General features: G+C 41.7%; 2 protein-coding genes across 2 annotated transcripts; both read right to left on the reverse strand.

Annotated features, from left to right (window-relative positions):
• Positions 1 to 27,212: 27,212 nt before the first annotated feature.
• On the reverse strand, positions 27,213 to 36,494 carry LOC138907543 (uncharacterized). The gene is made up of 4 exons (XM_070198142.1): positions 36,112 to 36,494; positions 30,462 to 30,927; positions 28,511 to 28,640; positions 27,213 to 27,805 (listed from the first exon to the last, which is right to left on the reverse strand). The coding sequence occupies exons 1-4, from the start codon at positions 36,492 to 36,494 to the stop codon at positions 27,213 to 27,215; spliced, it is 1,572 nt and encodes a 523-aa protein (XP_070054243.1).
• Positions 36,495 to 44,140: 7,646 nt separating this feature from the next.
• Positions 44,141 to 44,761, reverse strand: LOC138907544 (uncharacterized). The gene is made up of 2 exons (XM_070198143.1): positions 44,512 to 44,761; positions 44,141 to 44,403 (listed from the first exon to the last, which is right to left on the reverse strand). The coding sequence occupies exons 1-2, from the start codon at positions 44,759 to 44,761 to the stop codon at positions 44,141 to 44,143; spliced, it is 513 nt and encodes a 170-aa protein (XP_070054244.1).
• Between the last annotated feature and the right edge of the window lie 16,187 nt (positions 44,762 to 60,948).

Here is a 60,948-nt window from a genome sequence, read left to right on the forward strand (position 1 = left end):
CCGGACCCGTATCACCAAAAGTTTTTCCAAGCCATCAAATACGACCTATGGAACAACAGTCACCACCCCGCGCATGACCGTTCCTCATTGGTTTGCGTTTTACGGCCAAAATACTAGAAGTCCGTATGATTCCCATATTTTCGTGTGATATATTTCCATGCCTTCCGAGTGGGCCGGTCCACCAAGACCAGGATTGCCTAAAATTTTTCGGGCCATCAAATATGACCTATGGAACCACAATCACCACCCTGGCATGACCTTTCCTCTTTCTTTTGCGTTTTACGGCCAAAAAACTAGAATTCCGCCCAATTCCCACATTTTCGTGTGATATAGCCCACTCCTTTCGAGTGGGCTGGTCCCTCCGAACCCGTATCGCCAAAATTTTTTCCAAGCCATCAAATACGACCTATGGAACAACAGTCACCGCCCCGCCCCCGGACCCCGATCGCCTAAAATTTTTTCGGGCCTTCAAATAAGACCTAAGTAACCATAGTCACCGCGCCTCCATGACCGTTCCTCTTGTTTTGCATTTTACAGCCAAAAAACTAGAAGTCTGCTCGATTACCATATTTTCGTGTGTCGCCTTCCGAGTGGGCCGGCCCCCTCCGGACCCGGATCGCCTTAAATATTTTCGGGCCATCAAATACAACCTAAGGAACCATAAACACTTCTCCGCCATGATCATTCCTCGTTTTGTTACGTTTTACGGTAAAAAAACTAGAATTCCGTTTGATTCCCATATTTTCGTGTGATATAGCCCACGCCTTCCGAGTGGGCCGGTCCCCCGGGACCTGGATCGCCTAAAATTTTAACAAGCCATCAAATACGACCAATGGAACCACAGTCACCGCCCCGCCATGACCGTTCCTCAATGTTTTGAGTTTTACGGCCAAAAAACTAGAATTCCGCCCGATTCCCATATTTTCGTGTGCTATAGCCCATGCTTTCCGAGTGGCCCGGCCCCCCCGGACCCGGGTCGCCTAAAATTCTTCTGGGACATCAAATACGAACTAAGGAACCATATTCACTGCCTTTCCATGACCGTTCCTCATGTTTTTGCGTTTTACGGCAAAAGAATTTGAATTCCACCCGATTCCCATATTTTTGTGTGCGTGCCTTCCGAGTGGGCCCCGGGGCACCGAACCCGGATCGTCTAACTTTTTTCTGGGCCATCAAAGAGGACCTAAGGATTGATAGTCACCTCCTCGCCATGACCGTTCCTCTTTGTTTTGCGTTTTACGGCCAAAAATCTAGAATTCCGCCCGATTCCCATATTTTTGTGTGCTATAGCCCACACCTTCCGAGTGGTCCCGGGCCCCCTAACCCCCGATCGCCTAAAATTTTTCCAAGCCATCAAATACGTCTTAAGGAATCATAGTCACCGCCCGCCATGACCGTTCCTCTTTTTGTGTGTTTTACGGCCAAAAAACTAGAATTCCGCCTGATTCCCATATTTTCGTGTTCTATAGCTCACGACTTCCGAGTGGGCCAGGCCCCCCGGACCCCGGATCGCCTAAATTTTTTGCGAGCCATCAAATACAACATAAACAACCATAATAACCTCCCCACCATAACCGTTCCTCATTTGTTTTGCGTTTTACGGCCAAAAAACTAAAATTTTGCCCGATTCTCATATTTTTGTGTGTTATAGCCCACGCCTTTCCAGTGGGCAGGGCCCCCTGGACCCGGATAGCCTAAAATTTTTCCGGGCCATCAAATACGACCTAAGGAACCATAGTCACCGCCCCTCCATGACATTTCCACGTGTTATTGCATTTTACGGCTAAAAAACTAGAATTCCGCCCAATTTCCATATTTTCGTATGCTATAGCCCACGCCTTCCGAGTGGGTCCGGGCCCCTCGGTCCCCGATCGCCTAAATTTTTTTCGGGCCATCAAATACGACCTAAGGAACCATAGTCACAGCTCTGCCACGACCGTTCCTCATTTTTTTTTGCGTTTTATGGACAAAAGACTAGAATTCCGCCCGATTACCATATTTTCATATGCTATAGCCCACGCCTTCCGAGTGGGCCTGAGCCCTCCGGACTCGGATCGCCTAAAATTTTTCCGGGCCATCAAATACGACCTAAAGAACCATAGTCACCGCCCCACCATAACCATTCCTCGTTCTTTTGCATTTTACGGCCAAAAAATTAGAATTGCGCACTATTACCATATTTTCGTGTGCCGCCTTCCGAGTGGGCCGGAACCCTCTGGACCCGGATTAACTTAAATTTTTCCGAGCCATCACATACGACCTAAGGAACCATAATCACCACCCGCCATGACCGTTCCTAATTTTTTTGCGTTTTACGGCCAAGAAACTAGAGTTCCGCCTGATTCCCATATTTTCAGGTGCAATAGCCCACGCCTTCCGAGTGGGCCCGGGCCGCCTGGACCCCGATAGCCTAAATTTTTTTCGGGCCATCAAATGCGACCTAAGGAAATATAGTCACCGCCCCTCCATGACCGTTCCTTGTGATTTTGCATTTTACGGCCAAAAAACTAGAATTCCGCCCGATTCCCATATTTTCGTGTGCTATTGCCCACGCCTTCCGAGTGGGTCCGCCCCCCCGGACCTCGATCTCCTAAAAGTTTTACGAGCTATCAAATATGACCTAAGTAACCATAGTCGCCGCCCCTCCATTATCATTCCTCTTTTGTTTTGCATTTTAGGGCCAAAAAACAAGAATTCCGCGTGATTCCCATATTTTCCTGTGCTATAGCCCACACCTTCCGAGTGGGATCGGGCCATCAAATACGACCTAACGAACCTTAGTCACCGCCCCGCCATGACCGTTCCTCATTCTTTTGCATATTACAATTAAAAAACTAGAATTCTGCCTGATTCCCATATTTTCGTGTGCTTTAGCTCACGCTATCCGATGGGCCCGGGCCCCCCGGACTCGGGTCACCTAAACTCTTTTCGGGCCATAGAATACAACCTAAGGAACCATAGTCACTGCCTTGCCATGACCGTTCCTCGTTGTTTTGCATTTTACGGCCAAAAAACTAGAATTCCACCCGATTCCCATATTTTCGTATGCTTTAGCCCACGTCTTCCGAGTAGGCCCGGGCCCCCCAGACCCGGATCGCCTAAAAAGTTTTTCGAGCCATCAAATACGACTTAAGGAACCATTGTGACTGCCCCACCATGATCGTTCCTCTTTTTGGGTGTTTTACGGCCAAGAAACTAGAATTCCGCCTGATTCCCATATTTTCAGGTGCAATAGCCCATGCCTTCCGAGTGGGCTCGGGCCGCCTGGACCCCGATAGCCTAAATTTTTTTCGGGCCATCAAATGCGACCTAATGAAATATAGTCACCACCCCTCCATGATCGTTCCTTGTGTTTTTGCATTTTACGGCCAAAAAACTAGAATTCCGCCCGATTCCCATATTTTCGTGTGCTATTGCCCACGCCTTCCGAGTGGGTCCGCCCCCCCCCCCGTACCTCGATCACCTAAAAGTTTTTCGGGCTATCAAATATGATCTAAGTAACCATAGTCTCCGCCCCTCCATTATCGCTCCTCTTGTTTTTTGCATTTTAGGGCAAAAAAACAAGAATTCCACGTGATACCCATATTTTCGTGTGCTATAGCCCACACCTTCCGAGTGGGCTCGGGCCATCAAATACGACCTAAGGAACCATAGTCACCGCCCCGCCATGACCATTCCACATTCTTTTGCCTATTACAACCAAAAAACTAGAATTCCACCTGATTCCCATATTTTCGTGTGTTATGCCCATGCCTTTCCAGTGGGCAGGGCCCCCTGGACCCGGATCGTCTAAAATTTTTCCGGGCCATCAAATGCGACCTAAGGAACCATAGTTACCGCCCCGCCATGACATTTCCACGTTTTATTGCATTTTACACCTAAAAACTAGAATTCTGCCCAATTTCCATATTTTCGTGTGCTATATAGCCCACGGCTTCCGAGTGGGCCAGGGGCCCCCGGTCCCCGATCGCCTAAAATTTTTCCGTGACATCAAATACGACCTAAGGAACCATAGTCACTGCTCTGCCATGACCGTTCCTCGTTTGTTTTGCGTTTTATGGCCAAGAGACTAGAATTCCGCCCGATTACCATATTTTCATGTGCTATAGCCCATGCCTTCCGAGTGGGCACGGGCCCTCTGGACCCGGATAGGCTAAAATTTTTCCGGGCCATCAAATACGACCTAAGGAACCATAGTCACCGCCCAACCATAACCGTTCCTCGTTCTTTTGCGTTTTACTGCCAAAAATTTAGAAGTGCGCACTATTACCATATTTTCATGTGCCGCCTTCCGAGTGGGCCGGGGCCCTCGGACCCGGATTGCCTTAAATTTTTTCGGGCCATCACATACGACCTAAGGAACCTTAATCACCGCCCGCCTTGACCGTTCCTAATTTTTTTGCGTGTTACGGCCAAGAAACTAGAATTCCGCCTGATTCCCATATTTTCAGGTGCAATAGCCCACGCCTTCCGAGTGGGCCCGGACAGCCTGGACCCGGATAGCCTAAATTTATTTCGGGCCATCGAATACGACCTAAGGAACTATAGTCACCACCCCGCCATGACCGTTCCTTGTGTTTTTGCATTTTACGTCCAAAAAACTAGAATTCCGCCCGATTCCCATATTTTCGTGTGCTATAGCCCACGCCTTCCGAGTGGGTCCGCCCCCCCGGACCTCGATCTCCTAAAAGTTTTACGAGCTATCAAATATGACCTAAGTAACCATAGTCGCCGCCCCTCCATTATCATTCCTCTTTTGTTTTGCATTTTAGGGCCAAAAAATAAGAATTCCGCGTGATTCCCATATTTTCGTGTGCTATAGCCCACACCTTCCGAGTGGGATCGGGCCATCAAATACGACCTAAGGAACCTTAGTCACCGCCCCGCCATGACCGTTCCTCATTCTTTTACATATTACAACTAAAAAACTAGAATTCTGCCTGATTCCCATATTTTCGTGTGCTTTAGCTCACGCTATCCGATTGGGCCCGGGCCCCCCGGACTCGGGTCGCCTAAACTCTTTTCGGGCCATAGAATACAACCTAAGGAACCATAGTCACTGCCTCGCCATGACCGTTCCTCGTTGTTTTGCGTTTTACGGCCAAAAAACTAGAATTTCGCCCGATTCCCATATTTTTGTATGCTTTAGCCCACGTCTTCCGAGTAGGCCCGGATCGCCTAAAAAAATTTTCGAGCCATCAAATATGACTTAAGGCGCCATCAAATATGACTTAAGGAACCATTGTGACTGCCCCACCACGATCGTTCCTCTTTTTGTGTGTTTTACGGCCAAGAAACTAGAATTCCGCCTGATTCCCATATTTTCAGGTGCAATAGCCCACGCCTTCCGAGTGGGCTCGGGCCGCCTGGACCCCGATAGCCTAAATTTTTTTCGGGCCATCAAATGCGACCTAAGGAAATATAGTCACCGCCCCTCCATGACCGTTCCTTGTGTTTTTGCATTTTACGGCCAAAAAACTAAAATTCCGCCCGATTCCCATATTTTCATGTGCTATTGCCCACGCCTTCCGAGTGGGTCCGGCCCTCCCGTACCTCGATCGCCTAAAAGTTTTTCGGGCTATCAAATATGATCTAAGTAACCATAGTCTCCGCCCCTCCATTATCGCTCCTCTTTTTTTTTGCATTTTAGGGCAAAAAAACAAGAATTTCGCGTGATACCCATATTTTCGTGTGCTATAGCCCACACCTTCCGAGTGGGCTCGGGCCATCAAATACGACCTAAGGAACCATAGTCACCGCCCCGCCATGACCATTCCACATTCTTTTGCCTATTACAACCAAAAAACTAGAATTCCACCTGATTCCCATATTTTCGTGTGTTAAGCCCATGCCTTTCCAGTGGGCAGGGCCCCCTGGACCCGGATCGCCTAAAATTTTTCCGGGCTATCAAATACGACCTAAGGAACCATAGTTACCGCCCCGCCATGACATTTCCACGTTTTATTGCATTTTACACCTAAAAACTAGAATTCTGCCCAATTTCCATATTTTCGTGTGCTATATAGCCCACGGCTTCCGAGTGGGCCCGGGGCCCCCGGTCCCCGAACGCCTAAAATTTTTCCGTGACATCAAATACGACCTAAGGAACCATAGTCACAGCTCTGCCATGACCGTTCCTTGTTTGTTTTGCGTTTTATGGCCAAAAGACTAGAATTCCGCCCGATTACCATATTTTCATGTGCTATAGCCCATGCCTTCCGAGTGGGCACGGGCCCTCCGGACCCGGATAGGCTAAAATTTTTCCGGGCCATCAAATACGACCTAAGGAACCATAGTCACCGCCCAACTATAACCGTTCCTCGTTCTTTTTCATTTTACTGCCAAAAATTTAGAAGTGCGCACTATTACCATATTTTCATGTGCCGCCTTCCGAGTGGGCCGGGGCCCTCCAGACCCGGATCGCCTTAAATTTTTCCGGGCCATCATATACGACCTAAGGAACCTTAATCACCGCCCGCCATGACCGTTCCTAATTGTTTTGCGTGTTACGGCCAAGAAACTAGAATTCCGCCTGATTCCCATATTTTCAGGTGCAATAGCCCACGCCTTCCGAGTGGGCCCGGGCAGCCTGGACCCGGATAGCCTAAATTTATTTCGGGCCATCAAATACGACCTAAGGAACCATAGTCACCGCCCCGCCATGACCGTTCCTTGTGTTTTTGCATTTTACGGCCTAAAAACTAGAATTCTGCCCGATTCTCATATTTTCGTGTGCTATAGCCCACGCCTTCCGAGTGGGTCCGCCCCCCCGGACCTCGATCTCCTAAAAGTTTTACGAGCTATCAAATATGACCTAAGTAACCATAGTCGCCGCCCCTCCATTATCATTCCTCATTTGTTTTGCATTTTAGGTCCAAAAAATAAGAATTCCGCGTGATTCCCATATTTTCGTGTGCTATAGCCCACACCTTCCGAGTGGGATCGGGCCATCAAATACGACCTAAGGAACCTTAGTCACCGCCCCGCCATGACCGTTCCTCATTCTTTTGCATATTACCACTAAAAACTAGAATTCTACCTGATTCCCATATTTTCGTGTGCTTTAGCTCACGCTATCCGATTGGGCCCGGGCCCCCCGGACTCGGGTCGCCTAAACTCTTTTTGGGCCATAGAATACAACCTAAGGAACCATAGTCACTGCCTCGCCATGACCGTTCCTCGTTGTTTTGCGTTTTACGGCCAAAAAACTAGTATTCCGCCCGATTCCCATATTTTCGTATGCTTTAGCCCACGCCTTCCGATTAGGCCCGGGCCCCCCAGACCCGGATCGCCTAAAAAAATTTTCAAGCCATCAAATACGACTTAAGGAACCATTGTGACTGCCCCACCATGATCGTTCCTCTTTTTGTGTGTTTTACGGCCAGAAAACTAGAATTCCGCCTGATTTACACATTTTTGTGTGCTATAGCCCACGCCTTCCGAGTGGCTGGGCCCCCTGACCCGGATTGCCTAATATTTTTGCGGGCCATATAATACGACATAAAGAACCATAGTAACTGCCTCGCCATGACCTTTCCTCATTCTTTTTGTGTTTTACGGCCAAAAAACTAGAATTTCGCCCGATTCCTATATTTTCGTGTGTTATAGCCCACGCCTTCCCAGTGGGCAGGGCCCCCAAGACCCGGGTTGCCTAAAAAATTTTCGGGCCATCAAATACGACCTAAGGAACCATAGTCACCGCCCTGCCATGACCTTTCCACGTTTTGTTGCGTTTTACGGATAAAAAACTAGAATTCCGCTCGATTTCCATATTTTAGTGTGCTATAGCCCACGCCTTCCGAGTGGGCCCAGACCCCCCGGTCCCCGATCACCTAAAATTTTTCCGGACCATCAAATACGACCTAAGGAACCATAGTCACAACTCTTCCACGACCGTTCCTCTTTGTTTTGCGTTTTACGGCCCAAAGACTTGAATTCCTCCCAATTACCATATTTTCGTGTGCTATAGCCCACGCCTTCCGAGTGGGTCCGGGCCCTCCGGACCCGCATCGCATAAAATTTTTCCGCGCCATCACACAAAACCTAAGGAACCATAGTCACCGCTCCGCCATTACCATTCCTCGTTGTTTTACGTTTTATGGCAAAAAAACTAGAACTCCACCTGATTCCCATATTTTCGTGTGCTTTAGCCCACGGCTTTCGAGTGGGCCCGGGCCCCCCAGACCCGGATCGCCTAAAACTTTTTCGGGCCATCAAATACTACATAAGGAACCATAGTCACTGCCCCGCCATGATCGTTCCTTTTTTGTGTGTTTTACGGCCAAAAAACAAGAATTCCACCTGATTCCAATATTTTCGTGTCATATAGCCCACGCCTTCCGAGTGGGCCGGGCCCCCCAGACCCGGATTGCCTAAAATTTTTGTGGGCCATCAAATACGACATAAAGAACCATAGTAACCTCCTCGCCATGACCATTCCTCTTTTTTTGCGTTTTACGGCCAAAAAACTAGAATTTCGCCCTATACCCATATTTTCTTGTGTTATAGCCCATGCCTTCCCACTGGGTAGGGCCCCCTGGACCCGGATCGCCTAAACTTTTTTCGGGCCATCAAATACGACCTAAGGAACCATAGTTACCGCCCCTCCATGACCTTTCCACGTATTATTGCATTTTACGCTAAAAAACTAGAATTCCGCCCGATTTTCATATTTTCGTGTGCTATAGCCCACGCCTTCCGAGTGGGCCCAGGCCCCCAGTCCCCGATCGCCTAAAAGTTTTTCGTGCCATCGAATACGACCTAAGGAACCATAGTCACACCTCTGCCATGACCGTTCCTCGGTTTTTTGCATTTTACGGCCAAAAACCTAGAATTCCGCCCGATTCCCATATTTTCGTGTGTTATAGTACACGCCTTCCTGTTGGGCAGGGCCCCCTGACCCGGATCGCCTAATATTTTTCCGGGCCATCAAATATGACCTAAGGAACCATAGTCACCGCCCCGCCATGACCGTTCCTCATTCTTTTGCATATTACAACCAAAAAACTAGAATTCCGTCTGATTCCCATATTTTCGTGTGCCGCCTTCGAAGTGGGCCGGGCCCCTCCGGACCCAGATCGCCTTATATTTTTTCGGGCCATCAAATACGACCTAAGGAACCATAGTCACCGCCCCGCCACAACCGTTCCTCACTTTTATGTGTTTTACGGCGACGAAACTAGAATTCCGCATGATTCCCATATTTTCGGGTGCAATAGCCCACGCCTTCCGAGTGGGTCCGAATCCCCCGGACCCCGATCGCCTAAAAGATTTTTGGGCCTTGAAACACAACCTAAGGAACCATAGTTACCGCCCCGCCATGACCGTTCATTGTTGTTTTTGCATTTTACGGCCATAAAACTAGAATTTTGCCTGATTCCCATGTTATCGTGTGCTTTAGCCCACGCCTTCCGAGTGGGCCCGGGCCCCCCAGACCTGGATCACCTAAAAAACTTTCTGGCCATAGAATACGACCTAAGGAACCATAGTCACCCCCTCGCCATGACCGTTCCTCGTTGTTTTGCGTTTTACTGCCAAAACACTAGAATTCTGCCCGATTCCCATATTTTCGTGTGCTTTAGCCCACGCCTTCCAAGTGGGCTCGGGCCCCCCCAGACCCGGATCGCCTAAAAATATTTCGGGCCATCAAATACGACCTAAGGAACCATAGTCACCGCCCTGTAATTATCGTTCCTTGTTTTTTGTGTTTTACAGGCAAAAAACTAGAATTCCGCCTGATTCCTATATTTTCGTCTGCTATAGCCCACGCCTTCTGAGTGGGCTGGGGCCCCCGGACCTGGATCGCCTTAAATTTTTGCAGGCGATCAAATACGACATAAAGAACCATAGTAACCGCTCCTCCATGACCGTTCCTTGTTATTTTGCATTTTACGGAAAAAAAACTAGTATTCCACCCGATTCCCATATTTTCGTGTGCTATATCCCACGCCTTCCGAGTGGGTTCGGGTCCACCCGATTCCCATATGACCATTGCTCGTGTTTTTTCATTTTAGGACAAAAAACTTGAATTTCGCCCGATCCCATAGTTTCGTGATCAAATAAGACCTAAGGAACCATAGTCACTGCCCCGCCATGATCGTTCCTCGTTGTTTTGCGTTTTACGGCCAAAAAACTAGAAATCCGCCCGATTTCAATATATTCGTGTGCTATAGCCCACACCTTCCCAGTGGGTCCGGGCCCCCGGACCTCGATCGCTTAAAATTTTTCCGGGCCATCAAATATGACCTAAAGAACCATAGTCACCGCCCCGCCATGACCTTTCCTCGTTTGTTTGCGTTTTACGGCCAAAAAACTAGAATTCTACCCGATTTCCATATTTTCATGTGCTACAGCCCACACCTTCCGAGTGGGCCCTGGCCCCCCGGACCCTGATTTCCTAACAATTTTTCGGGCCATCAAATACAACCTAAGGTACCATAGTCACCGCCCCGCCTTGACCGTTCTTCAATGTTTTGCGTTTTACGGCCAAAAAACTAGAATTTCGCCCGATTCCTATATTTTCGTGTGCTATAGCCCACGCCTTTCGAGTGCCCCCCCGAACTCGGATAGCCTAAAGTTTTTTCGGTCTATTAAATACGACCTAAGTAACCATAGTAATGGCCCCGCCATGACCGTTCCTCGTTGTTTTGCTTTTTACGGCCAAACAACTAGAATTCCGCCTAATTCCCATATATTCGTGTGTTATAGCCTATGCCTTCCTAGTGGGTTCTCCCCCCCCCAGAACCGGATCAAAATTTTTTAGGGCCATCAAATATGACCTAAGGAACCATAGTCACTGCCCCGCCATGACCTTTCCTCGTTTTTTTGCATTTTACGGCCAAAAACTAGAATTCCGCCTGATTCCTATATTTTGTGTGATATAGCCCACGCCTTCAGAGTGGGCCGGTCCCCCCGGACCCGGATTGCCTAAAATTTTTCTGGGCCATCAAATACGACCTATGAAACCACAATCACCGCACCGCCATGACCTTTCCTCATTTTGTTGCGTTTTACTTTCAAAAAACTAGAATTCTGCCAGATTCCCATATTTTCGTGTGATATAGCCCACGCCTTCCGAGTGGGCCAGTCCCCACGGACTCGGATCGCTTACTATTTTTCTAAGCCATCCAATACGACATATGGAACCACAGTCAATGCCCTGCCATGACCGTTCCTCGTTGGTTTGCATTTTACGGCCAAAAAACTAGAATTTCGCCTGGTTCCCATATTTTTGTGTGATATATAGCCCATGCCTTCCGAGTGGGTGGATCCCCCCCAATCCGGATTGCCTAAAATTTTTTCAAGCCATCAAATATGACCTATGGAACTACAATCACCAACCCGCCATCACTTTTAACATACTTTATATACCTTACTATCATGGTCATGTGGTACCTTGTATGTTACTAGTCCATAAATACCGGGTATTATAGCTTGGACCGTATTTTATTCCAAATTGACAAACTTCAACGAATATTCATTCTTTGATTTGTTTACCCTCTAATCTTCATGGCACTCACTTATCACTTGTTACAAGTAACATAAATACTTATAACCTCAAAAATAATCTCATTCCCGAGCTTACGTCGATTAACTTACGGTGAAACATTAACGTACGAACTGCGGGATGTAACATTAAGCAACTCTAACCACCTCTGCTGCCGCAAGTTAAGATCCTTCTGTTTGAACAAATTCTGTAGACTCCGGTGGTCGGTATAGACCTCACAAGGGACACCGTACAAATAGTGCTGCCAAATCTTCAAGCCATGAACAATAGCTGCTAACTCCAGGTCGTGGACATGATAATTCTTCTCATACACCTTCAGCTATTTAGACGCATAGGTAATTACCCTATCGTTTTGCATCAACACCGCGCCGAGGCCAACACGTGATGCAGCACAGTACATAGTGTAAGACCACGAACCCGTAGGCAACACCAACACTAGGGTTGTAGTCCATAAATATCGGGTATTATAGCTTGGACCGTATTTTATTCCAAATTGACAAACTTCAATGAATATTCATTTTTGATTTGTTTACCCTCTAATCTTCATGGCACTAACTTATCACTTGTTACAAGTAACATATATACTTATAACCTCAAATATAATCTCATTCCCGAGCTTACGTCGATTAACTTACGGTGAAACTTTAACGTACGAAATGCGGGATGTAACATTAAGCAACTCTAACCACCTCTGATGCTGCAAGTTAAGATCCTTCTGTTTGAACAAATTCTGTAGACTCCGGTGGTCGGTATAGACCTCACAAGGGACACCGTACAAATAGTGCCGCCAAATCTTCAAGGCATGAACAATAGCTGCTAACTCCAGGTCGTGGACATGATAATTCTTCTCATACACCTTCAGCTGTCGAGACGCATAGGCAATTACCCTATCGTTTTGCATCAACACAGCACCGAGGCCAACACATGACGCATCACAGTACATAGTGTAAGACCATGAACCCGTAGGCAACAACAACACTGGGGTTGTAGTCAAAGCAATTTTGAGCTTTTGAAATCTCTCATCACACTCCTTGGTCCATCTGAACGGAGCACCCTTCTAGGTCAATCTGGTCATATGTGCAGCAATAGATGAGAAGCCCTCTACAAAATGACGATAATACCCTTCCAAACCAAGAAAATTCCAAATCTCAATAGCTGAAGATGGTCTGGGCCAACTCCGCACCGCTTCAATCTTTTTTGGATCTACCTTCATCCCCTCACTCGACATCACATGACATAAAACCGCCACCGAATCAAGCCAGAATTCACACTTTAAAATTTTTTCATACAACTTCTTTTCTTTCAAGACATGGAGCACGATCCTCAGGTGTTTCTCGTGATCGTCCCTGCTCCGGGAGTACACCAGGTTGTCGTCAATAAACACAATGATGAATGAATCAAGATAGGGCTAGAATACATTGTTCATCAAGTGCATGAATGTTGCTAGGGCATTGGTCAACCCGAATGACATTACAAGGAACTCGTAGTGACCATACCGAGTCCTAAAAGCAGTCTTCGGAATATCCGGATCCCGAATCTTCAACTGATGATAGCCTAACCACAAATCAATCTTTGAAAACACTCTGGCACCCTATAGCTGATTAAATAGATCATCAATGCGTGGTAATTAATACGTATTCTTCACTATAACATTGTTCAACTACCGATAATCAATACACATGCACATAGAACCATCCTTCTTATTTACATATAAGACCAGAGCACCCCTAAGGTGATACACTAGGCCGAATGAAACCCCTATAAAGCTACTCTTGCAACTGCTCCTTTAACTCATTCAACTCCATTGAGGCCATATGATATGCTGGAATAGAAATGGGTTGAGTGTCCGGTAACAAGTCAATACCAAAATCGATATCCCTATCGAGTGGCGTGCCCGGAAGATCCGCCAGAAATACATCTGGATAGTCTCTCACTACCGGAACTGACTCAACGGTAGAAGTATCAACACTGACATCTCTCACAAAGGCTAGATATGCATCACACCCCTTCCCAACCATCAGTGGTGCCTTAAGAAAAGACACCACCCTGCTAGGTACATAATCCAAAGTACCCTCCACTACAACCACGGTAAACCTGGCATAGCCAATGTCACCATCTTGGCGTGACAATCAAGAATAGCATGATAGAGCGGCAACTAGTCCATGCCCAAAATAAAATCAAAGTCTACCATACTGAGCAATAATAGATCAACTCTGGTCTGAAAACCAGCAATAACAACTAAACACGACCGATACACACGGTCAACAACAATGGAAGCTCCCACAGGCATGGACACATAGACAGGATAACTCAAAGAATCACGGGATATACCCAAATACGGAGCAAAGTAAGATGATACATATGAATAAGTGGAGCCTGGATCAAATAAGACTGATGCATCTCTATGACAAACCAGAACAATACCTATGATAACTGCGTCTGAAGCAACTACCTCCGTCCTACCCGGAAGAGCATAACATCTAGCCTGGCCTCCCTCTCTAGGGTGACCCCTACCCGCCTGACCTCCACCCCTTGTTGGTTGTATAGATGGAGTGGCAACTGGTGCGGTAACCACGGCCTGAGAAGTCTAGGGGCCCTGTGGAATACGTGGTGGTGCACCCTTCCTGAGTCAGGGGCAGTCCCTCACCATATGACGTGTGTCACCACACTCAAAACAAGCTCTCAGAGGACGTGGCTGTTGAAACTGGATCGGGCCTAGTCAAATGAACTGATTGGTGAAAGCACCCTATGCAGGAGGTGCACTAGACATTGGCGGTGCATAATAGGCAACCTAAGACTTGGGAGTAGCCGGAATACCATTGGAAGCTGGAAGTGCTGAATAAATTGGATGGCTGACATAGCTTCTACCATGACGGGTTGCAACTGGGGTACGAGCACCACTATATGTGCCAGAATCTCGAGGCCTCTTGGTCTCCCTGTCCTCTCTCTCTCTCTCTCCCGGCCTCACATACCCTCCAATCTTCGTGCGATCTCTACCACCTACTAATATTGAGTATCAGTCTCCAACTCTCGAGCCATGCTGAATCTAATACCATAGTTCAGCCCCTCGATAAATCGACAGGCTCACTTTCTGACTAAGGAAATTAAAAGCATGTGTATGCCTGGACAACGTGCTGAACCTGGTGACATACTCTAACACAGTCATAGCACTCTACGCAACTGCTCAAACTCTGCGGGCCATACATCTCGAAGGCTTTGGGGAACAAACTCTCTGAGGAACATCTCTGAAAATTGAGCCCATGTGAGCGAAGCTGCTTCGGCGGGGCTACCATCCTCATAAGCCCACCACCATTAGTATGCTAGTCCCGACATATGGAAAGTAGTAAAAGCAAACCCACTCGTCTCCACTATACCCATGGTACGGAGAATACAGTGGAACTTCTCCAGAAAGCCCTGTGCGTCCTCTGTAGGTAGGCCGCTGAAAGTAGGAGATGGTACTTCTTGTACCTCATGTGCCTGAGCTCCTCCTCCTCAGATGCTTCTACCCTAACCTCGGGCTGAACTTGGACAACCAGCTGCACTAGGTAACCTCTGGGACTTGGTCAATATGGACCCGCTGCTCTGGGGTACGGGATGCGGGAGTCTGTGCTCCTCCCTCAGTCTGTGATGTGGCCGGTACAAGTGGAATCAACCCCGCCTGAGCTAGAGTACCAAACATGCTCAAGAACTGGGCAAGAGTCTCCTGAAGTGCAGTGGTATCAACAGGCGCTTTAGGTGCCTGCCCCTAAACTAGAGCTACTGATGGCTCCTCTGTCGTCGCTCGGGCATGAGCTCTTGTTGCACCACATGCCCCTCCTCAGCCACTGCCCTGGCCTCGGCCTCTCGCGGATCTAGCAGGGGGCGCGGTGAGTGTCTGGTCGTCAGATCTAACGGTGCGTGCCCTCACCATCTCTGAGAGAATAGAAAGACAAAGTTTTAGAATTTGAAGTCAACAAATTCGCACGATAAGGAATCAAATAAATGAAGTTGTTTTCCTAATAGTTCCATAGCCTCTCGAAGATAAGTACAGACGTCTCCGTACTGATCCTCGAGACTCTACTAAACCTACTTATGACATGTAACACGTATGAACCTAGATCTCTAATACCAACTTATCACGACCCCAATCTCCCTCTGTAGGATATCGTGATGGCACCTAGACTCTAAGACTAGGTAAGCCTAGCATACATGCAGAATTTAATTGAGATAATGATAAAAATCTCAAATTAACCAACAACTATCATTAAAAGTACCCCGTAACTCAGCAAAACAAAACTCCCAAAATCTGCTGATACCAAGTCACAAGCTCTACAAGAGTGTATTGAACATCCCTATTCAACAGTATCTATAAAAAGGGAAAATGAAATAGAACTAGATAGAGGGTGACTCCAAAGCCTGCGGACGCCGGCAGGTATACCATTAAGTATCCGATCCAAGATCGACTTACTGGTGCCTAGGCTGATTAGAGGTACCTAGATCTGCACAAAAAGATGTGCAGAAGCATAGCATGAGTACACCACAATGGTACCCATTAGTATCAAGGCTAACCTCGGTAGAGTAGTGACGAGGCCAAGTTAAAACACCTACTGGAATAAATAAGAAAACGGAATAGGTATATGACAGTATGATAATGAAAAACAATGGAAATGATATAATGAAGAAACATAACAAGAATAACTACATTGTGTTACACCTCACAGTATTACGTCGATGTTACGCTCCGCAGTATTTCGATGATGTTACACCCCGTAGTATTGTACATTGGATTTGTCGTAAGATAATTGGCATCAATTCAAGGATGAGATTATTTTTGAGGTTATAAGTATTTATGCTATTTATAACAGGTGGTAAGTAAGTACTGTGAAGGTTAGAGGTTAAACAAATCAAAGAAAATGAGTTTCGTTGAAGATTGTCAATTTGGGATAAAATACGGTCCAAGCTATAATACCCCGTATTTATGGACTAGTGCCATACAAGGTACCACATGACCATGATAGTAAGGTATATAAACTGTGTTAAAAGTGATTAGTATTTTAAGTAAGTTGAGATAATTCTTAATTATGTGGATAATTGATTAATTGTGGGGATAATTGTTGTATTAGGTAGGATAAAGTGGATAAGGATCTTTTTTGGGGCTGCCACATGGCATTAAGCCAAGCCAAAGTGGAACCAATGTTCATGATGAGTCATAAGACATAAGTTTCCTTGATTACACGTAAGAGTCCTTGGATAACTACATTGGCTGGTTTCTTATTTGGTAATGTAACTTAGAGAATAGGAAAAGTTATGGCACGCTTGCAAAGACCAGCAACGTTGGGTACATAGGCTTGCTAACGGATGGAATTCTCTTTCTCAAGGGGAATTCTTATGAACCCTTATAACGCTACAGTAGCATAAAATGTGATTCTAAGAGAGCACGGTACAATCTTTCTCAAGAATATCATATGGATTTTTTGCCTACTTCAATCCGCCGCTACGTGTTTTTCGCAAAAGATGTGTGTTAGGGGGATTGTCAAGAGAATCGGTTCAGGTATGTTAAGGCTTACCCTTCTTTCTTTTTGGCATGATCCATACGATACAAACGAAATGAGCAAATGCACAATTTCCATAAATGACTCTATTTATAGAAATAATAGAGGTTCCTATGTTCTTGATTCCCCATATGTCTTATTATTCTATCGTCTGTTCATGGGTCTCAGAAAATACGTAAGTTGATAAAGTTTATTTCATGACATTAATCAAAGGCATAATGGTCTTATGCATTGCATTTATTTATACATGTATATTGACCCATGACCAGATGGCATTATATATGCGTATATATATATATATATATATATATATATATATGTATGTGTGTGTGTGTGTGTGTGTGTGTGTGTGTATGTATATGGGATATGGGTAAAGGTTACGGCGTTATATACGTACCACCACCTGATTAGCTGGTTTACGTTAATGATTTTGCCCACAGTGGCTGAGGTGATATGATGGGATTCCCTCAGAGGCTTGTTGATTTTATGAACGCATATACCTATGCATGGTATGACATTTCTACGCATATGCATGACATTATAACATTAAATGATTCACAGAGCTATTCAGACTTACATGTCAAGTCTTTTACTCCATGTTTCTCTCATGTCTATTATTTACTAATTTTCATTCCTTACATACTCGGTACATTATTTGTACTGACGTCTCTTTTTCCTGGGGATGTTGGGTTTCATGCTCGCAGGTCTCGATAGACAGGTCAAGAGTCCTCCAAGTAGGCTATCAGCTCAGCGGAAGATATTGGTGCGCTCCACTTGCTCCGGAGTTGCTTATTTGGTCAGTATGATTTGGACGTGTATCGTTTAGTATGGCGGGGCCCTATCCTGACCTTTATGATACTTATGTACTCTTAGAGGCTTGTAGATATATGTCATATATGTAAAAGATTGTATGGCCTTGTCAGCCTATGTTCAGTGTACGAGTGATCATTTTGGACTTATACGCCCATGTATAAGTTGGTATTACGTGTTTTATTCTAGTTATCCCACGATAGCCTTTCCGTCTCAATTACCTATGATAGCATGATACAAAAAGATACGTTATATTGGTATTCGGTTGAATAAGGTATCGGGTGCCCATCACAGCCCATCGGCTTGGGTCGTGACAAAAGTGGTATCACAGTAGTTATGTCCTAGGGAGTCTACAAGCCATGTCTAGTAGAGTCTTGTTTATGGGTGTGTTGTGCACCATACTTATAAGCAGGAGGCTACATGGCATTTAGGACTATCACTCTTTCTTCTTACTCTAGATCGTGTGGTAGAGCTCACTTGTAAGAATTTAGATTCCTAAATTCTATTATATTCGTAATACAATGATACCTACATCTAGAAAGATAGTTGGTAAGAGATTGGATGTGGATATGGAAGAGTTGAGTCAGAGGAACTCGATTTTGCATCATTCTTATGATGGATAAATGTGAAGTTTTCAGCAGAACATGTGTGTACTAAAACGTGTATGCTTCTTGATAAGGAGCCTTAAGGCAAGAATATCTATCCACCCATATGGTGAAAAGCGATTAGATATTTAGAAGGAAGATACAAGTTTCAACAAGTAAAAGAAGCAAGGTGAAGAAAGGTACGAGATGCCCAGTTAATGAAGATTATCAGTATTTACAATTCAAGCAGAGAAATATAAGCATTTTGAGTTAACTTCAGCAGTGATATATGTATGTACAATTGGCCACACCCATCTCAGTTATGCCCTATGGGAGCTAACAAATATGGGTTGAAAGAAGTACGAGATATCAGGATCCAGATGAGGTTAGAGTAACCCAAAATGGTGAATGGATTATTTGCGTTAGTTGACATTTTCGAAGGATATTGCAAATGTGATAATATATCTCCTTGTGAGACACCCAGATGGTGCACTCTAGAATAGTACAACTAGATATGAATACTAGAATGTTCAAAGATAGGCTCTGGAATCCTGAAGGGATATATATTATCTTAGTATGGCTCCCGTCCCTAGTAGAGAGAGAATGTTAGGCAACCCGAAGTGCCAGTGGATGGATCAAGGGGAGCTAAAAGCAAAAGAATGTCTTGTTGAATTTTTCAGAATAAAGTGATAGACAAAAATGTTAGCAGGGAAATAAGAAGAGAGTTAAGGAAGCATTATGAGTAAGATGTGATACATGGATAACAACGGTAGATCAAAAAACAATGATGACAGTATTACAGAGTCTATAGTCAAGTGAAGGAAAAGATGAGAGGTGACAAGCCTTGAGACAACAAAAGAGTATAGTCCATAAAGTCATATCCTCATTTCGAGAAATAAGTTTGTGACTCTAGCGAGATTACCAGAAGGAAAAGTTAGACCCCATAATAATAGAAATTAGTATAGGCTGGTGAACAAGATAAACTAAACATGAATTAGGGACTGAGTGATTTGATAATGGTCGACATCATGAGAATTTCAAATTTTGTTTCAGCGATAATAGAATGGAAAACAGAAGAAGATTCATGAGAAATTCAGAGAATGGTCATTTAGCAAGACACTTCCCTAAAGAAACCAATATGAGCAAAGTTAACCTTAAGGGACTGTATGCGCCAGTTATACTGGGTGTCACCCTCATGAGTAAGGAATATTTTTATCCTTGGTACAGAAGGATTACCGCAAGGCGAGTAAGGGTTATCGATGATGTGAAAAGACGCCAAGGATGAAGAGCTAAAACATCTATAGGTAGATCGTCGTAGCTCTAAATCTTAGTACTCCCCTAAAGGGGGGAATATAGAGTGATGTGGCATTAAGTCAGAGTTAAGTGGTCCTAGTAACTATGGAATGGTAAAGGAAGAATGCGATAAACATGAGAAAGGAATGAGATTACACTTATCCAAATCCTGCAGATATGCTACGATTCCAGAACATTATGCAAACAAGACGTCAAGTAGAGGAAGTAAGGATTCCTGCCCGGGATGTTATTGATAAATAAGGAGCCAATGCGAGACGCAAGTTAAGACAAAGGAAATAACTCAAGAAAGATTACGCGGAATATTGATATGAGAATAGGCCAACGAATAGTTAGTAGTTGATTCAGGAAGAGCGTAGTTATGGATAGACGAGGATACAGACAAATCAGCAGATCATGCAAGATAAACATAGTGAACCCCGACATAGTTAATTCAGTCTCGCAGATAATGATATCGTGATCCTTGGAAAATATTCAGATAGGAGTTGGGGTAGTTAAAGGTACCGTATTGGTGTTACGGAAATAAAAGAGAGTGCCAATGGAAAGACAATCAAAATATCAGTTCAGAAGCAACCCTACAAGCACAAGGGCATGGAGGTAAGTAACTATAGATAATTATAAATAAGGAAGGACATAAAAAAAGATTCCGTCGAGTATATGATGTAATAAGCTCGCAGCTTTATAAGAGTCAGAGGGTCCTCCCTAAGTACTAAAACGAAAGACTAGCTGAGGAAATAAGAAATAAGGCTTCAATCTAAGCACAATGACCTAAAGAGGAAATGGCCATGTAAAAACAGTCTCACTACAACATTGCATGCACTCCATAAGAAAGTGTCACCTACCGTGGCTAGTGAACGGGAAGTAAAATCAAAAGTAATATTCGAGATCATATGAGTTGTACGAAAATTCCGGCATGCATGGAACTAAGATAAGATAAATATGCACGCAACAAAGGGGCAGAAAGTTGAGAAGGAATGAAAGGAATTTTTCGATCAATGATCCAAAGTTAGTTACATTATGAACGTACTTAAGATTTCGGAGTATTATCCATGCAGCATATATGTTGACAATCATACAGTCGTAGAAGACTCCGGTATAAGTTAAAAGAAAGAATTGAGTTCAAGTCATAGACAAAGGATTGAATTGTTAAAAGATTATATCATGGATATTCCATAGCGTCCATGAAAGGTTAAAGTAATGACAAATGCTATGAGCCGCAGATCGGAAGAAAGCTTAAGCCTACATAAAGGTTGGTCAGAGGGAAGAGGAAACTAAAGAGTTACATCAACTAAGTAAATCAGGAGTCTGATTATTAGAACCAGAAAATTATAGAGATCGTGATTGAAAACATTTCAGAATCACTCTTAGTATTAGATGTACAAGAGTACAACAACCATATTCTATGAAGAGTACCAGCCTCACAAGAAGTCACTATGTGGATGTGAATTATACCTATGTGGAAGGAAGGTCATGAAATAGATAGAAGATATGATGCGAGATTTTAAGGTAAGTAAGGTAAAGGTGAACAACGTACGAGATACTCAAGTGCATAAGGTTGTGAATAGTCCATACTTCGGATAGAGAGCTAGAAGCACTGGAAATTCAGTATCCAGGAATGATAGTGGCATCGTAAGTGGCATATGTTCCAGCTTATGGTTTCTAGGTACCAAGAGGTCTAGTTAAAAGAGTAAAGAAGAGTTAGAGATGATGTAATATCTCGCTTGATATTCCAGAATAACATAAGGAAATCTATGGTGCAAGCAAGTTGAAGGAAGGTTGAGAGTAGTATTAATAGGTATGTGTAGGTCGCAAGCTAAAGTATGATAGAACGACAAGGTTTTAGGAAGACATGAGTAAGGATAAGGAAAGGCGAGTGAGAAGGTGACGAGAATGGATAAGTCCTCGAGATTAAGCCCATGAAAATGAGAGAGCTGATGGTTTCTCTAAGTTATAGAAAGCTTAGTATAGCCTGAATGAACTCAAAGGAGTCTAAGACTAATAGCATTTAGAAGAGATGGAATGCTGCCATGGTAGTAGAATAAGGGTGTAATTGTGATAGATAAAGGATGACGTTTGGGCCTTCGATTAAGTAATGATTTGAAGAAAAAAAAGGATTTCATGGACGACACGGGATTAGAATACCCCCCATAAGATGAATCACATTGGGATGCTATGAAATATGGTTATTGAAGTATAGTATCGCCCCTAGGTGGATCATTCTAATCACTTCAGATGTTCCCCGATGAGACGTGAGCCCTAGCGGCAGTATTACATAAGAGTTCAAGTTATCAGTGGTAGATTATAGATCAACATTAAGGTGAATCAACAATAGATGGATAAAAGTTCAACAGTATGAGATGAGATCAGACTGTCATTCTTAAGATGGATAGTAATGAGGAAGCATTAAAGGACGTAGATTTATACATATATGATAAGCAGCGAGAGAGTAACCTGGAGTTGGGTAGTAGACCTCGATAATAATAAATCAAAGTAAGAGTTAGGATATAGTATGTCCTACCTAGATTTAGTAAAGCTATAAGTATAGATAACCAAGGCTATGAAACAAGATATAGCAATAGTCGTAATTTCGACAAAGTACCGAGCAAAGAACTTCAGTACATCCATAGACGCCCATAGGACAGTTTGTCATAATTCTGTATATGTTTACAAAGTGAGGCGTAGAGATTGGCTAAAAGCTGTAGGAAAAAGGAGAGAAGAGTCGCATAGGCTCACTTACAAGGTCAGAGTCGTACAGGCTGCATGATAGAAGATAGCAACAGTTATGAGATTGGAAGGATTCCGCCCACAAGTCATGGTGTGAGAAAGAGGCCTAAAGGGGGGAATGCCCTGGCCTTTGGATTTATTCACAGAACAGTTGCCTAAATGAAAAGGACAATATTAAAACCATTCATAAGAGCTATCCAGTTATGAGACAGATAAATACATCAGCCAACATTCGAGGATGAATGTTCCAAAAGAGGGAATGATGTTACATCTCACAGTATTACGGCGATGTTATGCTCTGCAGTATTTCGACAATGTTACACCCCGTAGTATTGTACGTTGGATTTGTCGTAAGATAATTGACATCAGTTCAAGGATGAGATTATTTTTAAGGTTATAAGTATTTATGCTATTTATAACAGGTGGTAAGTAAGTACCGTGAAGGTTAGAGGGTAAACAAATCAAAGATTGAACATTGTCAATTTGGGATAAAATAAGATCCAAGCTATAATACCCCGTATTTATGGACTAGTGCCATACAAAGTGCCACATGACCATGATAGTAAGGTATATAAAGTTTGTTAAAAGTGATTAGTATTTTAAGTAAGTTGAGATAATTCTTAATTATATGGATAATTGATTAATTGTGGGGATAATTTTGGTATTAAGTAGGATTAAGTGGATAAGGATCTTTTTTGGGGCTGCCACGTGGCATTAAGCCAAGCCAAAGTGGAACCAATGTGCATGATGAGTCATAAGACATAAGTTGCCTTGATTACACGTAAGAGTCCTTGGATAACTACCTTAGTTGGTTTCTTATTTGGTAATGTAACTTAGATAATAGGAAAAGTTATGGCATGCTTGCAATGACCAACAACGTTGGGTACATAGGCTTGCTAACAGATGGAATTCTCTTTCTCAAGGGGAATTATTATGAACCCTTATAATGCTACAGTAGCGTAAAATGCGATTCTAAGAGAGCACGGTACAATCTTTCTCAAGAATATCATATGGATTTTTCCCTACTTCGATCCGCCGCTACATGTTTTTCTCTAAAGACGAGTGTTAGGGGGATTGTCAAGAGAATCGGCCCAGGTATGTTAAGGCTATCACTTCTTTCTTTTTAGCATGATCCATACGATACAAATAAAATGAGATAATACACAATTTCCATAAATGACTCTATTCATAGAAATACTAGAGGTTCCTATGTTCTTGATTCCCCATATGTCTTATTATTCTATCGTATGTTCATGGGTCTCAGAAAATACGTAAATTGATAAAGTTTATTTCATGACATTAATCAAAGGCATAATGGTCTTATGACGCTCCGAGAGATTTTATTAACGTACTTCTCATGCATTGCATTCATTTATACATGTACATTGACCCATGACCAGATAGCGTTATATACATGTATATATATGTGTGTATATATATATATATATATATATATATATATATGGGTAAAGGTTACGACGTTATGTATGCACCACCACCTGATCAGCTGGTTTACGTTGATGATTTTGCCTACAGTGGCCGAGATGATATGATGTGATGCCCTCAGAGGCTTGATGATGTTATGAACGCATATACCTATGCATGGTATGACATTTCTACACATATGCATGACATTATAATATTAAATGATTTACAGAGCTATTCAGACTTACATGTCGAGTCTTTTACTCCATGTTTCTCTCATGTCTATTATTTACTGATTTTCATTCCTTACATACTCGGTACATTATTTGTACTGACATCCCTTTTGCCTGGGGATGCTGCGTTTCATGCCCGCAGGTCCCGATAGACAGGTCGAGAGTCCTCCAAGTAGGCTATTAGCTCAGCGGAAGATGTTGGTGCGCTCCATTTGCTCCGGAGTTGCTTATTTGGTCAGTCTGAATTGGACATGTATCATTTAGTATGACGGGGCCCTGTCCCGACCTTTATAATACTTATGTACTCTTAGAGGCTTGTTGACATATGTCATGTATGTAAAAGATTATATGGCCTTGTCGGCCTATGTTCAGTGTACGAGGGATCATTTTGGTTTTATAGGCCCGTATGTCTTATGTATAAGTTGGTATTACGTGTTTTATTCTAGTTATCCCACGGAAGCCTTTCTGTCTCATTTACCTATGATAGCATGATACGAAAAGATACGTAATATTGGTACTAGGTTAGGTAAGATACCGAGTGCCCGTTGCGGCCCATCGGTTTGGGTCGTGACACACTGAACTAAGGCAGTTAAGACATCACAGAAGAAAACAAAGAATAGAATGCTAAGGAAACAATGCAAACCAAACACATAATTGAAAGATATCAACAAGAATCACTACCAAGGTACCGCCTCGTAGTCTCATTTCACAAATCAAATCACAACATTTCCTTATATCACCACGGGAGCCTTGCATTTAGTTTTGAAAATCATTTACCCGAAATAACTACCCGTGTTTTAGTCCACCTTATCACACCGCGTAGCTTCAAGTAGTTCCTTTACTAGCAACACGCGTATCAAGCCTACCTTATCTTACCGCATGTATTTCAACCCCCATCTTTATACCACTGCATGCGTGTCAATATCACATCATAACACAAATCGCACCAAAGAAGTCAACAATAATAGTGTTTCCCCAATAAATAGCCCATGGCTCAACCACAATATGTACAAAAGTCTCAACAATAGCAACCGAAAGTGAATAACTCAATAAGAATGGTATTTCAACAAATTTACAATTTTCCTCGATGCGAATCATGACGGCCTTTATAACTTCAATACCTTATTCAACAATAAGATATTCCAAGGAATAACAACTTCAAGTAAAGGAACTCAATGATTAAATAATGAATAGGAAATGGAGAGAACGATAACTTTGACTAAGCATGTAAAGATAATTAGCAAGTATGAGATAAGACATGTATCAAAGAGGTCAAGTAAAGCATGTGAAGATAGTCTAATGAGGATGAATATAACATGTTATGGCAACTCAATTAAAGGCATGGAAAGAATCTACATAGCTAAAACCGGTCAATTACCACATTTAGCCCGTGTGCACACTCGTCACCTTGCATATACGGCTTCCGCATATCACAATTAACACAAAAGAACACCAATCCTAGGGGATAATTCTCCCACACAAAGTTAGGCAAGACACTTACCTCAAATCGTGCTAACTCAATCAACTAGTAAGCCTTTTCTGCAATTATCCAACTCCGAACGGCTCGAATCTAGCCAAAACAACTTCATACCATAAATACAAACTATAGGAAGATATTCCGAACAATAAAGTTGCAGTCTTTAAAGAGAAACAAAATGTCAACCCCGGGCTCGCGTCTCTGAATCTGACCAAACTTACAAAATCCGAACACCCATTCGATAACGAGTCCAACCATACAAAAAATTACTCAAATCCGACTTTAAATCATCTTTCAAATGCCCAAAATTTGGTGTAAGAAGTTTCACAATGTCCCCCCAAACTTTTCCAACTCTAATCACTAATTAAATGACGAAAATAACAATGGCTTCATGTATAATAGCCAAATCCAATCTAGAATTACTTACCCCGATGACTTCCATGAAAATCCCTAGAACAATTGCCACAAACCGAGCTCTCTAGGTCAAAAGATGAAAAATGAAATAAACCCCCGTCGCTAGCCTTTTTTGCCCAGCGATTATCGTTTCTACGGGTATACCGTCGCATCTGTGACCCCGCACATGCATAAAAGTACATCGCATGTGCGGTTCCCACTAATTCCAACCAACTCCGCTTCTGCAGAGAAATTTCTCGCTTCTGCGAGCCCGCTTTTGCGAAAACTCGACCGCACCTGCGGTACTTCACAAGACCTTCCCAGTTCCGCTTCTGCGGAAGTAAAACCCATGCCTGCAAATGCGCATCTACCTCCAGGCGTCCACACCTGCGAACCCAGGCCTGGGTTGGCCTACTTCGCTTTTGCGATGAACCCTCATGCACCTGCATTTCCGCAACGCCGGCCAAACCCTCCGCAGGTGCGATGACACCAGATTAGCAGTAACCTCAGCAAATCAACCAAGTCCAATTGATCTGATTGCAATCCGATTCACCCACGGGACCCTGTCCGAATATAACAACAAGTTCCAAAATACATAATGGACCTACTCGAGGCCTAAAATCAAATCTAACAACATCGATTCTACGAATCGCAACCAAATTCAAGCCTATTGAAACTAGGAACATCCTCCAAAACTAATGCCGATTCATACCCAAACAACTCCGATTGATCTCAAATTTTGCACACAAGTCATAAATGATATGAGGGACCTATTCCAACTTTCGGAATTGAAATCCGACCTCGATATCAATAAAGTCAACTTTCGATCAAACTTCTCAATCTTTCAAACCTTCAACTTTCTAACTTTCGCCAATTCAAGCCGAAACGACCTACGGACCTCCAAATCAATATCCGGACACGCTCCTAAGTCCAAAATCTCCATACGGAGCTATAGGAACCATAAAACTCCATTCCGGAGCCATCTACACAAATGTCAAACTACGGCAAACACTTTCAACTTAAACTTACAACTTCGGGACAAAGTGTCCCATTTCACTACGAAACTCACCTGAACCAAAACCAAACACCCCCGGCAAGTCACATAACCACAATACAACATAAGGTAGGAAATAAATAGGGGGACGCAGCTAAAATACTCAAAATGACTGGCCAGGTTGTTACATCCTCCCCCTCTTAAAACAAATGTTCATCCTCGAACTAGTATAGAGACATAACTGAAGTGGTGAAAAGATGAGGATAACGGCTATGCATATCATGATAGGTCTCCCAAGTCGCCTCCTCGACTGGTTGACCCCTCCACTGAACCTTCACTAAAGCAATGCTCTTCGACCTCAACTTCTGGACCTGCCTGTACAGGATGGCCACCAGCTCCTCAACATAAGACAAATCCTTGCCTAACTGGACTGAGCTGAAGTCCAACACATGAGACGGATCACCGTGATACTTTCGGAGCATAGAAATGTGGAATAGCGGATGAACTGCAGCTAGACTAGGTTGCAATGCAAACTTGTAGGCCATCTCACCAATCCTCACAAGAATCTCAAAAGGTCTGATATAGCTAGGGCTCAACTTGACCTTCTTCCCGAACCTCACAACACCCTTCATGGGCGAAATCTGGAGCAAGACCCGCTCTCCAACTATGAATACAACATCGTGAACCTTCCGATCCCCAAAACTCTTCTGTCTAGATTGGACTGTACGAAGCTGATCCTGAATCAACTTAACCTTTTCCAAAGCATCTTGAACTAAGTCAGTACCCAATAGCTTTTCCTCACTCTGATCAAACCAACCTATCAGAGACCAAAAATGCCTCCCATACAAGGACTTATATAGAGCGATCTGAATGATTGATTGGTAACTATTGTTGTAGGCAAACTTCGCAAGCAGCAAGAATGGATCCCAAGAACCCCCGAACTCCATGACACAGGCATGAAGCATATCCTCCAATATCTAAATAGTGCGCTCGGACTGTCCGTCCTTCTAAGGGTGGAATGTTGTACTCAACTCAACTCGTGTGCCTAACTCACGCTGTACGACTCTCCAGAAGCGCGAAGTAAACTTCGTATCTCGGTCAGAGATGATGGATACCGGCAGGCCATGAAGTTGGACAATCTTGCGAATATGGACCTAAGCCAGCTGCTCTAAAGAATAAGTAGTCACCACAGGAATGAAATGAGCCGACTTGGTCAATCTATCCACAATCAACCATATTGCGTTAAACTTCTTCTGAGTCCGTGGGAGCCCAACAACAAAATCCATTGTAACTCGCTCCCATTTTCACTCGAGAATCTCAAGCCTTTGAAGCAACCCACCTGGACGTTGATGCTCATACTTCACCTGCTAACAATTTAGACACCGAGCTACATACTCCACTAGGACTTTCTTCATCCTCCTCTACCAATAGTGCTGCCTCAAATCCTGATACATCTTAGCGGCACCCGGATGAATGGAGTACCGCAAACTGTGGGCCTCTTAAAGAATCAACTCACGCAAACCATCCACATTGGACACACATATCCGGCCCTGCATCCGTAACACACCATCATCCCCAATAGTAACATCCTTAGTATCGCCGTGTTGAACTGTGTCCTTGAGGACAACCAAATAGTAATCATCATACTGACACTGTTTGATGCGATCATATAGAGAAGACCGAGAAACCATGCAAGCTAGAACTCGACTCGGCTCCAAAACATCCAATTTAACAAACCGGTTGGCCAAGGCCTGAACATCCAATGCTAATGGCCTCTCCGCTACCGGTAGATATGCTAAACTGCCCAAACTCTCCGCCTTTCAGCTCAAGGCATCGGCCACCACATTCACCTTCCCGGGATGATATAGAATGGTGATATCATATTCCTTAAGCAACTCTAACCACCTTTGCTGCCGCAAGTTAAGATCATTCTGTTTGAACAGATATTATAGACTCCAGTGGTCAGTATAGACCTCACAAGGGACACCGTACAAATAGTGCCGCCAAATCTTCAAGGCATGAACAATAGCTGCTAACTCCAGGTTATGGACAAGATAATTCTTCTCATGCACCTTCAGTTGTCTAGATGCGTAGGCAATCACCCTACCATTTTGCATCAACACCGTGTCGAGGCCAACACATGATGCAGCACAGTACACAGTGTAAGACCCCGAACCCGTAGGCAACACCAACACCATGATGAATGAATCAAGATAGGGTGGGAATATACTGTTCATCAAGTGCATGAGTGCTGCTAGGGCGTTGGTCAGCCCAAATGACATCACAAAGAACTCGTAGTGACCATGCCGAGTACTAAAAGCAGTCTTCAAAATATCCGAATCCCAAATCTTTAACTGATGATAGCCTGACCCCAAATCAATCTTTGAGAACACTCTGGCACCCTGTAGCTGATCAAATAGGTCATCAATACGTGGTAATAGATACGTGTTCTTCACTGTAACATTATTCAACTGCCGATAATCAATACACATGCGCATAAAACCATCCTTCTTCTTTAGAAATAAGACCAGAGCACCCCTAAGGTGATATACTAGGCCAAATGAAACCCCTATCAAGCAACACTTGCAACTGCTCCTTTAACTTCTTCAACTCCACTGGGGCCATACGATATGGTGGAATAGAAATAGGTTGAGTGTCCGGTAATAAGTCAATACCAAAATCAATATCCCTACCGAGCAACATGCCCTAAAGATCCAACGAAAATACATCTGGATAGTCTCTCACTGCAGGAACAGACTCAACGGTAGAAGTATCAATGCTGACATCTCTCACAAAGGCTAGATATGCATCATACCCTTACCAACCATCTGCGGTGCCTTAAGGAAAGACACCACCCTGCTAGGAAGATAATCCAAAGTACCTTCCACTCCAACCACGGTAAACCTGGCATAGCCAATGTCACCATCTTGGCGTGACAATCAAGAATAGCATGATAGGGCGACAACTAGTCTATGCCCAAAATAAAATCAAAGTCTACCATACTAAGCAACAATAGATCAACTCTGGTCTCAAAATTAGCAATAACAACTAAATACGACCAATACACACGGTCAACAACAATGGAATCTCCCACAGGCGTGGACACATAGACAGGAGAACTTAAAGAATCATGGGATATACCCAAATACGGAGAAAAGTGAGATGATACATATAAATAAGTGGAGCCTGGATCAAATAAGACTAATGCATCTCTATGACAAACCAGATCAATACCTGTGATAACTTCGTCTAAAGCAACCGCCTCCATCCTACTCGGAAGAGCATAACATCTAGCCTTGCCCCCCTCTAGGGCGACCCCTACCGGCCTGACCTCCACCCCTAGCTGGCTGTGCAGATGAAGTGGAAATTGGTGTGGTAACCATGACTTGAGAAGTCTAGGGACCCTGTGGAATATCTAGAGCCTGAGTAGTCAGTGGGGGTGCACCCCTCCTGAGTCTGGGTCAGTCCCTCACCATATGAAGAGTGTCAACACACTCAAAACAAGCTCTTAGAGGACGTGGCTGCTGAAACTGGATCGGGCCTAGTCGGCTGGACTGACCATTGAAAGCACCCCGTGCAGAAGGTGCACTAGACAGCGGCGGTGCATAATGGGCAACCTGAGACCTGGGAGTAGCCGAAATACCACTAGAAACTGGAAGTGCTGAATGAATTATACGGCTCACATAGCCTCTACCATGATGTGTTGCAACTGGGGCACGGGCACCACTATATGCGCCCGAATCTCGAGGCTTCTTGGCCTCCCTATCCTCTCTCTCCCGGCCTCGCATACCCTCTAATCTTCGTGCGATCTCTACCACTTGCTGATATGGAGTATCAGTTTCCAACTTTCGAGCCATGCTTAATCTAATACCATAGTTGAGCCCCTCGATAAATCGATAGACTAGCTCTTTGACTGTGGAAAGTAAGGCTGGTGTATACCTGGACAACATATTGAACCTGACGGTATACTCTGACACAGTCATAGCACCCTGACATAACTACTCAAACTCCGTGGGCCATGCATCAAGAAGGCTCTGGGGGAACAAACTCTCTGAGGAACATCTTTGAAAACTGAGCCCATGTGAGTGAAGCTGCCTCGGCGGGGCTAGCCTCCTCATAAGCCCGCCAGCTCTAGTATGCTGGTCCTGGCAACTGGAAAGTAGTGAAAGCAACCCCGATCGTCTCCACTATACCCATGGTACAAATAATACGGTGGAACTTCTCGAGAAAGCCATGTGCGTCCTCTGTAGCCAGGCCACTGAAAGTATGAGGATGGTACTTCTTGCACCTCTCGAGCCTAAGCTGCTCCTCCTCAGATGCTGCTACCCTAACCTCGGGCTGAACTGGGACAATCGGCTGCACTAGGATAACCTCTAGGACTTGGTCTACATGGACCAGTGCTCTAGGGTACGGGATGCAAGAGTCTGTGCTCCTCCCTAAGCTTGAGATATGGCCGGTGCAAGTGGAATCAACCCCGCCTGAGCTAGAGTACCAAACATGCTCAAGAACTGGGCTAGAGTCTCCTAAAGTGCAGAGGTAGCAACAAGCGCCTCAGGTGCCTGCCCCCCAATTGGAGCTACTGGTTTGCTCCTCTATCACCGCTCGGGCAGGTGCTCTGGCTGCACCACGCGCCCCTCCTCAGCCATTGCCCCGGCCCCAGCCTCTCACTAATCTAGCAGGGGGTGCGATGAGTGTCTGTTCATCGAATGCAGCGGTGCGTGTCCTCACCATCTATGAGAGAATAGAAATACAAAGTTCCAGAATTCGAAGTCAATAAGGAATCAAATAAGTGAAGTTTTCCCCCTAAAAGTTCCATAGCCTCTCGAAGATAAGTACAGACGTCTTTGTACCGATATGCGAGACTCTACTAAACCTGCTTGTGACTCGTAACACCTATGAACCTAAAGCTCTGATACTAACTTGTCACGACCCTAATCTCCCTCCGTAGAATGTCGTGATGGCACCTAGTCTCTAAGAGGTAATCCTAGCATACATGCAGAATTTAACTAAGATAATGATAAAACTCTCAAATTTACCAACAACTATCATTAAAAGTACTCCGCAACTCAGCAGAACAAAACTCCCAAAATCTGGTGATACCAAGTCACAAGCTCTACAAGAGTGTACTGAACATCCCCATACAACAGTATCTATAAAAAGGAAAATGAAATAGAACTAGATAGAGGGGCCGGCAGGTATACCTTGAAGTATCCGATCCAAGCTCGACTCATTGGTGCCTAGGCTAATAAGAGGTACCTAGATCTGCACAAAAAAGATATGCAGAAGCGTAGCATGAGTACACCACAATGGTACCCATTAGTACCAAGGCTAACCTCGGTAGAGTAGTGATGAGGCCAGGTTAAGACACCTACTGGAATAAATAAGAAAACGGAACAGGTATATGACAGTATGATAATGAAAAACAATGAAAATGATACAATAAAGAAACATAACAAGAATAACTACACTGAATTAAGGCAGTTAAGACATCATGGAAGAAAACTAATGAAACAATGCAAACCAAACACAAGTGATGTAATTGAAAGATATCAACAAGAATCACTCCCGAGGTGCCGCCTCGTAGTCTTATTTCACAAATCAAATCACAATTTTTTCTTATATCACCGCGAGAGCCTTGCATTTAGTTTTGAAAATCATTTTCCCGAAATAGCTACCCGTGTTTTATCCCACCTTATCACACCGCGTGGCTTCAAGTAGTTCCCCTACTAGCAATATACGTATCAAGCCCACCTTATCTCACCGCATGCGTTTCAACTCCAATCCTTATACCACCGCATGCGTACACAAGTGATGTAATTGAAAGATATCAACAAGAATCACTCCCGAGGTGCCGCCTCGTAGTCTTATTTCACAAATCAAATCACAATCTTTCCTTATATCACCGCGGAAGCCTTGCATTTAGTTTTGAAAATCATTTTCCCGAAATAGCTACCCGTGTTTTATCCCACCTTATCACACCGTGTGGCTTCAAGTAGTTCCCCTACTAGCAATACACGTATCAAGCCCACCTTATCTCACCGCATGCGTTTCAACCCCAATGCTTATACCACCGCATGCGTGTCAATATCACATCATAAAACAAATTGCACCTCAAGTACCCAATACCCCAACTTGCCAAAGAAGTCAACAATAATAGTGATTCCCCAATAAATAGCCCATGGTTAAACCACAATATGTACACGAGTATCAACAATAGCAACCGGAAGTGAATAACTCAACAAGAATGGTATTTCAACAAATTTATAAATTTGCCTAAATGTGAATCACGACGGCCTTTGTAACTTCAACACCTTATTCAACAATAAGATATTCCAAGGAATAACAACTTCAAGTAAACGAACTCAATGGTTAAATAATGAATAGGAAATGGATAGAATGATAACTTCAACTAAGGATGTGAAGATACTCCAATGAGGATGAATATAACATGTTATAGCAACTCAATTAAAGGCATGGAAAGAATCTACATAGCTAAAACCGGTCAATTACCACATTTAGCCCATGTACACACTCGTCACCTTGCATACACGCCTTCCACATATCACAATTAACAAAAAGAACACCAATCCTAGGCGGTAATTCCCCCACACAAAGCTAGGCAAGACACTTACCTCAAATCATGCTAACTCAATCCACTAGTAAGCCTTTTCCATGATTTTCCAACTCTGAATGGCTCAAATCTAGCCAAAATAACTTCATTCCATAAATACAAACTATAAGAAGATATTCCGAACATAACTTCATTCCCGGGCTTACGTCTTTGATTCCAACCAAACTTAAAATATCCGAATACCCATTCAATAACGAGTCCAACCATACATAAATTACTCAAATATGACTTCAAATCGTCTTTCAAATCCCCAAAATTTGGTCTAAGAAGTTTCACAATTCCCCCCCAAACATTTCCAACTCAAATCACTAATTAAATGAGGAAAATAACAATGGATTCATGTATAATAGCCAAATCTGAGTTAGAATCACTTACCCCGATGAATTCCATGAAAATAAATAGAAATATCACCACAATCGAGCTCACTAGGTCAAAAGATGAAAAATGAAATAAACCCTCATCTCTAGCCTTTTCTGCCCAGTGATTATCGTTTATGCGGGCATACTGTCGAACCTGCGACCCTGCACCTGTGGAAAAGTACATCGCAGGTGCGGTTCCCACTAAGTCCAGCCAACTCCGCTTTTGCGGAGAAATTTCTCGCTTCTGCTAGCCCGCTTCTGTGAAAACTCGACCGCACCTACGGTACTTCACAAGACCTTCCCAGTTTCGCTTCTGCAGAAGAAAAACTCGCACCTCCGAATGCGCATCTGCGCTCAGGCTTCTGCACCTGCGAACCAAGGCCTCGGCTGGCCTCTTTCGCTTCTACGATGAACCCTTATGCACCTGCGTGTCCGCACCTCCAGCCAAACCCTCCGCAGGTGCGATGACACCAGAACAACAGTAACATCAGCAATTCAACCAAGTCCAATTGAGCCGATTTCAACCCGAACCATAGCAACAAGTTCCAAAACACATAATAGACCTAATCGAGGCCTAAAATCACATCAAACAACATCGCTTCTATGAATCGCAACCAAATTCAAGCCTATTGAAACTAGGAACATCTGACTTCCAAAACTAGCACCGATTCATACCTAAACAACTACGATTGTCCTCAAATTTTGCACACAAGTTAAAAATGACATGTTGGACCTATTCCAGTTTCTGGAATCGGAATCCTACCCTGATATCAACTGTGGGCCTCCTAAAGAATCAACTCACGCAAACAATCCATATTGGGCACACATAGCCGGCCCTGCATCTATAACACACTGTCATCCACAAAAGTAAACTCCTTGGTATCACCGTGCTGAATCGTGTCCTTGAGGACAAGAAAATGGGGGTCGTCATACTGACGCTCTCTGATGCGATCATATAAAGAAGACCGAGAAACCACGCAAGCCAAAACTCGACTCGGCTCTGAAACATCCAATCTAACAAACTGATTGGCCAAGGCCTGAACATCCAATGCTAATGGCCTCTCCGCTGCCGATAGATATGCTAAACGTCCCAAATTCTCCGCCTTTCATCTCAAGACATCGGCCACCATATTGGCCTTCCCGGGATGATATAGAATGGTGATATCATAGTCCTTATGCAACTTTAACCACCACCACTGCCGCAAGTTAAGATCCTTTTGTTTGATTAGATGATGTATACTCCGGTGGTCGGTATAGATCTCACAAGGGATACCGTACAAATATTGTCAAATCTTCAAGGCATGAACAATAGCTTTTAACTCCAAGTCGTGGACAGGATAATTCTTCTCATGCACCTTCAGTTGTCTAGAAGCGTAGGCAATCATCTTACCGTCTTGCATCAACACCCCGATGAGGCCAACATGTGGCCCATCACAGTACACATTTTAAGACCCCAAACTCGTAGGCAACACCAACACTGGGGCTGTAGTCAAAGCAATCTTGAGATTTTGAAAGCTCTCCTCACAATCCTCGATCCATCTGAACGGAACCCCCTTTCGGGTCAATCTGGTCATAGGTGCAGCAATTGATGAGAAGCCCTTTAGGAAATAACGGTAATACCCTGCCAACCTAAGAAAATTTTGAATCTCAGTAGTTGAATATTTTTCGGGCCAACTCCGCACCGCTTCATTCTTCTTCGGATCTTCCTTGATCCCCTCACTCGACACCACATGACCCAAAAACTCCACCGAATCAAGCCAGAATTCACACTTTGAAAATTTTGCATACAACTTCTTTTCTCTCAAGGTCTAGAGCACGATCCTCAGGTGCTGCTCGTGATCCTCTCGGCTCCGGGTGTATACCTAGATGTCATCAATGAACAAAATGACAAATGAATCAAGACAGGGCTGGAATACACTGTTCATCAAGTGCATGAATGCTCCTAGGGTGTTGGTTAGCCCGAATGACATCACAAGGAACTCGTAGTGACCATACCGAGTCCTAAAAGTAATCTTCAGAATATCCGGATTCCGAATCTTCAACTGATGATAGCCTGACCACAAATCAATCTTTGAGAACACTCTGGCACCCTGTAGCTAATCAAATAGGTCATCAATGTGTGGCAATGGATACATGTTCTTCACTGTAATATTGTTCAACTGCCGATAATCAATACACATGTGCATAGAACCATCGCTCTTCTTTAAAAACAAGACCGGAGCACGCCAAGGTAATACACTGGGCCGAATGCAACCCTTATCAAGCAACTCTTGCAACTGCTCCTTTAACTCCTTAAACTCCGTTGGGGCCATGCGATATGGTGGAGTAGAAATAGATTGAATGCCTGGTAACAAGTCAATACAAAAATCGATATCCCTATCGGGCGGCATGCCTGAAAGATCCGCCGAAAATACATCTAGATAGTCTCTCACTATCGGAACTGACTCAACAGTAGGAGTATCAACACTGACATCTCTCACAAAGGCTAGATATGCATCACACCCATTCCCAACCATTTGTTATGCCTTAAATAAAGACACCACCCTGCTAGGAACATAATCCAAAGTAACCCTCCACTCCAACCGCGGTAAACCTGGCATAGCCAACGTCACCGTATTGGCGTGACAATCAAGAATAAAATGATAGGGCAACAACCAGTCCAGGCCCAAAATAACATCAAAGTCTACCATACTGAACAACAATAGATAAACTCTGGTCTCAAAACCACCAATAACAACTAAACATGACCGATACACATGGTTAACAACAATGGAATTTCCCAAAAGCATGGACACATAGACAGGAGAACTCAAAGAATCATGGAATATACCCAAATACAAAGCAAAGTAAGATGATACATATGAATAAGTGGAGCCGGATTAAATAAGACTGATGCATCTCTATGACAAACCGGAACAATACCTATGATAACTTCGTCTAAAGCAACCGCCTTCATCCTACTCAGAAGAGCATAACATCTAGTATGGCCTCCCCCTCTAGGGCGACCCCTACCCACCTGATCTCCACCCCTAGCTGGCTGTGCAGATGGAGTGGAAACAGGTGTGGTAACCACAGCCTGAGAAGTTTGGGGACCCTGTGGAATACGTGGAGCCAGAGTAGTTTGTAGGGGTGCACCCCTCCCGAGTCTGGGGAAGTCCCTCACCATATGACGAGTGTCACCACACTCAAAACAAGCTCTCGAAAGATGTGGCTGCTGAAGTTGGCTCGGGCCTGGTCGGCTGGACTGACCGCAGAAAGCACTCCATGCAGGAGGTATACTAGATAGTGGAGATGCATAATGGGCAACCTGAGACCTGGGAGTGCTGAATGAATTGGCCGGATCACATAGCCTCTACCATGACGAGCTGTAATTGGGGCACGGGCACCACTATATGCGCCAGAATCTCGAGGCCTCTTTGTCTCCCTGTCCTCTCTTTCCCGACACCGCATACCCTCCGATCTCCATGTGATCTCTACCACCTGCTGATATGGAGTATCAATCTTCAACTCTCGATCCATGTTGAATATAATACCATAGTTGAGCCCTTCGATAAATCGACGGTATCGCTCTCTGACAGTGGAAACTAAGGCAGGTGCATGCTTGGATAACTCGCTAAAACTGACGGCATACTCTGACATAGTCATAGCACCCTAGCGCAACCGCTCAAACTCCGCACACCATGCATCCCGAAGGCTCTAGGAACAAACTCTCTCAGGAACATCTCCAAAAATTGAGCCTACGTGAGTGAAGCTGCCTCAGTAGGGCTACCCTCCTCTTAAGCCTGCCACCACTGGTATGCTAGTCCTGATAGCTGTAAAGTCGTGATATCAACCCCGTTCGTCTCCACAATATCCATGGTTCGGAGAATACGATAGCACTTCTTCAGAAAACCCTGTGCGTCCTCTGTAGCTAGGCCACTGAAAGTAGGAGGATGGTACTTTTTGTACCTCTCGATCCTGAGCTGCTCCTCCTCAGATGTTGCTGCCGTAACCTCGGGCTGAACTGGGACAACCGGCTACACTAGGATAACCTCTAGGACCTGGTCAATATGGACCCACTGCTTTGGGGTATGGGCTGCGGGAGTCTATGCTCCTTCCCTAGCCTGAGATGTGGCCGGTGCAAGTGGAATCAACCCTGCCTGAGCTAGAGTACCAAACATGCTCAAGAACTGGGCGAGAGTCTCCTGAAGTGTAGGGGTACCAACAGGCGCCTCAGGTGTCTGCCCCCCAACTGGAGCTACTGGTGGCTCCTCTATCGCCGCTCAGGCAGGTGCATTGGTTGAACCCCATACCTCTCCTTGGCTTCTGCCCCGACCTCTCGCGGCTCTAGCAGAGGGCGCAGGTGTCTGATCGACGGATCCAATGGTGCGTGTCTTCACCATCTGTGAGAGAAGAGAAAAACTGAGTTTCAGACTTCGACGTCAACAAATTCGCACGATAAGGAATTAAAGAAGTAAAATTTATTTTCCTAAGAGTTCCATAGCCTCTCGAAGATAAGTACAAACGTCTCTGTACCGATCTGCGAGACTCTACTAAACCTGCTTATGACTCGTAACACCTATGAACCTAGAGCTTTGATACCATCTTGTTACGACCCCAATCTCCCTCCGTAGGATGTCGTGATGGCACCTAATCTCTAAGACTAGGTAAGCCTAATATACATGCATAATTTAACTGAGATAATAATAAAACTCTCAAATTAACTAACAACTAAACACAACAAAACTCCCAAAATCTGGTGATACCAAGTCACAAGCTCTATAAGAGTGTACTGAACATCCATATACAATAGTATCTATAAAAAGGGAAAATGAAATAGAACTAGATAGAGGGTGACTCTGAGGCTTGCGAACGCCGAAAGGTATACCTTGAAGTTTCCGATCCAAGATCGACTCACTGGTGCCTAGGCTGATAAGAGATATCTGGATCTGCGCAAACATATGTGCAAAAGCATAGAATGAGTACGCTACAATGGTACCCAGTAAGTATCAAGCATACCCTCATAAGAGTAGTGACGAGGCCAGGTCAAGACACCTACTGGAATAAATAAGAAAATTGAACAGGTATATGACAATATGATAATTAAAAACAATGGAAATAATATAACGAATAAACATAACAAGAATAACTACACTGAACTAAGGCAGTTAAGGAATCACAGAAGAAAACAAAGAATAGAATGCTAAGGAAACAATGCAAACCAAACACAAGTGATGTAATTGAAAGATATCAACAAGAATCACTACTGAGGTACCGCCACGTAGTCTCATTTCACAAATCAAATCACAATCTTTCCTTATACCACCGCGAGAGCCTGGCATTTAGTTTTGAAAATCATTTTCCCGAAATATTTAGCCGCATTTTATCCCACCTTATCACACCACGTGGCTTCAAGTAGTTCCCCTACTAAAAACATACGTATCAAGCCCACCTTATCTCACCGCATGCGTTTTGACCCCAATCCTTATACCACCGCATGCGTGTCAATATCACATCATAACACAAATCGTACCTCAAGTGCCCAATACCACAACTTTCTAAAGAAGTCAATAATAATAGTGTTTCCACAATAAATAGCCCATGGCTCAACTACAATATGTACAAGAGTCTCAACAATAGCAACCGAAAGTGAATAACTCAACAAAAATGGTATTTTAATAAATTTACAACTTTGCCACAATGTGAATCATGGCCTTTATAACTTCAACACCAAATTCAACCACAGGCCCGCGTCTTGGAACCCGACAAAACATACAAAATTCGAACACCCATTTGATATCGAGTCTAACTTCAAATCGTCTTTCAAATTCCCAAAATTTGGTCTAAGAAGTTTCAAACTTTTTTCCCAATTTTTCCAACTCATATTACTAATTAAATGACAAAAATAATAATGTATTCATGTATAATAGCAAAATTCAAGTTAGAATCACTTACACCGATGACTTCTTTGAAAATACCTCGAATAATCGTCATAAACCGAGCTCTCTAGGTCAAAAGATAAAAAATGAAATAAACCTTCGTCTGTAGCCTTTTATTCCCAGTGATTATCGCTTCTGCGGGCATACTATCGCACCTGTGGAAAAGTCCATCATAGGTGCGGTTCCCACTAAGGCCAGCCAAGTCCGCTTTTGCGAGCCCGCTTCTGCGAAAACTTGACTAAATCAAGTAAGGAAAACCGATGACAACTCAATTAATCAAATCGTTCCTAATGCACGAATTACAACAAGAATTACCCCAAAGTACCACTCCTCGTAATCACAAATCATGAGTCACAACTTCCAAATCTTACACGTATGGCACCTCCTGCCCACAATAGGAATCACCTTCGCACGGAAAAGTCCTCGTGCTACCATGCACATCGTATTCGTATCAATATCGGCTAAGATGATCGAGGGATAAATTTAAACACAATAAAGCACAATTTCAAAGTTGAATAAAGTGAAGCGTCAAATGAGATATTAAGTTTATTTTGGGATTCAAATAACGTAAAATAAAGGAGAGGTTGTGCAAATAGAGTACTAGATGAGCTTAGTTTAGAAATTAATAAGATAAAGTAAAAATATCGTATTTAAACAAAGTAAAACATTAGTAAAATTTAACGAGTTAAATATAGAATTTGTTAAAAATAAAACGTGATAACAATGTTTAAGTAAAGTAAACAACAATAAGGTGATGAGTGAAATTTGAGAACCCAATTAAAGTAAAAATGTGACAACCATTTAAATTAGTAAAGCGTCGAGTGAGATATGAGTAAAATTTGAGAACCCAATTAAAGTAAAAATGTGACAACCATTTAAATTAGTATAGCGCCGAGTGAGATAACGAGTTTTATTTTGAAAGTCACACAAGTGAAACACCTTAAAAATTCTTTTATTTAAAACCGCCAAATTACCAACAACTCAATCGAATATGAGATAATGACCCCATGCACATAAATTTACCTTGATAATCAATTTATCAAGAAATAGCGAAGGCACAAATTGGCATGTTAAACCAACACAACAAATCACGTAGAATGCATGACTCACACAAGAAGTCAATATTGTTCCATTACTAGAATACTGACTGCTAACCAAATACGATAAAAATGATTTAAGAAATAACAATAACTGTACATCCTATAAAGCGTTCCAACATAAAATGTACCATGAGAATCACAACCAGGAATAACTTTACTATCACATCAATTACAACATATAATTCTGTTGCGGCGTACAACCCGATCCCACCTATATCATATCATCCATCCTTGTCTCTCCATATCATATCTTTCCACATTATTTCAATATCGTTGTGGCGTGCAACCCGCTCCCCAAACAATATGAATTAGGCAAAACAAACTACAACCAACTATGACGTATCACAAAATTAAATGAATAGAGGAACTAAATAAAGAAGGTCATAAGCTGTAACGCCCCGACCAGTCGTTTTGAGAATTAGCATGTCGTTCGGCGTCTTAATATCTCGAGCAACTTTGTATTATGTGCTATGACTTGCGTGTGTGGTCGAGTTCGGTATTCAGATGATTCGGGGTCAATTTGGAAGGAGGATTCTTATTTTAGAAGCTTAAATGGCATTTTGATGATTCTAATAGCTTCGTATGATGATTTTGGACTTAGGTGTGCATCGGGATTTGGATTTGGAGGTCCGTATGATAACTTGAAGTATTTTGGCGAAAATTGGAAAGTTGAAGTTTTGAAAGGTTAAGAGGTTTGACCCAGAGTTGACTTTGTTGATATCGGGTTCAGATTGAAATTTTGAGAGTTGACTAGCATGCAAAATTTGACGTCATTCCAGGTTGATTTGATATGTTTCGGCATGAGTTTTGGAAGTTGGAAGATTTGGAAATTCACAAGTTCGATTCGAGGTGCGATTTGTAGTTTTCATGTTGTTTGATATGATTCAAGATCTCGAGCAGGTCCGTGTTATGTTATGGAACTTGTTGGTATGTTTCAGTGGGGTCTCGGGGGGCCTCGAGTGTGTTTCGGATGGGCTACATGCCATTTCTTCCTCTTTTGGAATGTTGTTGCTGGTGTCTGATGTCCTTCTATGCGATCGCGTAGGTACAGCCGCGATCGCGAAGTCTGTTTTGGTGGCTGGACCTTTTTCCTCTTCGCGTTCGCATGAATTTTCCCACGGTCGCGTACGTGTGTATCCCCCTTCATCGTGTTCGCGTTCATAGTTTTGCATTCGCGTAGCACAGCCTTGGCAGCTGATATCTTTCTTCTTCGCGATCGAATGAATTAGTTCGCGACCACGTAATACATTTTTGGGCAGTAATTATTCCTTCTTCGCGATCACAATTGTATCTCCGTGATCACGATGTGCAAATGCGTGGACAGCAAATATTAATTTCCAAAACCTAGTGTTTTGTTCCATTTTTCATCTTTTGAGCTAGAGACCTCGGATTTGAGCGATATTTGAGGGGTTCTTCACTTGTTCGATTGGGGTAAGTGTTATTTATTCAAAATTTATTGTATTTCATGATTCCATCTTTATTTTTATCATTTAATTAGTGGTTTGAGTTGGGGAAAATGAGGATTTTGAGAAAACCTTTCAAAAATGTAAAATGATGATTTGAAGGACGAATTGATATCGAAATTTGGTAATTCTTGTATGGTTGGACTCGTTATCGAATGGGTGTTCGGATTTTATAATTTTTATCGGGTTTCAAGATGCGGGCCTGGGGTTGACGTTTTAGTTTTTGTTAAAGATTGAAGCGTTATTATCCAGAATTATTTCCTATGAGTTTTATTTATTATTTGAAATTATTTTGGCTAGATTTGAGCCGTTCGGAGGTTGTTTCACTCGAGAAGGTCATTTTAGAGTGTCGGTTTAGCTTCTTTGAGGTAAGTATCTTGTCTAACTTGGTGTGAAAAAAAATACCCCTTAGGATTTGATCATTTGTGCTAATAGGAAACAATTAAGGCATGTAACAATCAAGACATAGAATGTTATAATTAATGAAATACGGGTAGACATGGAAACAAGTAATTGACGACGTATAGATACTCGTCACCTCACATATATGCCGCTACTCATAAAATTCACATAGCACATAGCTCAAGGGTTCCTAATTCCCTCAAATCAAGGTTAGACCCGATACTTACCTTACTCTACAAACAACTCAAGGTTCAACCATGACCTTTTATTTTGAACAAGCCACCAAACCAACCAAACCTAGCAATTTATTCACCAAACGGTTCAAAATAAGCTTTAGAAACTACTCACGAATGAAATAGATTCAATTTAGGTCATTATTGAAAAAATCAACAAAAGTCAACCTCAGGCCCACTTGGTCAAAACTCGAGGTTCGGACCAAAATCCGATCACCCAATCACCCCCGAACCCGGTTGTGCAATTAAATTCAAAATTCGACCTTAATTCGAGGTCTAAATCCCAATTTTACAAAAATCCCTAATTCTACCCAAATCGCTAATTTCTACAATAAAAATATTAGATTTGATGTTGAAATCTTATGAAATGTAATGGGTAATTAAAAGAAAGTAGATTAGAGTCACTTACCAATGAATTGAGGAAGAAAAGCTCTTGGAAATATCGCCTCTATGGTGTTTAGGGTTGAGAGCTTGAATGAAATGAGATAATTCCCGTTTTTTCCCTCTTTTTACCGAGCTGCAGTTATCATAATTGCGATACATAGTTCGTAATTGCTCCTTCAATTCCTTAACACCGGCATGGCTAAGGTCACCGTCTTGGCGTGACAATCCAATATAGCATGATAAGGTTACAACCAATCCATACTCAAGATGACATCAAATTCTACCATATCAAGAAGTAGGAGATCTACGCTAGTCTCAAGACTCCCAATAGTAACCACACACGAGCGATAGCCACGATCTACAACAATAGAATCACCCACAGGCATGGACACATACACATGAGCACTCAAAGAATCATGAGGCACAACCAGATATGAAGAAAAATAGGATGACACGTAGGAATAAGTAGATCCCGGATCAAATAAAAATGAAGCATCTCTATGGCAAACTGAAAAAATACTTGTGATAACGACATCAGATGACTCAGACTCAGGCCTAGCTGGGAATGAATAGCATCTGGGCTGGGCCCCACCACTCTAAACTACATCTCTGGGACTACCTCTAGCTGGCTGGTCTCTACCTCTAACGGCCTGACCCTCAGCTCAGACTGCCTGACCCCTGCCTCTAGCTGGTTGAGCAAGCGGTGGAGCAACTGGTGTCAGAACCATGGTACGAGAACTCTGATGTGGCATGCCACCCAATAATCTTGGACAAGACCTCCTGATATGCCCAATACCTCCACAATCAAAACACCCATCCTGTTGATGTGGCTGCTGAAACTGAAGCTGACCCGAACGAGCCGAATAACCACAGTGATAGCTCTGAATTTGAGGCGCACTGATAGGAGCTGATGGTGCATTGTAGGCTGGCTGCCCAGAGTAAGGCACTTAAGGGCCACGACTCCTTGAAGCACTATGAGATGCTTGAAGCGCTGAATGAAATGTCCTGGGAGGATGGCCCCTACCATAAGTACCTATGCCTCCAGATGAGGCGCCACTAAAACTACTGGAATAACGAGACCTCTTACCTGACACCTGCCCTCTCTCCTGAGCGCGAACCAACTCGATCCATCTAGAAATATCTACAGTCGTCTGGAAGGAAATATCACTCCCTGCCTCCTTGGCCATCTGAAGTCTAATAGTGTAAGTGAGTCCATCAATAAATCTCTTCACTCTCTCATTCTCAGTAGGAATCAAGATAGTGGCATGACGAGATAAGTCCATAAATTGAGTCTCTTACTGGGTGACAATCATACCACCCTGCTGAAGTAGCTCAAACTGCTTGCGATACTCCTCTCTCAGGGTGACAGGGATGATCTTCTCTAGAAATAGATGTGAGAACTGATCCCAGGTAAGTGCAGGCGATATATAATCGACCCCATTGGTCTCAACTATACCCATGTTACGCAACACCTCATGGAAACGGTCCAGGAAATCTTGTGAGTCCTCAGAAGATGCACCACTGAAATAAACAGGAAAGAGCTTGGAGAACTTATCCAACCTCAACATAGCCTCAGAAGAGAAAGCGAGCCTATCACCGGCCTGTGCCGCAATAACTGGCTGAACTACCCCAACTGGCGAGGCTGCTGGAGTCTGATACTTGGGAGCCACCTATTCCGAAGTGTGAGTAGCGGGAGTCTGTGCTCCACCCCCAGCCCAAGAGACGACTAGTGCTACCGGGAATGTGTCGCTCTGGGCCACACTCTCCATATTGCCCACCAAATGGACTAGAGCATCTTGAATCACTGGAGTGGCTATGAACCCCTTCGGGACCTGGGCTGGTCCAACGGATAAAGTTTGAACTAGAACCTCCTCCTCAAAATCCACCTGAGGCTCCACTGCGGGTGATGCTGCCCGAGCTCTAGGCTGAGCTCTACCTCTACCTCTGCCTCTGGCGCGACCTCAGCCTTGATCTCTGCCCCTGGTCATAGCTACCATAGGGGGCTCCAGCACCTGTGCGGTAGTAGATGCAGTGTGTGTTCTCTCCATCTGAGAGAGAACAATAATATAAGGGTTAAATCATCAATGATAGAATAAAATTGCACGATAGAGTAAGAAAAATGATATTTTTTTCCTAAACTTCATAGCCTCCGGAAGATAAGTACAGACGTCTCCGTACCGATCCTCTAGACTCTACTAAGCTTGCTCGTGACTCGTGAGATCTAGGTAACCTAGTGCTCTGATACCAACTTATCACAACCCGAAATTTCCACCCTCGGGACCGTGATAGTGCCTAACATTTCACTTACCAGGCAAGCCAACGATAGATTAGTTTTATGCCATTTGTAAACAAATCCAATTTAACTAATGTTAATTACTGAAAAACTGAGATAAAATACGAAAAGCTAAAACAATTGAAATATCTAAATACAACCCCGAATCTAGTGTCACAAGTGTACGCGCTACAAGAATAATGCATATAGAGGTCTGAATGATAGTAAAGATGTCTGAATGAAAATACACAGCTAAGATAAAGCAGCAGGGGACTTCAGGGTTGCGAACGCCGAGCAGTTGTACCTCAAGTCTCTGTTCTGATAGTCAACCCGAGAAATCTACTGACCGCAATGGGACCGACTCTAAAATCTGCACAAGAAGTACATATTGTAGTATGAGTACAATCGACCCCATGTACTCTGTAAGTGTCGAGCCTAACCTCGACGAAATAGTAATGAGGCTAAGGCGGGTGGGTCACTTACGATAACCTGTACGCAGAATAAAATAATGACAGGAAAGGAAAATACAGAAACGAAATAAGGCAGTTAACCCATGAAAATAACTCAATCCTCAAGAAAATCAGTAAATACCAGAAATACCAAGCCTTAAAGTCTCGTACGAAAGTACCGAAGCCAACACAATACAACAAGGAATAAAAACACATAAATTGTTGCGGCGCCAACCTGATCCCACCATACAACACGATCCTCCCTTATTCCACCATGTAAATATCAATAGTAATAAGTAAATATATATCTTGCGGCGCGCAACCCGATCCCATCATATAATCAGAGTCAATATAATGATTCTCCCTTATTTCACAATATCAATCCACCCTTATTTCACCTGTTTCGGCGCGCAACCCAATCCCATCGTATCAATATAAATCCTCCCTTATTCTACCTGTTGTGGCGTGCAACACGATCCATAAATAAATCAATAAGTGCAATCAATTTAACAACTCGGATCACAAGAATCTCTACGATTAATGAATATGAAAGCTACAAATCAACAAAGAATCTCGTACCAAATCATGAAAGGCTACAATTATTACTAAGCAACAATGCAAGTCAAATATATGGCAATTAAAGGGTACAAGTAAGAAAAGTATCAATTAATCATGGAAGGGATTAACATTTATAATGCAAGAATAATAAATAACAAGTAGCAAGTTAAGGCATAGGAAGCAATTAAGGCATGCAACAATCAAGCTATGGAATGCTATAATTAATGAAGTACGGGTAGACATGGAAACAAGTAATTGACGGCGTATAGACACTCGTCACCTCGCATATACACCTCTACTCATGAAATTCACATAGCACATAGCTCAAGGGTTCCTAATTCCCTCAAATCAAGGTTAGATCCGACTCTTACCTCACTCCGCAAATAACTCAAGGTTTAACCACGACCTTGCCTTTTGAACAAGCCTCCAAACCAACCAAACCTAGCAATTTATTGACCAAACGATTCTAAATAAGCTTTAGAAACTACTCAAGAATGAAAGAGGTTCAATTTAGGTTATTATTGAAAAAGTCAACAAAACTCAACCTCGGTCCGCTTGGTCAAAACTCGAGGTTCGGACCAAAATCTGATTACCTATTCACGTCCGAGCGCGGTTATGCAATTAAATTCGAAATTCGACCTCAATTCGAGGTTTAAATCCCAATTTTATAAAAATCTCTAATTCTACACAAATCCCTAATTTCTACCATGAAAATCTTAGATTTGATGTTGAAATCTTATGAAATAAAATGGGTAATTGAAAAAAAGTAGATTAGAGTCACTTACCAATGAATTGAGGAAGAAAAGATCTTGGAAAAATTGCCTCTATGGTGTTTAGGGTTGAGAGTTTGAATGAAATGAGCTAATTCCCATTTTCCCCCTCTTTTACCGAGTTGCAGTTATCGTAATTGTGATACATAGTTCGCAATTGCGATCAACCCTTAGCAAATGCAAAAAGTATCTGAGCATGTTGTCATCGCAAATGCGACAGTTTTGTCGCAAATGCGAACTAAGGCTGCCGCAAATGCGAACAATCGACTCGCAAATACGAGTCTGCCTTAATCCCTCCTTAGTCGCAAATGCGACTCAAATGTTCGCAAATGCGAACCTGCCCCCTTCGCATCTGTGGACTTCACTTCGCAAACGTGAAGCTGAACCAACTCCTACCATCTTCGCATATGCGAGCCTGACCTCGTATTTGCGATCAGGTCCTCGCAAATGCGAGATCTACAAACCTAATGCACCAGCACTCTTCTAAGTTCAAAAATCACTTTGTGGCCTATCTGAAACTCACCCGAGCCCCTCGGGCTCCAAACCAAACATACACATAAGTATATAAATATCATACGAACTTGCTCGCGTGATCAAAGCACCAAAATAAAACCTAGAACTACGAATCGAACACCAAAACGAATAAAATTTTCAATGAAACTTAAGAAAATGAAATTTCTCAACCGAACGTCCGAATCATGTCAAATCAACTCTGTTTTGTATTAAATTTTTGCAGACAAGTCATAAATACAGTAATAAACTCATACCAAGTTCCGAAACCGAAATTCGAACCCGGTAACAACAAAGTCAAACTACAGTTAAACTTGTAATTTCTTTAAACCTTTAAACCTCTAGTTTTCAACAAATTGTGATAAATCAAGTTAAGGACATCCGAATTCGATTCCGGGCATACGTCCGAGTCCCAAATCATGATATGGACCCACCGGCACCGTTAAAATACTAATCCGGGTCCGTTTGCTCAAAACGTTGACCGAAGTCAACTCAAATAAGTGTTAAGGCACGATTTCATATTTTCATCAATTTTTCACATAGAAACCTTTCAGAAAAAGACACGGATTGCGTACGCAAATCGAGAAAGGCTAAACGGAGCTATTCGAGGTTTCAAAACATAGAAATGAGGGCTAAAACTGAAAATAACCTATCGAGTCATCATAAAACTGTGGCTCCTTCCAACACATTATAATTTTCAAGGTTCCACTCAATACCTATCACAATACGGCACAATATCTATTAAATTGTTAGAATATATATCCAAATATTCAAATCAAATAGGTCTATGGGGATTGAGAAATCCTAAGATGTAGATACATAAACATACCCGGAAAGAGAGAAGGCGCCTGGCTATCTAGCCGGTGATTCTGTTGATTTGCTCTATTCATGTGAAGAGAGAAGGAGAAGGAAATGGGCAAAGGGGGAAGGGGTTAGTGGCTGGGAAGGGGGAAGGGCGTTGCTATAACGAAGTTTTTATTAGGTTTTGTAGATTTGGTTTGGGTCAATTGGCGTTTTTGTTCCTTTTCTTTGTGTTAATATATATTTGTTTCCATTTAGTTCTTACCTAATATAAATACCATAAATGCGATAAATATAAGTATTAACAAATACAAGTAAGTAAGAAAATTATCTATGGAAAATGCAGAAGATTAAACACATAATTTACACCAAGTAAAATAAAACAAATCAAGTGATTAAAATAGTATTAGACCATTAAATAAAAAACTTTTTTTATTTATCTAAATTGAAGGTAATTAGTGATCAATGTACATAGATACAAACATATTGTTTAAATTTGAATTCTCTATAAATGTTAATATAATTTGAATTTTACACCATATTATATAATTAGCGTCCAAAAATAACAAGTTGCAATAAAATAAAATACGAGTTTGATAAATAAAAAGTAAATTGATAGGTTTTGAGGCTACAAGTAGGCATTAAAATGATCTATTATTGATGATTAGCTTTGGCATTTTAGTTATTATTTGAAAGTTAATTAATACTTTAATTTATATATAAGTACTATATTTTCTGTTATTTTGGAAATATCTAACATTTTTAGTTAAAATTGAATTTTCATAACTTAATATTGTTTGACTAACTCTTATTTTTATCATTGAAATAAAAATGTTCACCTATGAAATTTTGTACATATAATATATTATGGTTAAAGTACTATTATTGCAATGACAATTCCAACTGTACGTGTAACGACCAGGTCGGTCGTTATTCTATTATGCTTATTCTATGTTCAATTATAGTTATGTGACTTGCCGGGGTGGTTGGGTTGGTTCCAGAAATATTTTGGAATGAATTGGGACACTTAGTCCCAAAGTTGGAAACTTAAGTTGAAAGAGTTGATCGGATGTTAATTTATAAGTAAACAACTTCAGAATGGAGTTTTGATGATTCCAATAGCTTTTATGGTAATTTTGGACTTAGGAGCATGTCCGGATATTGATTTGGAAGTCCGTAGGTTATTTTGGCTTGAATTGGCGAAAGTTGAAAAGTTGAAGGTTTGTAAAGTTGAAGAAGTTTGACCGAGAGTTGACTTTGTTGATACCGGGCTCGGATTTTGGTTTCGGAAGTTGGAATAGGTCAGTTGTGTCATTTTATGACTTGAGTTGGAAATCTATTAGTTTCTATAGGCTTGAATTGGGGTGTGATTCGTGTTGTTAATGTTGTTTGATATGATTCGAGGCTTCGACTAAGTTCGTATGATATTTTAGGATGCGTTGGTATGTTTGGATGGGGTCCCGGGGGCCTCGGGTGTGATTCGGGTTGATTTCGGATTGAGTTGTGGACTTATGCAAAATCTGCTATCGTTCAGTTCTGGTGCGACCGTACCTGCGAGGTTTTGGCCATAGGTGCGGAGCCGCAGAAGCAACCATGGGGTCACAGGTGGGGTTCTGAGTGAGTTGTGCAGTGGTCATAGGTGCGAGGGTTTGTCCGCATCTGCGAGCCCGCAAATGCGGATTTTGGTCAGGAGCTCAGGGATCGCAAAAGCGGAAGGCTTCCGCAGGTGCGCTCCCGCAGGTGTGGTGCTTGGACCATAGAAGTGGACCCGTAAATGTGGGATTTGGGCCGCAGAAGCGAAGCGGCAGATGCGGCCGGTGAGTATGCAGAAGCGGAAATGCTGGACAAAAAGATAAAAACGAGGGTTTGAATCTTTTCTTCATTTTTGGACTTTGGAAGCTCGATTTGTGGCGATTCTTTGAGAGGGGTTTTACTCTAATTCAAGAGGTAAGTAATCTTTGATCACTTTTATCCAATAATATTGAATACCCATTGATTTTTACACCTAGATTATGTGTTTTTGAGGTAAACTTTGGTGGATTTTGGACTAGGTATTGGAGAGTAAGATTTAGGGATTTAAAGTTCGATTGGTTGTCAGAATTGGATGATTTTGGTATGGTTCAACTCGTTATTGAATGTGTATTCAGATTTAATAAATTTTGCTGGGTTCCGAGGTGTACGCCTGGGGTTTAGGTTTTGTTTTGACTTTTTGAATTTGTTTAAAGAACTTAACTTTATCATACGGGATCGATTCATATAGCTTATACTGAGTTGTTTGTGACTAGATTCGAGTTGTTCAGAGGCTGATTCGCGAGGTAAGGATTTGTAGGAACATTGAGTTACGCACTTTGAGGTATGTAACACTTTTAAATCTTGTACTGAGGGTATGAATCCTTGAAATACGTGTTATATGGTTAGTGTTGAGGTGACGCACATGCTAGGTGACAGGCGTGTGGGCGTGCACCGTTGTAATTATGACTCGATTGATTCTGTGGTATTGAGTAGTTATCTAGTCTTGTTTTATCCGTGTAACTCCTGCGTGTTAGAGTAATTGAGCTGTGATTCATGTTAGAAATCATGTTTAGGCTATGTGCTTATTCTGTTGGGGACCCACTAAGGTTATTTCTACTGTTGAGTTATTTTCTTAAACGGCAATTATGTACCCAGTCATGTTTATTCATTGCATATCATATCTCAATCTTTGTTATCATTACCGTTACATCATGTTATCATTATTTGGGCTGAGTGGCATGAGACCGTGAGGCTAGAGAGATTGATGATTGAGTTGGGCTTGAGAGCCGGATTATGAGTGATAGTGGGGATCAGGATGCACGCTGCAGCAGGCCATACTGACTTTATATCTATTATTCATATTATTATGGATCAGGCTGCATGCCACATCATGCATTATTGGCTTATTATTGTGGATCAGGCTACACGCCACAACAGGCCTTATAGGCTTAATATTCGCACTTGGGCAGGATCCTCCCTTCCAGATCTGACATAACAGAAGTGAGCGCAGGCATAGTAATTTATATACATGTGCTTTGGTGAGGGCATTGATGTCAGGCACTTGAGATAGACAGATTGAGTACTCTGAGAGTGGGTGTACTTGGGATTATTACTATGATACATTACACTAGACATACATATTTGACACGTAGGCATAGGGATATAACATTCCTCATGCTAGCTGTATTTGGCATATTGTATTAGTGTTGTAACAACCCGATTTATCGCATTAAGAATTAGCGTCTCGTTCGGTGGCTTAAGGTCTCGAGCAGTTTAGTAATATGTGCTATGACTTGCGTACAAGGTCGAGTTTGATTTTCAGATGCTTTAGGATCAATTTTGAAAGAACAACTCTTGTTTCTAAAGCTTAAGCGAAAATAGTTGAACGGAGTTTGACTTTTATGTAAACAACTCCGGAATGGAGTTTTGATGATTTTGATAGCTCTGTATGATGATTTTAGACTTAAGAGCGCGACCGGATATTGATTTGGAGGTCCGTAGGTCGTTTCGATGTAAATTGACGAAAGTTGGAAAATGGAATTTGGATGTTTGACCGGGAGTTGACTTTATCGATATCGGGGTCGGAATCCGATTCTGGAAATCAGAATAGGTCCGTAATATCATTTATGACTTGTGTGCATAATTTGAAGTCAATCGGAATTGTTTTTGTTACAGCCCATATTTTTGTACGTAAAAGTACGCCATAAGTAAATTGATGAAAGCTCGGAAATAAGATATTACATCCCGCATTGTCGTACGTTAAAGTTTCGTCGTAAGTTAATCGACGTAGACTCAAGAATGAGATTATTTTTGAGGTTTTAAGTATTATTCTACTTAAAACAAGTGATAAGTAAATTCGTGAAGGTGAAAGGGTAAGCGAATCGAAGAAAATGAGTTTCGTCGAAGTTTGTCATTTTGAGAGAAAATACGGTCCGAGCTATAATACCCGATATTTATGGACTTGTGCCACACAAGGTACCACATGACCATGATAGTGAGGTGCATAAGGTATGTTAAAAGTGAGTAGTATTTTAAGCAATTTGAGATAATTCTTAATTATGTGGGTAATTAGTTAATTATTGGGTAATGGGATATCTATATATTAATATAAAGCAGGGAATAGCAAAAGTGATGTGGCATATCTCAAATGCCAAGAAACGTATTTATTTTTTTTTCTCATTTATTTGCAATTTTCTCCTTATTATTTATATAAATAAAATAAAACTGAATTCAACTTCTGTTTAAAAAATTAAAGATCACAACCGTTACCAAAAGTCACATACTTAAAAACCTTTCCCATTAATTTGGAATACCAAAAGCCACATACTTAAAAACCTTTCCCATTAATTTGGAATACCAAAAGCCACATCAGTTTTGTAACGGTGCATAATCTTTGTAGCGATGCATACAAAGATGGTTTTAGTTTAAAGCATTGATCCAATCACAAAAACATACTCCAACAAAACAGAACAGATGCTCTTTCCACAAGAAAAAAAAACATATGCTATTTATATTATTGTAGTTGTTTTCTCTTTTTCTCTCTTAAGCTTTTTGTTTGAATTTAATATTGTATCCCTCATAATATGCTTACAATTTTCTTGGTACTCAGGATATGCTTCATTTTCTTCGTAGATTTAACTGATTTACATTCCTTAAGAAAGATCAGAAAAGGAAAACGCTTTTGCAATAATGTAGTTTTATATTTTTAAAATAAGTTCACATCTTCTTAGGTATTGGCACTACATTCAAATTCACTAACGCTTCTATTGCAAATTAAAATTGCATATGCAAGATTCTTCATGTATATGAAGTTGAAAAAGATAAGTCAGATGCTTCTCATGTTGGATGGCACGGATACTCCATTAGTCACTATCAAATATCTAAACAAAGTGAGTGCTTTTTACTTTCCTAAGCAGCCTTTGAACTCGGAGTACACTTGTGATGTTAGTAGACAAATTTCCTAAGAGGTGCGCAGTAGAATGAAACTTTATTCTGCTTACAATCCTTTGGGTTACATACGGAAGAAGAACAACACTAATGTATATATGGTAAAATTATGTTCCATTTTTTTGTCCTTTTGCATTATTTTGTGGATGCAACATATCTTTTTTTTTTACATTTAGTTTAAGCTGAAATTAGTGTTACTTATTAATGTCTCTCCGTAATCCTTGAAAGCTGGTGGTAGTGGAGGATTAACACTTTTACTTTTTTCCATCTCCCTTTCTCTCTATATATATTATATGTGTATGTATGTATGTATGTATATATGTATGTATGTATAAAAGAATGAAGGTGATGTGACACCTCTTACAGACCAAGATTACTATATCTATTTTCTCCTTTTTTGGATTCTTCTTCCAATTTTTTTATCTTATTTATTAGAAGCTCAAAAGTCCTTGTAGGAAAGAAAAAAACGATCTTCATATTGAAGAAGCGTTCATTCGGTGACATCTTAGAAAGAAGCAACGGTCACCTTAAGAAGCATCCGTTCAAGCAACCCAACATTTTAACTTATTAATGGAGAAGAAAAGTCTTACAAGAAAAATTGGTAACGGAAATCAAATGATAAGACGAATTGTGTATATCAAAATGTTTACTGCTACTAAGTATTATTTTAGTTTACCCCTTCAACTCCACATCAGTTATAATTTAATAATTGTAACTGTTATATACTTATAAATAACCACGTTGAAATCTTTTTCTTCACCATTGCCTCTTCTTTCATATCCACACCTCATAAATCCAAATCCTTGAAAAACTATTTTACTGATATATTTGGTATTTTGCTTTCGAGTCTCCGCTATAATAACAACAATGTAGTTTTGCAAAATGCATGGGCATGGCAAAACAGAATTGTGTATTCAGTTAAGGTTTTGGTGAGTTTCTTTTTGGTTTCTCATTAAATTTTACTGTTTGCAAGTGACCTATTCATTTTTATCTTTTTATTTTCCTTGTGTAATCTCTCCTGTCATTTATAGAAGATTTGATGGTGTTTTGAGATGGTAAAAAGACTTTTGAAAATTTTTAAATTTTTTTCCTTGAGGTCTCTCTTCTCAATTTATAAAAGAGTTGATGGTGTAAATAGATGGTACAAGTATTAGGAGCAAGAATTGGATATTTTGAAATTTTGTAATAAAAATTTGGATGAGAAGATTCGGCATGGGCGTTATGAAAAGAAAAAATAAAAGGGAAATAACAAACAAAAAGATTAAAAAGTCGTTATGGAAAGAGGTAATAGGAAAAACTCTTATCATATCAACCCCTCTTAACTTCCCTTTTCTCCTTTTCTCATAAAACTCTTTTGCCAATTTTGCCTAATATTTTATGCAGTTTCAGAAGTTTTAAATTTTATTTGAAAAATAAATGAATGCGTGATCATGAAAATAAAAAAGGTAACCCATTTAAGAAAATGTTGTCAGTCACCTTTTAATATTCTCTTATCGATAGTCATCTTTTATTCTAATTAATCTTTCTTGTGTTGGCCTGGCCAAGCCTGCTGGACATTGCGTCAAGAAAGTTCTCTAAGTAGGAAGCCTGGATGCATGTTTGTTTATGCACATGCCAGAGTTAGAAAACATATTATAGTATATGATATGGTTTGGTAAAAGGTACCACTATTAATCCTATTTTTGATGTTAAAGTTAAACGGATTAATGTAATCATACAATTAATGCTTATATCTTCAAAATATAGCAATCTTTTATCATATGGAATTTCTAGGCTGGATAAAAAGATTATAGATCATGCATATCAAATTTTTATGAATATTTGTCGAGGTAAGTTGTTTATACTATATTTAACACTTTCGTTACGTAGTTGTTCATTACATTTTAACGTTAAATTTATCTTTTATTGCATATGCAATTAAAAAATATGAAGTTGTCAGAGATGTGAAGTATACAAAAATCTCACAAATGCAGATTGAGTAATGAGCAAGTACAACGGAGAACCCAACTATATAAAAAAGTTTTCCTATATCATTCATGTAAAGAATGGCTGCGGATATATTTGTATATGTACAAATAATATGGTATTGCATTGACATATTTTGAATTATGTTGTTTCAAATAAATGATTTTAAATGCCATAAATTTTTACATGTCGCCTTAACACAGAATGAAAAAAGTGCAAATCTATTTGTTTTGTATTTTTTTTTTTATTTCACATATCTTCTTTGTTTTTGGAATTCTTAAATAAACACATAAAATAATAACTGTAATATTTTGGTCGGAGAAGATAAAATCATCAAAGAGAAACGTCTAATTCTTTTAATTATAAAAATTATTTTGTCATATTTTAATTTTCATTAACGACCGCGCGTAGCGCGGGCAAATTAACTAGTTATCTAATTAATTAAGGAATTATTTGATAAATATTAAACCCCCCAATGTGGCAGCACCCCATCCCATTTAAGTGACACTTAAGTCTTACATAGATGGCACATTTTGAGGATTTAGGTGGCTTAGTCATCTATCAAGTGGGCCACACCCACTAAAGGCTTTCCTACAACTAGTAAGATGTTTATTCCTTAATAACAAAAGATCAAAAATCAAGAATTGAATCTCTTATGTAAAGAGAGTGAGCTGGTCGTGAGTCCTTCAGAAAGCAAAACAATTCCATACCAAATATAGATAATGTTGGTTGTTGATTCTGTAAAGCGTGAATTGCAAATTCTAATAGAACACGGTACAATCTTTCTCAAGAATATCATACGGATTTTTCCTACTTTGATCCGTCGTTACACATTTTTTGCAAAAGTCGGGTGTTAGAGGGATTGTCAAGAGAATCGACTCAGGTATGTTAAGGCTATCACTTCTTTCTTTTTGGCATGGTCAATACGATACAAACGAAACGAGCAAATGCACAACTTTCATAAATGACTCTATTCATAGAAATACTAAAGGTTCCTATGTTCTTGATTCCCCATATGTCTTATTATTCTATCGTATGTTCATGGGTCTCAGAAAATACGTAAGTTGATAAATTTTATTTCATGATATTAACCAAAGACATAATGGTCTTATGACATTCAGAAAGATTTTGATTGACTTACTTCTCATGCATTGCATTCATTAACATTGACTTATGACCAGATGGAATTATATGCGCGTATATATGTATATAGGATATGGAAAAAGGTTACGGCGTTATATACGCACGACCACCTGATCAGCTGGTATATATTGATGATTTTGCCTACAGTGACCGAGATGGTATGATGGGATGCCCTCAGAGGCTTGATGATGTTATGAATGCATATACCTATGCATGGTATGACATCTATACGCATATGCATGACATTGTAAATATTAATGATTCACAGAGTTGTTCAGACTTACATATTGAGTATTTTACTCCATGTTTCTCTCATGTCTATTATTTACTGATTTTCATTCCTTACATACTCGGTACATTATTTGTATTGACGTACCTTTTGTCTGGGGACGCTGTATTTCATGCCCGCAGGTCCCGATAGACAGGTTGAGAGTCCTCCAAATAGGCTATCAGCTCAACGGAAGGTGTTGGTGCGCTCCATTTGCTCCGGAATTGCTTGTTTGGTCAGTATGATTTAGACGTGTATTGTTTGGTATGGCGGGGTCCTGTCCCGACCTTTATGATACTTATGTACTCTTAGAGGCTTGTAGACAGATGTCAGGTATACGGATAACTGTATGGCCTTGTCGGCCTATGTTTTGAGTTTACAAATTATCATGTTGGCCTTATAGGCCCGTATGTCACGTGTATAAGTTTCTATATCAGGTTGGGTCATTCTTTGTCAAGTATTCACTCATGTTTATTCTAGTTTTCTCATGACAGCCTTTCCGTCTCATTTACCTATGATAATATAAAACGAAAGATACGTTATGTTGGTACTCGGTTGAGTAAGGTACCGGGTGCCCGTTGCGGCCCATAGGTTTGGATCATGACAAAAGTGGTATCAAAGTAGTTCTGTCCTAGGGAGTCTACGAGCCATGTCTAGTAGAGTCTTGTTTATAGGTGTGTTGTGCACCACACTTGTAGGCAGGAGGCTACAGGGTATTTAGGACTGTCACTCTTTCTTCTTACTTCAGATCGTGTGGTAGAGCTCAGTCGTATGAATTCAAATTCCTAAATTCTATTTTATTCGTAATAAGATGATACCTACATCCAAAAGATAGTTGGTAAGAGATTGCATGTAGTCGTGGAAGAGTTAAGTCAGAGGAACTCGATTTTGCATCATGCTTATGATGAGTAAATGTGAGATCTTCAGCAGAACATGTGTGTACTAAGACGTGTAAGCTTCTTGATAAGGAACCTTAAGGTAAGAATACCTATCCACCCATATGGTGATAAGTAATGAGAGATTCAGAAGGTAGATACAAGTTTCAACAAATAAAAGAAGCAAGGTGAAGAAGGGTACGAGGCGCCCAGTCAATGGATATTATCAGTATTTACAATTCAGGCAGAGAAATATAAGCATTTTGAGTTATCTTTAACAATAACAGATGTATGTACAATCGGTCACACCCATCTCAGATATGCCCTATGGGAGCTAACAAATATGGGTTAAGATAAGGACGGGATATCAGGATCCGACTGGAATTAGAGTAACCCAAAATGGTAGATGGATTGTTTGCGTTAGTTGACATTTTCGATGGATATTGCAAATGTGCTAATAGATATCCTTGTGAGACACCCAGATGGTGCACTCTAAAATAGTACAACTAGATATGAGTACTACAAAGATAGGCACAAGAAGCCTGGAAGGGATAAATATTACCTTAGTGTGGCTCCTGTCCCTAGTAGAGAATGAATGTTAGGCAACCCAAAGAGTCAGTGGATGGAGTAAGGGGAGCTAAAAGCAAGACAATGTCTTGTTGAAGTTTTCAGAATAAAATGATAGACAGAGATATTGGCAGGGAAATAAGAAGAGAGTTAATGAAGCATTATGAGTAAGATGTGATACATGGATGACAACGGTAGATCAAAAAGATGACAGTATTACAGGGTCTATAGTTAAGTGAAGGAAAAGAGAGAGGTGACAGGCCTTGAGACAACAAAAGAGTATAGGCCATAAAGTCATATCCTCATTTCGAGAAATAAGTTCGTGACTCCAACGCGACTACCGGAAGGAACAATTAGACCTCAGAATAATAGAAATCAGTATGGGCTGGTGAACAAGATAAACTAAACATGAATTACGGACTGAGTGATTTGATAATGATCGACATCATGAGAATTTCAGATTTTGTTCCGGCGATAATAGAATGGACAACAGAAGAAGATTCATGAGAAATTCAGAGAATGGTCATTCAGGAAGACACTTTCCTAAAGCAAGCAATATGAGCAAAGTTAAGCTTAAAGGACTGTATGTGCCAGTTATACTAAGTGTCACCCTCGCGAGTAAGGAAATTTGTTATCCTTGGTACAGAAGGATTATCGCGAGGCGAGTAAGGGTCATCGATGATGTGAAAAGATGCTAAAGATGAAGAGGTAAAACATTTATATGTATATCATCGTAGCACTAAATGTTAGTACTCCCCAAAAGGGCGGAATATGGAGTGTTGTGGCATTAAGTCAGAATTTAGTGATCCTAGTAACTATGGAATGGTAAAGGAAGAATCCGATAACAATGAGAAAAGGGATGAGACTGCACTTATTCAAATCCTACAGATATGCTATGATTCTAGAACATTATTCAAACACGATGTCAAGGAGAGAAAGTAAGGGTTCTTACCCGAGATGCTATTGATAGAGAAGGAGCCTGTGCGAGACGTAAGTTAAGACAAAGGAAATAACCCAAGAAAGATTACGTGGAATATTAATATGAGAATGGGCCAATGAGTAGTTAGTAGTTGATCCAAGAAGAGCCTAGTTATGGCTAGACGAGAGGATAAAGATAAATCAACAGATTGTGCAAGATAAACATAGTGAACCCCAACATGGGGAATTCAGTCTCACAGATATGACATCGTGATCCTTGAGAAATATTCAGATCGGAGTTGGGGTAGTCAAAGGTGATGTATAAGTATTACGTAAATAAAAGAGAGTGCCACTGGGAAACAGTCAAAATTTAAGTTCAGAAGCAACCCTACGAGCACAAAGGCGTGGAAGTAAGTAACTACGGATAATTATAGGCGAGGAAGGACATCAAAATTTCCGTCGAGTATACGATGTAATAAGCTCGCATATTTACAAGAGTCAGAGGGTCTTTCCTAAGTACTACAATGAAATACTAGCTGAGGAAATAAGGAAGAAGACTTCAACCTAAGCGCAGTGACCCAAAGAGGAAATGGTCTTGTAACAACAGTCTCACAACAACATTGTATGCACTCCATAAGAACGTGGCACCTACCATGGCTAATGAACGGGAAGTAAAAATAAAAATTAATATTCGAGACCATATGAGTTGCACAAAAATTCAGGCATGCGTGGGAACTAAGATAAGCTAAGTATGCACGAAACAAGGGGGCAGAAAGACCAGGAAAAATAATAGCCTACGTTTAAAGAAAACTGAGAAGGAACAAAAGGAATTATTCGATCAATGATCCAAAGTTAGTTATGTTATGAACGCACTTAAGATTTCGGAATATTATCCATGCAGCATATATGTTAACAATCATACAGCCATAAAAGACTCTGGTATAAGTTAAAAGAAAGAATTGAGCCTAGGTCATTTACAAAGGATTGAATTGTTAGAAGATTGTATCATGGATATTCCATAGCGCCCATGAAAGGCTAAAGTAATAACTAATACCAGGAGCCGAAGATCGGAATATAGCTTAAGTCTACATAAAGACTAATCAGGAGGAAGAGGAAATTAAAGAGTTACATCAACCAAGTAAATCAGGAGTCTGATTATTCGACCTAGAAAATTATAGAAATCATGATTGAAAACATTGCAGGATCACTCTTAATATCAGAGGTACAAGAAAGATAGTACAGTAGCCATAATCTATAACGGCTCTACGATAAAGCCAGTTAGAAGAGTACCAACCTCATAAGAAGTCAGTATGAAGCTCCCACCGGATTGTGTATGTACCAGAGGTGCAAGTATTATAATAAAGCTTCAAGTTGTGGATATAAATTATACATGTTTAGAAGGGAGGTCATGAAAG

This window comes from Nicotiana tomentosiformis, chromosome 3 (genome assembly GCF_000390325.3).
Source record: "Nicotiana tomentosiformis chromosome 3, ASM39032v3, whole genome shotgun sequence".
Lineage (NCBI taxonomy): Eukaryota > Viridiplantae > Streptophyta > Magnoliopsida > Solanales > Solanaceae > Nicotiana > Nicotiana tomentosiformis.

What these genes read in the sequence shown, in the direction of transcription:
- LOC138907543 (XM_070198142.1), bottom strand. Translation starts at nt 36,494, where the DNA reads ATGGTTGGGAATGGGTGTGATGCATATCTAGCCTTTGTGAGAGATGTC. An exon ending in AATATTACAGTGAAGAACAT is followed by an intron (nt 30,928 to 36,111) that starts GTATCCATTGCC and finishes TATGTTGTCCAG; the next exon opens with GTATACACCAGCCTTACTTT. An exon ending in ATGTGTGTCCAATGTGGATG is followed by an intron (nt 27,806 to 28,510) that starts GTTTGCGTGAGT and finishes GGTCTCTGATAG; the next exon opens with GTTGGTTTGATCAGAGTGAG.
- LOC138907544 (XM_070198143.1), bottom strand. Translation starts at nt 44,761, where the DNA reads ATGGACTTATCTCGTCATGCCACTATCTTGATTCCTACTGAGAATGAG. An exon ending in CGCCTCATCTGGAGGCATAG is followed by an intron (nt 44,404 to 44,511) that starts GTACTTATGGTA and finishes CTGGGCAGCCAG; the next exon opens with CCTACAATGCACCATCAGCT.